At 36.1% G+C, this 63,269-nt stretch overlaps 1 protein-coding gene across 1 annotated transcript; it reads right to left on the bottom strand.

The window, feature by feature from the left end:
- Window positions 1–14,071: 14,071 nt before the first annotated feature.
- Window positions 14,072–38,070, bottom strand: LOC132280191 (probable alpha-amylase 2). Its single transcript, XM_059782346.1, has 13 exons — window positions 37,739–38,070; window positions 36,024–36,107; window positions 35,812–35,845; window positions 28,542–28,579; window positions 28,138–28,264; window positions 27,803–28,029; window positions 19,193–19,338; window positions 18,982–19,094; window positions 17,721–17,809; window positions 16,267–16,389; window positions 16,089–16,124; window positions 14,563–14,661; window positions 14,072–14,488 (listed from the first exon to the last, which is right to left on the bottom strand). The coding sequence occupies exons 2-13, from the start codon at window positions 36,039–36,041 to the stop codon at window positions 14,297–14,299; spliced, it is 1,242 nt and encodes a 413-aa protein (XP_059638329.1). The 5' UTR covers window positions 36,042–36,107; window positions 37,739–38,070; the 3' UTR covers window positions 14,072–14,296.
- Window positions 38,071–63,269: the final 25,199 nt, after the last annotated feature.

Here is a 63,269-nt window from a genome sequence, read left to right as displayed (position 1 = left end):
CATCACATAAACATGATCCTTACAAGCCTCCCTAAATCAATAAGTTAGACCAAACTTATACAAGCTCAAACAATGTCTAGGAATCAATTTACATGCACAAGTAAGGTTGAATCCACACAAACTATGTCCTAGAGTTCAAGTCTACAATGGCATTCACAATGTCGAATCTTCAGTGTGCGATTCGTTATACACTATGACAATTTCATTTCAATATCAAAGATGTAATCTCATCTGAACGATCCCTAATTCAAATATGTTAAACAACATAGTATGGTCATTACACAACCAACCCAAAACTAAATTAGGTCATCAAAACAACAAAATAGAGTTTAATTGAAACACGGTAATTAAATCTCTAGATTTTCTAAAACAACCCCAAATGGCCCCAAATTGATATATATATATATATATATATATATATATAAGTGAACAAGCCCAAGTCACTACCATTATCAAGTTAAAAACTCAATCAAACTAATGGAAACATTAATTGGATTTTAATTAATTAATTTAATTCAAAATCTCTAGATTTCTAAACTTATCCAAATGCTTTCAATTTAACATAGGTTAGAGAACATGCCAAGGCCTATTTTAATCTCACATTACAAGTTGATTTCATGCTTGTTACAACTATGTGAATTAATCTTTTATGAAAGATAAATATTAAATAAAATTTGCAACCCTTATTCAAATTTCCCCAATTTAATATATGTTAACAAACGTATCAAGCCCTAATTTCCTAGCATGCTGCAATTCAATTCTAAGCTACATACATCCATTAGAATTAAATCCTATACAAGAAAATAATTAAATTAAATTTTAGGATTTATATAAAGCATGCATACAAGTTGTATAAGTTCATAAAATAATCAATACAACTCAAATATAAATTATAACATCCCCTACCTCAATTTGAGATGAAAATCTCAAATCCCTACCGAAATGAAACCGCTCCGAATCCGACGAAACTTCGGGTTTTGTCGGGGACAACACGGTGAACAAGAACCCCAAGGAAGCCCCATCAAAATCACAACTTGACTTCAAACCTGAATTCAAAAAATGGCCAAAACGAGATTCCAATTGGTGGAATCGAAGGCCTCGCCAAGGCGAACATAAAACACTAAGGCACTACGGCATTTCACTGAAGAGAAGAAACTCAAAAGAGGAGGGAGAAGGTGGCAGCCCTTGGCTGCCATAGAATCCGGCCAAGAGAGGGGAGAGAGAGAGAGAAATCTAATTTTTCAATTCAAGACCCCCTCTTTATAGAAAAACTCAAAAAGTGCCCCGAACAGGCCCCCGTCGGGTCCGAAAAAGTGGAATTCATGCAGACGCACTCAAACGGCAAAACTCCATGAATGAAAAAGAACCGAAATGAGAAAAAATGAACAACAGAAGAAATGATATAAAAAACTGAGTCCCGAACAGAGAGATATGCCCCAAACAAGTTTAACGCTAACTAGGCCCGAAAACCCGAAAACTACAGGGTTCGACCGCAAGACAATTCTAAGAGTACACAACTTGACAAAATGTGAAAATGAATCCTATACAAGGATTCAAGCTCCAAGGAGACACTTAGCAATTAACTTTTATTAATTTCATAAAGGCCGCTACACAAATGGATAACTGCACGAGTGACCCCAAATGAAAATATCTTCCAAAAGATATTTTCTTAGAAACCCTTAAGTCAAAATATCTTCAAAAGATATTTATGAAAAATATTCCAATAAATAAAAATGTTTATGAAGAATCTTTTCATCCACGCCCCTACGGGAAAAAGAGACGACTGGTAAACTTTCCTTCAAAACTAAGGCTACGCCTTTCAAGGAAACCAACAAGAATGGAAGTACGGGGAGTCAAAAACCAACTCTGAGCACGAAGAGTGAGGTCACGCGAAGGAAAATTTCAATGAAAAAAATTAATCAGTAAAAATGGAGAAAAAGGAAAGGAAGGAAAATGACCGGGTCATTACACGTAAATAAATAAGCATTGTTAGAAAATCAATTTTCCTTTATCATTTTTCTCATTTTTTGGAATAAGAAAATTAAGTACTTTGATTCCACTTGGGAAAGATATACCTAGATGAAAGATTAGGAAAACATAATAAATTTTAACTCAAAAAAACTTATTTTAAATTCAACAAGATTATTAATGAGTTATTAAACAAGATACAAATAGTTATAAAATTTGTTATTTAGAAAGTTATAACTCAAAGTATTAGCATATATGATATTATTATTGTTATTGAAAGAATTTCACAATACTTTAGTTTATCTTCTTTCCAAATATTCTTAGGACTTTGTCATATAATTTTAGATATATATATATATTTTTATAAATACCATTTTACAAAAATGTTTGACAAAAAATGGTATTAGCATGCATTTTTACCAAACATGAGGGAACATTAGTTATTTTATTCCTTTTTTTCTCTCTTGAATTAATATTATAGATATTGTACGTGTATATATAAATAAAATAACAATGTGTTGCGATAATGATTATAATAATTATTTATGAAAAAAAAAAATGACTATAATAATAATGAGCTTAAATTTTTGTTTCATAATATGTAACGACCCGGTCATTTGCCTTCCTTTCCTTTTTCCTAAAATTTTACGAATGAATTTTTTTCGTTTAATTTTCCTTTCTGAGCTCTGTTTCGTATCACTTAGTGTCATCTCGAGCGCTCGGAATTGGTTTCTGAGACTTTTTCATGTGAATTGACAACTTCCTTTGAGGACCGAGTCATTTTCGCATTTTTCGTTTTTGGACACTATGCGCTATTTCGTCTTTTCCCTATTCTGTCTTATCCCCGTTTGTCAGTTTTTGGCACAACCTCACTTTTCGTGCTCGGAGTTAGTTTTTGACTTCGTATATCTTGATCTTGCGTGGTTTCCACGAAATACGTATCTTCACTTTTTTAAGAAAGTACTCTGGTTGCTCCCGGTGTCCATAGGGGCATGGATGCACAATTCTTTAGAATCCTTTTCATTTCTTGGGGTGTTTTTCGTAAATATATTTTGAGGATATTTTATTTCAGGGGCATTTAAGAAAATATCTTTTGGAAGATATTTTCATTCTGGGGCAGTTTCGCAGTTAACCCTTTTTGTAGGGGCCATTGTAACGAAAGTTATTGCAAAATATCTCGTATGGAGCCTGGATCCTCGTACGAGATTCATTTTCACTTTTTGTTGGCTCGTAAATTCATAGAATTCCATTCTGGTCGTTTTTCTCCAGTTTCAGAGTTTCTGGACCCGGTTGCCGCCGAACTTGTTCGGGGCATAACTTTCTGCTCGGGACTCGATTTTTGACGTCGTTTCTTCTGTTGTTCATATTTTTTTATTTTAAATCTTTTTTGTTCATGGAGTTTTGCCGTTTGAGCCCGTTTGCTCAAAATCCACTTTTCCGGTCCCGGCGGGGCCCTTTCAGGGCACTTTTTGAGATTTCTATAAATAGGTTGCCCTAATTTTTGAAATCAGATTATCAGACCTTCTTCCTTCTCTTGGCTGGCAGCCATGGGAGCCCAAGGGGCTGCCACTCTTTCTTCTCCTCCACTTGATTTCTTTAGTAGAAATCTTTCGGCCTTAGCATTTGTTGTTTGCCTCGTCGTGCTCTACCATTACCCCTTATTAAAAACCATTTCTGACCAAATTTCGAGTTTGGGTTTGAGGCCAAGTTTGGATTTTCATGGGGCTTCTTGGGGATTCATATAGATCGTGTTGTCCCCGACAAAACCTTTCAGTTTCGGCGGATTCGGAACGCTTTTGTTTCGGTGGGCCTTTGAGGTTTTCATCTCAAATTGAGGTAGGAGGTGTTATAGGTTTAATTCTTGTTATATAACATGCTATTGATGCTTATACAACTTGATTGCATGCTTAAATATGAAATCTAGAGATTTTATTATTTAATTTTCTTGTATTGGATTTGATTTTCCCGATTGCTTATAACTTGTTTTAAACATGTAGTATGGTAATATAATACTCTATAATATGGTCATTGACATATATTAAATTGAGGGAATTTGAACAAGTATTAAAGATTTTATTTAATATTTATCTTAGGTGAAAGATTAATTCACATAGCCTTAACTAGCTTAAAATCAATATGTGTTAGCATATTAAATTAGGCCTTAGCATGCTCTCCAACATAGTTGAATTTGAAAGTGATTGGAGGTGTTTTGAAAATTAGTAATTATTAATTAATTTGATTAATTAATTTACCCCGAGTGCACTATTCACTCTATTTAAATTCCGACTTGATATTCTTGATTTACATGCCATATAGCTTCACATATATTTGATTTGGAATATTCGGTTAGGTTTTGAAACCTTTTATTTAATTAAATTCCATATTTAAGATTAATCCTCATGGTGATATACAACTTGAAATTGAAGTGTGGCATGCTAGAAAATTAAGCTTAGGTATAGTTGTTTACATATATTAAATTTGGATTAATTGTATGAGGATTGCAACTTTTAATTTATATTTAACTTTAGTGAAATGTTAAGTCACATGGTCTTAAATTGAATGAAATAAATTTGTAATGTGATATTACATTAGTCCTTGGCATATTCTCTAAGATATGTTAAATTGAGAGCATTTGGTTAAGTTTAAAAATCTAGAGATTTTAATTAAAAGAATTAATTAAAATCTATTTTGTGGTCCCATTAGCTTAATTAAGGTTTTAACTTGATATTTGTATTGGCCATGACTTGTTTACTGGTATATATTAATTTGGGACTATCTGAAGTTGTTTTAGAACCTTAGGATTTAAATTAGTATGATTTAATTAAAGTTCTACTTTGTTGTTCTAACAACCTAATTGAGTTTTAGAATGGATATAGGTGATAACCTTGCCATGCCCTTTAACATGTATTAAATTGAGGTTAATTGAAATTGAATCGAAAATCTAGAGAATTTAATTGTGTTTATCTATTTAAATTTTATCAATTTGCTCCATGATCTAGTTGTGTTTTAGAAGTGATTTCTATATTCAAATCATGGACTTAGACTTGTTGTATATTCATTTGGTTATGTTTTGAACATTGGATAACATAGTTGCTATGTTTGTATTCATGATAATATGTTTTCCTTATTGAATATATTGTTGCCTTGTGTAATGATTTGCACATTTCGTGTTTAACATCTTTCATGCATAGCGTGTAACGAATCGCACACTGAAGATTCAACATTCATCATATCATATTAGTTGTGGATTTAGAGCATGTATTGTATAGGTTTCCAAATTTGGTTATGCTTAGTAGATAGTTGATTATCTTGTATATTCTTGTTGATATATGCGTTGTTGCACAACTTGTTGATTTTGAAAACTTAGAAATGTCGTTGTTTGACTATGGCTCAGGACGTGGTTCTAGTACGGGGGATAGTCCCTCTATATAGTCTAGTGCGCACATAGGGAGGTTACCCATGGGCTAGTAATTCTAAAGTAACTATGTTGTCGGTCAGATCCGGCGTGACGTCCGAGTATCCACTTTGTTTGATTTCACATTTTATTTTCAAGTTGATAACTAGATGATGTTGTAACTTGTTGTTTCTTATTTGTCGTTCCATTTTAAGTTACAGGATGTTAACTTTGCGAAATTGTGCTTTATGCGTTGTATTGGAAGTTCCAATATTGGTTAAATTGCATCGATATTGAAAATCGTGTTTTGACGTTCTAACAAAGCTTAGGATTGATCCTAACGTTAGGTGGCATGAACCACTACTGTTATTTTGTGCTTTAGATTCTAAGTTGATGGCTTTGAGAACTTAAACCTTGTTGCATTGTATAACATGCTCTTTTGTTGTTGAATTGCATGGATAATGTGATTCTTATTAACTTGTATTCAAATATGCTTTTGCCATGTTGTATGGATTACTCTAGACCTAGTTCAATTGTATCGAAAATACAATTCATGTTAATCTATGCTCAAGCATTCTTCTTGTCGTGTTCTTTGGATTATCCCCACCATGATTCGTTTCATACACGTATGTATATCATGATTCTTATTGCTTAGACTCTAAGGTAGCTTAAGATGCTTCCTAAGTCTCACTTGGACATAGACGTTAGGTGGCATGAGCTCCTTTAACATGTTTCACCTTAAGGTAATAAATTTGTAAAATGCTAGGTCGATGCATGCTCATCTCCTACGAGTAGCTTTATGTTACTCATCCCTACGATACTGGGGCATATTTCAGGTACGACGACTTGGTTCGTGACGCCTAGCATTCCTTGGATGTCGTGTAGCTTTCAAGTTTCCATTTCATGCAAATGTTAGCATGAAATGTCATTTTGTAGACTTATATGTCAAAATATGTATATTTGATTCCATGTATGTAATGTGTACTTAAGTACACTCCTTTCAATGTATTTGATATGTATGAGATGAGGCCGGAGGCCAATGACCATTATATTGTATTCTATGTACTTTTTAACTCCATTAAATATTGTGAAAATCTTGAAAAATCGCAAGTTATTGCTTCACCATGGTTGCATCGGGTGTGGGAATTCCATTCTCATTCTTTCATAGGGTCTCATAAATCATGTTTGAAGTGTGGCCAAGGGCCAAACGGTCATTTGATCCCGTTTTGTATTTTTGGATTCCGAGTTTTCATTCCAAGTTCCATTTTTGCCTTTTTGCCCGTTGGGGGGTCGGATTTTGTATCGGTGGTATATTTAAGTCGTAGACCATTGTAGCACATCCAAATAGGTAAGTTACGTTTGTGTGCATGGTCGTTTCCGGGCAAAACCTTATCGTTTGTGTTTTGAGCTTCTTGTGAATTCATTTCGCATTTTTTTTTTTTGCATATTCTGATCAAGGGCTTTATGGACCTTTTATAGTGGTTTTATTTTCTTCTTTCAACATGGTTAAATATAAAACATGATTTTAGGGGGGGGTTTCTTTTCCGTGTTTTTCCAGAAAATGTCGTCTTGATATCAAAAATCGTTTACGAAGTTCAGCTCTCAGTTTTTCAATTTAGCAGCTTTTTGGACCTCCATGACCAGATTTCATGGAGGGGCATTTCGGGCATTCTACATTGCATTTTTTTGAATTCTCTCGCGTGCCACATAGAAAATTCAATTTTGAGGGGGGTTTCTTCTTTGTGTTTTTCCAGAAAAATTCATCTTCTTTCCCGTTTTTACTCTCAATTGTAGATAGTCACTGTAGCAACTTTTAACCCTCTTGTTCAGTTTTGATCTAGGGGCATTTTGGGGATTTCACAGTGAGTTTTTTTCGATTCCTTACGCAAGGTCGGCTAGAAAACTCGATTTTAGGGGGGGTTTCTTCTTCGTATTTTTCCAGAAAAACTCGTCTTGACCTCCGTTTCAAGCCTCAGTTCTGGGCAGATCAAAAAAAAATGTAGCAGCAGCCAAGGGCTGCCACCAGCCATGTCTTTGGGCGCTGGCATGTGAGCCGGTGGGCTCGCGCATGGGCGCCGTGTGCGCCATGGCCTTCATCGGGCCGCCGCGACGTCTCAACTTCAAACCCTCGTTTCTCCCTCGTCTGGACTCCAAATCGAGTAAACTTTTTTTTGACCTTGACTAATTTTTCGCTGTCTTTCCAATGGTGTGTTCGGTTGCACTTGGATAATTACCAGTTTACCCTTTTAGCCTTAAGTGCTCATTTTTTTCGCCAGGCCGTTTCTCCTTTATCCGGACTCCGAATCATGCGATTCTTGAGTCCATCCTGATTATTTTTTTGTTGTCTTTCCAGCGGTGTGCCTAGTGGCACCCAAATCCACATTTTTTAAAAATGACTATTTTGCCCCTGGGGGCTTATTTGTCATATTTTGATCTTTTGCTTCCGCATTAATTCTCATTGAGTTCCACGACCTCATGGAAGGTCACTTTGACTTCTTAGAGTCCTGTTTTCTATTTTCGTTTCCGCATATCGGATCCGTTATAGGGTCAATTCTTCAGTTCATCACAGGATACGCTGGCCTAAAAACCAAGGTCGTCACATAATATTTGAACTTTTAGAAATGTAGTTAAAAGAGTGCAAGTTGAAAAAATTTTAAATTTCAAGAAGACAAACTAATTTTATTTTCAAACTTTTTATTTTGAGTCAATATATATGTTTTGAAAAAAAATTGGGGGACCAATTAAAATTTTTAATAAATTTTAGGGATATAAATTAATTAATATTTAAGGGCTATTAATAAAATTTTAAAAAATTTTGGCTTGTCAATATTTGTGTAAAAAATATTGAGGGGGCCAATTAAAATTTTTAATAGATTTAGGGATAAAATTTATAAATTAATTAATATTTAGGGGTAGTAAAAAAAATCAAAAAAGTTTGGGCGGCCGTGGCCCCTAGCTCCGCCCTTGAATATGGCGAACACTGGTATTAGCCTTCATTTTCTCATTACCAAAGACATCTACAATTTTTTTTCTCGTGTTTCAGAAACCTAGAAGAAATCTGGCAATAAAAACACAGGTTCTAGTTTAGATAGGAGAACGAAGGATGCAAAGGGGATAAGAAGAGTTATTGTTGACATCCAAAATCAAAGCACAAATATTGCACACGAAGGCAGATAAATAGATAGAAAAAATCAGAGAAAGATAAGCAACAAGTAACAACAAATACAATAAAAGTTTGAATTCTGAATTCATATATAGAGATAAAAAATAAAATAAAACAAAAAAAAAAAAAGAAAAAGAAAAATAGATGTCGGTAAAGAAACGAACATGCTTCAAGTTGATTGGCCATTTAATTGGGCTTATTGAAGCCAAGACATGGATAGGACCATCTAGATATCCCACTCCTAGCCTTACTTCTTTTTTCTTTCTTTTTTTTCCTGGTAAAAACAAGCCAAACGGCATCTACAAGCACAAAATAGAAACCATACAAAAGCCACCACAAAGCAAAACAACCAAAACAAACTCCTAATAGGACAGACACAACAGATCAGTGAGACGTGTCAACCCGAGGGTTGCCATTCCCAACCAACAGAGCGAGCTGCGACGCAAAAGACTGTGAGTGGGATGAATCCGAGGCAACAAAATCAGCAGTCTGAACACCAAGCAAAATATTACCCACCACATCAAAGGCAAACTGATCCGGAACCAAACATTCCTTAATGGAATCCTCATAAACTTTATGCTTCTTGCCATCCATCACAGATGAGCCTAGAGCCACCATAGGATTATTAGGTCGACGCTTACTGTTAGACCGCGCGGAAAGGGAACCCTGACTATGAGAGGAATTTGATGAAGTGGAAGAACGACCTTTACGACCATTACAAGACAACATAGGACCTTTACCCTTTCTATCACCTTGAGCTTTGTGATCCCAACGGTTCCGTCCATTAGCATGAGAAATGGACGGCACACACTGAACAGGTTCCTCCACATGAATGGAAGCCACAACGCTTTGAGTAGGGGAGTTTGGAACATTAGCATTAACTAACCCAACCACACATGTCCCCTCTTGAAGACAAACAACCGTTGGGACACCCAACATAGACCCCTCTAAGGAAGCCTTAGAACCTGCAGCAATAGCAGTACCATTACCACCCCCGTCCCCAGCCACCACTCTTTCATTGGACACAATCCTGTTGACACCTTGATTAGCAGCCAGCTGAACATGAGACACAGGAACAGTGAGGTCACCGACCCCCCCATCAGAATCCACACCCTCCACATATAGCCAACTGTTACCAGGACTGACAACAAAAACATCATTACGATCTCCCCCTGGGTTCCAGATATCCTTGCCCAAGTAACCCTCAACTCCTAACAATGGCCCATACATCATGACATTCGTCTGGGGTCAGATAAACACCATCCAAACAATTCTGCCATTGATGCCCAATAAGACCATAAGCGTAACAGAGGGACGGAAGTTTTTCATATCGGACTTGAACCCAAACCTCCGTATCCGATGGACCCAGCAACCGCACATTTCGGCGAAGCGGTTTAGAAGCATCTAACTCCACTTTAAGACATAAAACCCGACTATCAACCAATATCGTCTCCTTACTCTCCATCATACCCCTGTCGCGCAACTCAACCTTCAAGCAACGACCAAAGGCATAAGCAATACAACGACCAACCATTTCAGAAAGATAATTTGCTGGAACATCACAGAGTTGAATCCAAAAAGGAGAAAGTTGGAAGGCCGATTTAGACTGAAGAAGACTATCAGCCCACTCTTTAAGAACTACCAAATGCCTGTCAAACAACCAAGGACAGCCATGTAAAATCCAGGAACGAACTGAGCTGTCCGGAATAACCAGTTGAAATAAATTGTGGGCAATCTTGTAAACAACAAGGCGAGATGAAATAGCCTCATTATGTCGCTCCTTTGGCCACAGCTTAGTAAACATCCAACCAAAAGTATACTTAGCACCGGCCAACGTAATAGTTTTCGTAGCCTAAACTCTGCCAAACAAGCTGTTACAACATAAAGAGACTCCTTGAGCTGTATCCTCAACCGATAACTGAACCGGCAACTTTTCCACACTCGTAAGATTTAACCCGTTCATTTGAGCTATCAAGGATGTTGCCATCAACCCAAAACATAGACAAGAAAAAACAAGACCACAAACAAAGACCCACAACTATCGTCTATACAAGAACACCGAGCCCAGACACACAAGGTAAAAACACACACTACCCAATAGATATACAACAACGAAAGAAGATCCCAAAAAGCTATTGAAGTCGATCAACTCTTGGGCAGCAAGAATCCTATCCCAACCACAAGAAATAATCACACGGAAATAAAGGACAACGCTACCCACAGCCAACATAGAAAACCACAGGTGATAAGCAATCCATATAACAACCCACGTGCACCAAGGAAATAATGAAGAAGGGGAGAGAAGAAGATAAAGCCACGTAGCAACAATTAAAAACACATGCAAAGAAGCAAACCTAACTATGGAAGTTCAGCAGCATGGTCAAATACATACCCACGTGAAGATGAGCTCCACTAAACAAACCTAACCTAGCCCACCTTAACCTGACCCAACCACGAAACTTCCACCAAAGTCCGAACCAGACAACCCAGAACCACCCCACCAAACATCATTCCTAGCCTTACTTAGAGAGCATACAAGGAGGTAGACAAGGGTAAGGAAAGAGAGAAAGAGAGAAAGGTGGCCCACATGTTATCCTAGGGCAACATGGAAACACACATACATGTTAGGGTAAATTACACTTAGACTCCCTGAGGTTGGGTCATTTTTCACCTAAATGAAGATTTTAGTTTTAATTTTCACTTATATTTGAAAGAGTGATTTCGTATTTCACTTACACCCTAAATGTCAATTTATAGTGATGTCAGAGTACTTTTAGGTATGAAATGACTATCCTACCCTTTGACTCCTTATTAATTATTTTTGTGACCAAACTAACCCCAAACACAATCACCACCGCCCCACCTCTCTGTTGCTTCTCTCCTCTCTTCTTCCTCAACTCCACCCATCAATCGTGCCTCATTCCTCACCCAAATCACACCTCACCAATCTCCAATGGCCCTTCCGCCGAAGTACCACGACTCACTGTATTCCATTGACGGCCACCACGAACCTATCGCCGAACCGTCATGGACATCATCGGTGACGGCAGAATTATTAAAGGATTTGGAGAGACAATAATGACCGTCAAATCTAACTTCTTTTACAGCGATATGCGATAATCAATTACAACCTACTCTTTATTAGTATTTAATCTGGGGATACAACAAACTTAAATCCTAAACCTTGATTGCTCTCAAAACCCTTTCAATCTTTGCCCATCTTACTACTTTAAAAGTCAGATGACTACATAAAAAAATAAAAAATAAAAAACACAATATCAGTATATAAAGCTACAATAACCAGAAGAAAGCAAAAGCAAACATGAAGATCAAACTGAAGGATAAAACTCCAATGTAAATAGTGGGCCAACTGGCCAAGCTAAGCTATCTAGATGGTCTTAATAACCAGTATATATCCATATATCATTCCATCCTTGTCACAGTATTCCTATGAAATTTGTCATAGAAGAGAGTAACTGTGATCCATACTGATTGCACCGCTGTCCAAGATTCTTCTCATTTTCCCAAATATTAAAGGGTGAAAGAGAGAGAGAGTCACCGACATTGTTTCACCGGAGACTCGCCGAAAATGACGACATATATGTTTGAGTGATAACTCTCCATATATGTTTTCTTTCTCATTTTTTGTGTTTTCTCTATTTCTTCACAATCCTTTTTTGATTTGTGATTTGTTTGGTAGATAAGAAAATTGAAGAAACAAACCAAACATGCAAGCCATACAAATGGATGGAATGGACACACAGAATAGTAAGTCGTAGTTAACAGTGCTTGAATATATATATATATATATATATATATATAGGGATTTTTTTGTCATTTAAGATTATAGATATTTTGTATTAAAAAATTAAGGGTAAAATGGTCAATTCGCATGTATCAGAGGCCAAAAAATAAATTGGGGTGTAAGTGAAAATTAAAATCCAAATATTTATCTAACTGAAAAATGACCTAATCTCAGAGGGTCGGAGTATAATTTACCCTATATGTTATGTATGGGTGTATGTATGCGTGTAATTGTCTCATACTATATATATATATATGAGGGCGGCCACTTGGGCTTGTATGGGTGTATGCATGCGTGTAATTGTCTCATACTTCTCTCTCTAGAATTCCTAGGTGTGTGTATATATATATATATATATATATATATATATATATGAGGGCGGCCACTTGGGTTTGCATGGGTGTATGCATGCGTGTAATTGTCTCATACTTCCTCTCTAGAATTCCTAGGTTTCTTCTTTTCTCTATTGGAGACTACTCTTCCTAAACTTGTGGATTCCTTCAAAGTCATAGGAGCGAAAATTAAGAAGTGAATTGAAGCTAAACAATTCATATTTTTGTACTTGTAGGCGACTCTCTGTTATTTTAACAACATCTCACTTTGTACTTGAGAGTTTCGAGATGATCTTTATATCGTCAAAAACTAGACCCGACAAGCTTTACGACGATATATTATGTGCCTAATTTCGTGTTCGTTTGGCCTATCAACGAAGCATCCAAAGTCTGGTTACGTGCTGTCAGGGGTTGCTGCACACAGGAGCAGCGCATAGAGTGTTTTTCATCAAATTGATGGTCGGCTTGTTCTTGTATTGACGATCAACAACTCATCCAAATGTTGTTTTTCTTATTTTATTTCTATTTGATTCACAAAAACATGTGAAAAAAGAAAAAAAAAAAAAAAAAAAGCACACAAAAAATTCACTTATGTTTCAAAACTCGTTTTCTTACACTTGTTCTATTCTGTCCATAGCTACTCAAACCTTTATGAACCCTTTGAATTCACTAAAAGAATGGACTTAAAAGCCAACAAGAGAGAACTTAGAAAGACATAAAATCATGGAACGACTTTCTTTACACAATGTGAGGGACCTAGAAAGACATAACGAGTCCTGTCTATATTCGTGAGAGGAACTTTGGTTGTCCCTTACGATCCTAGTGAACCCGAATGTCCCAGAGTTTTGGAATCGAGAGTTACCCCCTCGAGGTTTTAGTGAACCTGGAGTGTCTCAGGATTTTGAACTCCAGAATTGCCCCTCGAGATTTGGTGGCCCTCCCATAGTTCTAGACTCAAAGGTTGCCTCGCAAGATTTTGGTACACTTGAGATAACATTCCTGAGATTTAGACTAGCTTTTAATGAACCTAGGAATGTGTCTCGAGTGTTCTGAACTCGAGAATTGCCACTCAAAAGTTTTGGTAGACCTAGGAGAAGGCTTGGACTTTTCAAAAGTTGGCCCTCGAGATTGACTTGGATCAGTGTCCCAATTTGACCTACAAGAGTTGAGTGACTTGAGTCCTGCTACGACACTCTTAGGTTCACTAAAACTTCCCGAATTACCTCCTCAAGGTCAAAGTGAACCTGGGAGTGTCTCAAGATCTTGATCCTTGAGCTGAAATAACAGTCTTGGCTTCGACTTCGTGTCGTGCCACGTAGGCAGTGTATGACAACTTTTAACTTAATGTAATAAGTGAATCAAAAGCGATAAAGCTTGGCCCTTCCAAAAACCACAGACACTTGTAGGACTAAAAAGGAATGGACCAATAGGATTTATTTAGACCGAGTGGCCATTCAAGATGAATAACCCATATTATTGATGTATCCAGAATATACTTTGCAAAATAATCTCCAATAAAATTGAAGATTGGATGCCTTATTTAAGCAAAAGATAATTTCCAAGATGTAACAAAACTCCCTCCCGCTTGCCACCGGGAGAACAATAGCTCAAACGGCGGAAACCTCTAGGGAACATTACTTGTGCCAAACAGCGTATCTGTGGCCAGAAATCGCGAGTGTCCACTCCCTGCCAGCAGGGCACCATGAGCCATCTCCAATCTTCATGCACACTTTCTCCCCAATAATTGCAGAGTAGACATTTGGCTGCGCTTCAAGAATTCGAATAGATGATCGGCTATGAATATCCTGACGCCTCCGGACATCCATCTGCATACATATTTAGAATCTTAGAGACGGTCAAAAATGCCAATTAAGTACATTGTAATTGTTAAGTAGCATACCAGCTTCACAATTTGGTCATGTGTGGTGTCACCCCAATCATAAAAATGGTCATAAAAGACAGTTGGTATCCCCGGATGTGTTAGTATGTATGCATAGCCCTGTAGGGTATGATAGCAATCAATCAGAAGAACAAAAAACTGGAAGGATTCTCTAAACAATGTGGAATATATGAAGAACAAGATTGAAGAGACCATTGAAGACACATTAGTACTAACGAAGGATTGAAAAGGCCCGATGGCATCTCATTTGTTGAACTGAGACTAAAGAAATATTTAATATCAACAGGATCTTCATCAAAAATAAATGCAAAGGTCTGTTATTTGCTATTTTCAATATCAAACAAAAAGTGGAAACTAGTGGATTTGTAGACAGGAAATATAAAATCATTCAAGAATTTATCAACTATGCTTTAGAGTGAACCTATGAGAAAGAGAGATGCACGTAAACTTCATATCTCCACGTCAACTTTAGAAAGATTAGTGATATCAATCAGGCTACTAAATGCACATTGGTCTGGGACTATATAAGATCTAAAGACTGCTTATGGGTAGCCTGGTTTTAGTACAGATAGACTGCTGCTTCCTCCAATTGGAATACAATTTCTGTTGCATCCCAATCCTGCACTTGGAGGACTATGTTAGCAGTTAGACAATTTGATCTACAGCAAATTAGTTTCAGAGTTCGATCTGGTATTTCTATAAGGTTGTTTGATGATCCTTGGTGCTAGAGACAAACTCTTATAGAATTTGAAGAGATCTATGCTAAGCGTAGCAGCCTTATTAATAATAACAGATGGAGATTACCAAGTCCTTCTACTTCCATCTTGCAGCAATTACAAAATTTTATCTTGTCTGTTCCAATACAGGCTAGTTCAGATTCTATTTTGTCAAATGATGGAGCTTTCGCCTTCAAGAGAGCTATAAGTGTTGGAGAGTAACTCAGCCTAAATTTAACTGGTACTATCTTTGCTGGAATAAATCTAGATTCTCAGCCTAAAGAATCTTTTTCCTGGTATTAGTTTCAGTCCACTTCTGCGATGGACTTGCTTTCTCTTGTAATGCGGGGGCATGCCCCTACTTGATTCTCTTTTGTACAATATATCTATAGAATTTTCCATCTTGCCTAGGAAAAAATAAAATAAAATAAAATTATTTATAGCAATTAGCCAAAAAATGAGTTTAGGACCTGGAATGAGTTGCTTCAGAAGAAATTTTATTTTCAAATGCAATGATTGAGACGGGCATTAGTTATCCTTCGTGACACTGTCCAACCAAATTTTCAGAAGTTCCCTAATGATTTAACAACTATTCATAGAAAAAGAAAAGCAAAAAGAAAACAAGAAATCAATAGGCACCAAACCACAATCTGCCATGCACTGGCACCAGAAATCAGAGACCACACAACATGAAAAACCACATGCCTACCATGATAAGTGTAAGGTATTCTACTTAGCAACCAAAAATATGAGAAAATCTAGGGCAGTAAAACAATCAAGTGAGTAAATTCTAATCTTGATTTAAAATACCTCCATAATATGATTTGAAGGAAATGGCCAATGAGCCTGCAAGAATCAAAGAATCTGAGTTAACAGACAGCTAATTACGAACAAAAATTTGAATTCAGGAATGCTAGGATACAAAGGTGAATACATGGAGCAAAAAGGCCAACTGTTACAAGAATAACCAGAAAAAAGTTCCAAGTACCTGAGTTGATCCTGTATCATGATTATCAATGAAAGTGACAGACCTTGAAGGCCACCATCCCATCACTCCTGGTGGATTACCTTGATGGTCACGCAGACGCCAGAATTCCCCTTTTACAGCTTCCTGTGTAGTGACATATAAATGAGCACTGGCAGAAAGTTCAATTCTTTAAGAAATCCAATTTATTGGCAGGTGAATTATGAGAAAGACCTAAATATATCATCTAAACATGGTAGTCATATATTGAACATGGCAGACTGCTTCAACCTATAATATAGAGTTCTTTATTCCAAGGTAGAATTTAGAGGGGTTGATGCAATCCTGACAAGAGATCCAAAGGGGTGGTCCTAGGTGGGGATCCAGGCTAACTCGAGAGGGAATGAAGAATGACAATGGGGACTCCTTGAGATCCCAGGACAAACTCCTCAAAAATCCCTAGTCTTCTCACTTCAATGATGTTCTTGCTCTGTAAGCTTTGGTAGGTCTTGTGTAATAAATGAGAGAATGCTCTTTATATAAGAATGAGTGGTCAGTTTTTAGAACTGGGTAATGTCCCTTTTTTCGGCTCAGTTATAAGAGCTTGGACCACTGAATAAATGGGATAAATGGAGAAGTTATACAAAATTGTAGTAATTTTCAAAAAATATCAATCTGAATGTGCTTCTCCATGTCTGCATGAGTACTCATATAGAATGTCGCAAACAATTCCTTGGGGGGTGGAGCACCAACTAGGAAAAAAAAAATTGCATTTAATGCTCTATTGTCATTCTGCAGGCTTGGTAGGTGGGCATTAGAAGCAGGAAATTAAAGGGCGAAACCGTGTTGTGAGGGGTTTATATCTCTCGAGGTGTCACTTCTTTTCTTCTCAAGCTTGCTTCAAGGAGCTCCTTTGGGTTTCAATTAACATTATTACATTTGCCACCATGTTGGTCCTGATATTAATATTACATTTATGCTTGCGTATGACACTCTCAATATTAGTGCTGACGTGTACTTGTACCCCAATGATCAATGATCAATGAAACTAACATGTTGAAATAGGTAGTCTTTTAACTAACATAGAAAGGGTAAACAAGATAGCATTACTCCCTTTGTCCCAAATTAATATTAGTGGCCCCTCTTTTCTTTTTGGGATGTCCCAAATTAGGTCTCCCACTTGAAAAGTCAAAGAGCAAAATAAATGTTAACTTTCCATAATTACCCTTAAAGTTTTCAAAAATCTCCCAACTTGGTAAAATACATATATAAACTTGAAAGGACAACTTGGTAATTTTAAAAGGAGATGATGCATTAATTTCATGTCCCCTTAGAAAGGTAATAATACCATAAAGGGACAAATAATATGGGAAGGAGGGAGTATTATTTATGGGAGGATGTGTTTCCACATTGAGAACACCGTCTGTTTTCACTGAAGATGAATAGATGTATCTCAACAAAATGCCTTGGCTGAATACCTGAAGAATTCCCTTTGTTGTGAAGTCAAATGCAGCTGAAAGCTTTCCCGTGCCATCAATCCAATTAATTATCCGCTGCCTATGACTATCTGCATGTGGAATTAGTGAACAATATGGAAATATAAATATACCAGAAAAGTTATCTCCAGATGAAGACATACATTAAGAGCTAACTTCGAAGTTATTTTACCAGCAAGAATATCCAAAATCTCATAAAAGTCAATACCACAAGAGCAAAGAGAGAATTGGGGGAGGAGGAGGAGGAGAGAGGAGCGGATGGACAGAATCCATGATAAGAATTAGTCAATAATATCAACATTAACTCTACTCAGCAGGTAAAAATTATCATGGGGATGCTCAATGGTAAATACATAATAGATTGAAGAATAGGCATGTCAAATCTAATGTGACAAATAAATGGCCAAGGGAAAAAAGTTTATCACAAAAGATGTACTTAAAATGAAACTAACCAAAGTGTTACTCCAAGTGTTAATGGGACAAATAGTTGTTTGCTTCAATAAAAATGGGAGATGTAAAATCCATCACAGTAGGTGAATTGTATGAATTGGAAGGTTGCATATAAAGGCTCAAATGCCCAACATTATAGAAAAGAAAATCTACATTGTCATGCTGACATACTAATGCTCTGTTTGGTAGGATGGAAATAAATTGGATGGAAGAAAGAGAAGAAGAGATGAATGGGACATCCCTAGGGAAGAGATTGTGTACTTCCTTCTCTTTGTTTGGTTGGATAGAAGAGAAGAGAATGAAATAATACCTTATTTTGTTTGTTAGGAAAGAAGGGCAGAGAAAGGGGTAATTATAAGGAAAGTTGTGTAATTCAAAAACATTTATAATGGCATTGCCTTCCTTTCATCATGTCTTCCGTCCATATTTGGAGGGAAGAAAATTTGTGAAGGAGGAAGGATGACTCATCCATCCTCTTTTCTCTTCTCTCCTTGCATCCTCTATACCAAACGAAGGAAGTTTGTTTCTTCCTTCTTGTCTTCCCTCCATCCCTCTTCCTTCCTTCCTAACAAACGGAGCATAGATGCTGCAATCAGTTCTGTGATGAAACTCTTGCTCTTGCTTCTTTCTTTTCTTTTTTTCCCTTAAGTTTGAACTTTTCTTTTGACACAAATTGTCAGAATAATTGAAAAATTGACAAAGAATAAGGGTAGCGACTCAGAGCTCATCTTTCTACTTTCTTAATAGTCATGCTATCAAATGAAACATGATTATAGAATAAGAAGTATAGTACCTTGGTTGTATTCCAAATGGTGACCCTTGTAGTTGCAAGAATCCCAAAACTCGCCAACAGAAAAATTTGGCTTTGCGCCATCAATGTATTCTTTTACATATTTTGCTGAATAACTAGACCAGATGATTGAGAAATAAGATGAATGAAAATTACAGGAAAAAACTATTATGAAAAGGGTGAGGAGGGGGGAGGACAGCATAATAAAGTTTACCCTCTAGCAAAATCAAAGCGGAAATCTTGGAAGCCAACAGTATTGCGTAGCCACTGTAGCCACCCAATGATGTCTTTGCGAACAAACTGCTGGGTATGATCAATATTTGGAACACCTTGAAAATTATCCCCAGTGCTTCCGTTACCCTGGAAGATGAGATCAACATGTATAAATGTTCATGATTTAGTATCATAGAAGATGAGAAACTATGGCCATCATGTAAATGTATAGACCCAAGTACTCAGTTCATGTCTCCTTTTACTCATACAACCACAAGCATATATTAACACAAAGCTCACACATAGAGAGAGGCAAGGACACTTATTGAACAATTTCAGTGATATGAATAAGGATGTAGTTGGTTAGTCCACTGGATCTGATACCATAGTTTGAAATTAAGAGTTTCCCGAGACACTTTGAGGCATAATGGCCAATAATTTCATGAACCTACTTCCCTTAATTTTGTGAGGCACAAGGCCTTTTTCTGTACCAAGAAGGGGGGAGGTAAGGTTGAGGATGCGATTTTTGGATGTTCTGATAAAATAAAGTACTTTAATACATCATCCCCAGGTTACTGAGGACATCATTTGACTGTGTTTGGTCAATAAGACTTGGGATGGAAAATTTCGTATAAAACTGAATCCGTAATATTAAATTTTGATTTTTTTTTTTTTTTTTTTTTTTTTTTACAATTTTAAGAGTTAGTTATATAGTCGACTTACCTATATAGTTGACTTACCTCTGCCCGTGGGCAAAATTGGAATTCAAAAAATTTCAAGCAAGGTGCAAAAGGTAACTGCAACTCTGGATTATGCACTTGCCTAATAGGGTTCATGTTATTATGCATTCATATTATTGAACACATTAAGATTTTTAATTTACATGTTCTGATTCATAAAAATTCCTTTTAGAATGCGATGGGTTAAGGACTGGACCCTAGGCGTATTCGCAAGGTCCATGATCTAGACCTAGAGGGGGTGAATAGGTCTTGATGGCTATCTTAACTAATTTTAACTACTTTTTAAATTTCATTTATATTACCACAAAAACGAAATTTTAAATTAACACTAAATCACAATAACCAATGAAACCATCACGCTTTAATCATAGCACATGCAATCATGAGCAATATAAAATAAGATGAAAGCAAGCAAAATGGACGCCAAGACTTTTACGTGAACCATTGAACCTAGTCCAATCAGATCAAATCAACTATATGAAAGAGAAGTTACACTAGGTGAACAATTCTTAACCCCAGGACCCCTAGTTAAATCTTCACACAGATTCATAGTTATTAAAGGCCCAAGGCGCACCAAGGCGCTAGAGGTCCTTTGGAGCCTAGGTGCGAGGCGCACGCCTGAGTGAAGTGAGGCGCACAATTGAAAATTTAAACTACCATAATAACATTCATATCTCATAAGTCATATCAATATTCTAAAAATTACTATCAAATATAAAAAAGTATATCCATCAACTATACAAGCATCCAACAACCATAAAACAGAGCACAAATTTGTATGGCAAAGCAAAATTGTTTTTTGAATGGCAAAACAAAGCACAAAAATAAATAAATTGTTAACAAGGAAAAAAAAAAAAAAAAAGAAGACAGAGAGATGAGAGAACTAGATGAAGAGAGAGATGTAAACAAAGATAATAAGAGAGGAGAGATCTAGAGGAGAAGAGGGAGAGAGAGAGAGTGAGAGGAAAAAAAAAAACTGACGTGGCTTCATTGTTCATCTTTGCAACTAGGGCTTCGCCTTCGTCTCACAATCTCATTCTATCGTTGTTCGGTTAATACTTTGACTCTTGGGCTTTCTTATTTTTTTATTCTTTTGAACAACAGTTCCTTATATCGTATGATTGAGCTTTCTTTTTTGTTTATTAAGTTGCCAAAAGTACCCTTTTTGGTTTAAGAAATAGAACAATCGTATTTTTTGAAACAAATATCAGTGAGGCGCGCCTAGACGCACCTCACAAACAGGACAAGGCGCAACCAAGGCGCGCGCTTAGTAAACATCAGTGAGCCTGGGATGACAACAGGCGTTAAACCTGAGCCTCGAGCCTAGGCGCGCCTTTAACAACACTGCACAGATTGATCCATCAAACTCACACTTGAGACTCTCAGGCACACAGTATGGTCTATCAACAAATAATGCTCCATACGCGATCCGCTTCTTCAATAGTAACTTCATCTCCAGACTAGTCATCCACACAATCACAGTCTTACGATTGTTTGGTGTTGATGTTCAATTTAGCTCTGTAAAAATATAGTATTGACACTCATATACAAACACTCGAGAACCTAATGGATATGATTGATGAATGCACAAATAAAAATATGTATGTACTCTTATGCTTAAAATATCTCTAGCTTGTGGATCTTAATGTATGCCTAGGTTTTCAAAGATTATACGGTATTTATAGACAACAAAGTAATAGAGAGAATAGGGTTTTAGTATTTTAATCCTAAAAATAAATTCCTATCTTGGAAAATTCGATCAATCGAGCACATATGTTGATTGATCAACATGCAACTAGTATCCTTTGATTAATCAGTTGATTGATCAAAGTGTCCATCTTCTATATTTAGGAAATTTCAGAATTAGCAAGTTCCAAAAACACTTTTATGCAATTCAATTATGATTTTCTAAATCAAAACATAAAGTAGATAGTTAGTTGAGATATGATAGCCTAGAATCATGGAATTTGACTTTATTTATGCATATATCTAGGCATAGAATCTGTAATGATTTTATTTAGTTTCCTTTCTTGTAATATTGACATGTGCTCTTTAAGGATATAAATACCATCGTTGTGAATGAGTGAACTTTCTCATTCATGCCTTTACATATTTCTCTTGTAGTTCTTATATGTTGTATTTCTTCTTGGTATCAGAGCCAGACAAGCAGCACCTTTCCACAACCTCCAGCAGCCTTGCGGTTTGTGCAACAGCAACCCTATGCTGTTTGCGACACCCTGGACGCTGCCTGCACATGGTCTTGTGAGTTGTTTTGTTTTGTGATCAAGAGTAGGTATTTCAAAGTTTTTCAAGTTTTTTTTTTCTTTTTACTTTACTCTTCTAGGGTTGGGTAAGTTGGTATAGTTAGTCTCCAACATGCAAATTTAATTACTTGAACAAGAAGAGAGTGAAGCATCGAACCATTAATCAGGCTTCCGAAGAAAATAGAAGACCTTGAAATTAAACTAAAAAAGTGCAAAGACAACACTGTTTGTTTTCATAAGGAACTGAAAACTTAGATTAATTACTGATCATGGGTGAGTCTACATCTGATAATTCTGGTTTGGGCTTTACTTCAAAAGCTAGTACTTCAAATCACATTTCCACACACACACACCCATATAAATATATAAACTCCTCCACAATCTAGAAACATTCCTAACAATGCTACTCCTCAAAATCATGCGAATAGATTCCCTAGACTGAATCCTACAAAGAATTATTATGATCCTCCCACTCTCTGCTGTTCTTATTGAGCCAAGACAGGTCACATTAAATTCTACTGCTTCAAAGAAGACATACGAGGAAGAGAGATTCTTTGCTAGAAATTATAGAAACCCTAATGTCGATTACTGAGTCGTGTTGGAAATTCCTACTCAAAACTAAGGTGATAATTTGTGCTAAGAGTCTTGGAGTCACTCATATACAACCCAAAGAAGATTATGGAAATGAAAAACAACAAAGAACATGTAGAAGATCTATCAAGTTAATTATGAAAAAAAGAAGATCTATCAAGTTTAATCAAATATCTAGGTTAAGGTAAGTTTATACCTTTACAAATATTAATGACCTAAATTGATATTCAAAAGGATCAAAATATTGTTTTAAACATATTTTTCAATAGTAGGGATCGTAGAAATTTTCATATAGATGGTTTGAAATTTGGAATCGGGATTCTTTTGCATAAACAGATTGCTTCTACCAATGTAATCATAGATCAAAATTTACAGACAATTTGTATCATAGTCTAAAATGCTTCAAACGGCTCAATGGATTAATAACTTGGAGAGTGGCTCTCAATCGATGTCTCGGTTGGTCTGTCAATGTAAAATATTTTCAAAATTTTCTTTGAAACATAATTTTAAAGACTTTTTTATTATTATTATATCACATAGAATTCCTATATTGGCTATAAATATGGAATTGAGAACTTAGTTAAAAATCAAAAGAGAATGAATAGGGTTTGCATGGAAAATAGGGTTTTGCTTGTGAAGAAGATTGCTGCATAACATGGAGGAGGGTAATACCTCCTCCCAATAACCAGGAGTTAGTTCTCCTTCCTGGGTGTTGTCTCCTCCACGAACATCTTGGCGTAGCTTGTTTGACAAGATCACCGATACGTCTTTTATAAATCTCCAATATCATTTTGGCTTGAAAGACACGAAGGTTAGCATCACAGAAGAGGACACGGCCATTAAGCTTGATGTTGTAAATAAGAGCAAGAAAATAGAAGAGAAGAATTCTTGTATGTCTCTTAGATGTGAGTACATGTGGGTTTATATAGGAACCGTAGACATACAATCAGTACATTAGTTTAGCCAATTACCAGAAATTAAGCTAATCAAAATCCTATAATCAAGCTAGCAGATTTTATGCATCAGAATATTCCTATAATCAAGCTAGCAGATTACATGTAGCAGAATAGTCAACTTTCCTAATTAATTATAGGCTGTAAACAGCCTATATTCATGACACTCCCCCTCAAGCTGGAGAGTAGATATCAACAACTTCTAGTTTACTGCAAATAGAGTTGAATGCATTCTTTGGAAGAGCTTTAGTGAAGATGTCAGCTAGCTGATTGCAAGAGGGCACGAAAGGAGTCACAATCTCATTTCAAGCCACCTTAGAACGAATGAAACGACAATCCACTTCAATGTGTTTTGTCCGTTCATCAAAAACTGGATTGCTAGCAATATGAAAGGCGTCCTGGTTATCACAGTAGATAGGAGTTGGATCTTGCACTGAGATTCCGAACTCTTGTAGAAGGCTTCTCAACCAAGTTAGCTCACAAGTTGTGTGAGCCATTGCACAGTATTCAGCCTCAGCACTAGATCGAGCAACAACTGATTGCTTCTTACTTCTCCAAGTCACAAGATTACCCCCAATAAAAGTACAATAACCCGTAGTTGATCTTCTACCTGAGGGAGAACCTGCCCGGTCTGCATCAATATACCCTTCAATGCGAAGATGTCCTGAAGATTGGTAAAGAAAACTGTTGGCTGCAAATGAGTGTTTACCATAAAACATAAGGCAGATGGGTCGATTGACCGATACCAGGCAAGATTGGTGGCAAAAGGCTATACTCAGACATATGGCATTGACTATCAGGAGACATTTGCTCCAGTTGCGAAAATGAATGCTATTCGGGTTCTGTTATCCTTAGCAGCTAACCTAGGGTGGACTCTCCAACAGTTTGATGTTAAGAATGCTTTCCTCCATGGCAATCTAGAAGAGGAAGTGTACATGGACCTTCCTCCAGGTAGTGATGAAAGTACCAACAAGGGGAAAGTATGCAGACTAAGAAAATCATTATATGGCCTGAAACAGTTTCCTAAATAATGATTTGGTAGGTTTGCACAAACTATGCAGAAGTATGGATATCATCCTAGTCAAGCAAATCATACGTTATTCCTTCAACAATCTCGGGGAGGTAGAATTACAGTTGTTATTGTCTATGTGGATGATATCATCATCACCAGGGATGATACCGAGGAGATTATGAGACTAAAGGTACATTTGGCCAAGGAATTTGAAATTAAAGACTTGGGTGTCCTACGGTATTTTCTAGGTATTGAAGTGGCTCGTTCAAAGCAGGGAATCTTTGTTTCACAGAGAAAGTATGTACTTGATCTTTTAACTGAGACAGGGATGTTAGCCTACAAGCCTGTGGATACTCCTATCGAACAAAATCATAGATTGGGTGGACAGACTGATGATAAACGAGTTGATAGAGAGAGATATCAGAGGTTGGATGGAAAACTATATATTTGTCTCATACACGACCTGATATAGCCTATGCAGTGAGTGTTGTCAGTCAGTTCATGCACGAGCCACATAAAGTTCATATACAGGCAGTAGAGAGGTCAGGATACTTAAATACTTGAAAACAGCACCTTGTAAGGGTCTTTTGTTTTCAAAACATGATCACTCAATAGTATAGGCCTATACAGATGTTGATTGGGCAGGTTCTGTTTTGGATCGAAGATCAACTACGGTATATTGCACATTTGTGGGTGGCAATCTAGTTACTTGGCGGAGTAAGAAGCAATTGGTTGTGGCCAGGTCTAGTGTCGAGGCTGAATTCAGAGTGATGGCTCACGGTGTGTGTGAATTATTATGGTTGAAGATCTTATTGGGAGAATTGAGGATTGCTTGTCAAGGTCCCATGAAGCTATATTGTGATAATAAGGCAGCCATCAGCATTGCTCATAATCCTGTGCAACATGATCGGACTAAACATGTTGAGATTGACAGGCACTTTATCAAAGAGAAGTTAACAGAAGGTGTGATTTGCACTCCCTATGTGAGGACCAAGGATCAACTTGTTGATATTTTGACTAAGGGAGTCTCTGGCAAAGTGTTCAATTCTGCTCTTGCCAAGCTGAGAATCCGGGACATCTATTCTCCAGCTTGAGGGGGAGTGTTGACATATATAGATAATTGGTTGTATTGTTGACTACACAACTGCTAACATATACAGATAATTAGCTGTACATGTGCTGACAGATTAGGTGCCGATTAGCATAATTATAGGAGCTGATTTTTAGTCTTTAATTCTTTCCTTCTTTGTAGTTATTTCTTTCCTTCTTTGTAATTATTTGTGTACTATATAAATCCTCCACAAGGAGAAGAATAAACATGGAGAATTATTCCTATTCCTTTACCTCTAGAAAAATCTTCACTTACCTTGCAGCTTTGATTGATTGAGATCAAACTTGATCAATTTGTGAAACTTTCAGACTCATTGGCTGAAATTTTGGGGGAATTTGCAGATGTTATGCCTCAAGAACTTCCCAAACAGCTTCCCCCTTGACATGCTGTGGACCATAAGATTGAGTTGGAGCCTGGTGCAAGGCCTCTTTCTCAATCCCCATACCGGATGACACCTTCAGAGTTGGCTGAACTGCGCAAGCAGTGGATAAGTTGTTGGATTCTGGCTACATTCAACCATCCAAGGCACCATATAGTGCACCAGTGTTGTTCCAACGCAAGCAGGATGGCTCGATGAAGATGTGTGTGGACTACAAGGCTCTAAACAAGGTAATGGTAAAGAATAAGTACCCTGTGCCCAGCACAGCAGATCTGTTTGACCACTTGTCAAAATCCTCCTACTTCACTAACTGCTAACATATATAGATAATTGGCGAAGGTATCTATATATGAACCAAAAACAGGTTGTGTAACTCGTTATGATTTTTATGAATTCCTTGTAATGCTGTTTGGTCTAACCAATACCCCAATTACCTTTTGCAACATAATGAATGATGTGTTCTATAGTGAGTCCTTAAAGGATCACTTAAAGAACTTTAAGAATGGTTTCTCCAAACTGAGGCTTTTCAGTTGTCTGTTAAAAAGGAGAAGTGTGAGTTTTGTCACCAAGAAGTAATGTTTTTGGGACATTGGGTCAAAAAATGCTCTAAACCCATGCACAAACTGATGCAAGAGAAGCATAAGCATACAATTGTGATCAATGTATGATTAGATCCGACTGTTTAGCAACAATTATTAAGGATTTAAAAAAACAATTTATGTGTATTAAGATCATCAAGACAAAATCAGTTTAAGGCTGATCAATATCCAACAACTAAATAACCTATTATCAAATTAATAAATTGATTAAAAGAAGAAGAGGAGAGAGAGCAATTGGCAACATTGGTTGTTTGTAGGAGAACTACCACCTTCTCAACAAAAGTTTATGAAGACTGAACTGACAGTTTTTTTTTTATAAGTGAAGACTGAACTGATAATATCTATGGAGATTAGCGAGATTATATAAAATTAAAGCATGGGATAAGTTTTTCTCTAACCCCCAGGTGACTGGGCTACCAGGAGTTCTTAATGACTCCCTCCTACGTAAGATCCAAATAAGGCTGTTTTATCAGCTTACTAACATGCGTCCCAGGCTCCTTGGTGCCTGCTTGGGCATATTATTAGCCCATTTAAATTGAACTTAAAGAGGTGGTGCAGCTGGTTAGAAACTATAATATAATGGGATTAGTTATGTGTGCCCACATGAAAAAAAAAAAAAAAAAAAAAAAAAAAAAAAAAAAAAAAAATTTAAAATTTTGATTGGGGACCTTCAAGGATTCTTTAAAGAAACACTACCAAACCAAGTGGGTAGCTTTTCCAGTGCAAAAATGACAGGCCTGTCTAGTCTAATTTGCTAAATATGTACATGATATTTTCTAAGCAAGACATAGAGAGTGTTGATACCTCCAGCCTCAAGCACAATCAGAGAAAGAACTGTGAAAATTAGCATTTTCTCACACTATATAGCAATCACATGCAATTTAAAAAGGATGGTACTTGCAACACCCTAGATTTCCATGAAGTGACGCAGAAAAAAAGTCAACTACAACTAGAACCCTTACCAATCCACCCGTACAAGTGGTAACAGCATGTTCATTCCACGCTAATGGAATTCCATCATAACGGTTATACATTCCACCATGCCCTTGGGTTGTTCCGATACGATGATTTATGACTATGTCAGCCATTGATCTAACTTTGAACTGCTTCATCTTTTGCAGTAAAGCTTTTAACAGGTGCTCAGACCCATAGGAAGAATTGAGAGAATAAAGGTTCTGTGGAAGGTAACCTACAAATGAAAAGGAAAAAATATATATGTATATAAAAATTCAAGAATATAGTGAAAATAAAAGAATAAAAAAATAGTTTATGTTTCAAAAATGATTTTTCTTCCAACCTTCAGGTGAGAAGGAATGAGTAGCTGGTGGTAACCATGCAGAAGTAAACCCAGACTTCGCAATATCAGGAACCTTGTTTGCCAAGTTTCTCCACCAATCATATTTATGAGACTCCCAGTTGAAAGCCTGTTAAGAGAGACATCATTCAGCTGTACAAACTTAGTGTCAGACTTAAATAGTCAAGAGGTAAAATCTAGACTCATAAAAATTGCATGTCACATTGGTCTGAAAGGTTATAGAATCCATAGTAAGGTCATCTGTTTTTTCTGAATTAACTTGAGAAGTCGTAAAACATAGCAACTATCAGTCCATGTATTGAGTCAAAAGACTAGTTTGAATTGTGGATTAAGTAAATTTTCCTATTCTCTTGAGAATTATAAATAGGCCATCATGACCAAGTTACCTGCAACAAAATTTCTCTTCCACTGCTTATCACTGCCCCTGCAACAAAGATCCAAAACACACTTTAATAAGCATTCACTATCTTAACCTTCACAAACAAAAATTTCAAATACGAACCATACTGTTAATTTGTTTCAACATATCACAACTGAGAGAAACATAAAAATTAGAATGTGAAACCAGTAAGAAACTATTCTGTGATTTTCAATTACTTGTTCATGTATAAAACATATTATCCTCTATAATATTTTTTGTCCTAATAGATAAAGGCAATACACTAAATAGAGTCAAGGGTGTGTAACCCCACACACCATGTATAAATAGAAAGCCAGGAGAGGTAAGCAAACTTATACAATAACCTATAAGCCAAGTGCAACCCCATATGTTTGATTCTGACCACCGACATCACTTTTTAACATTTCCACAAACTATTATGTACTTAGCAACCATACATCTCTTTGACATACCATCTGTAATATAAAGTTAAAAGGTTCATGATTATTGTTTTTGCATTTATATTCTTTTGGTAGACAGTTAATGGCTATGTTGTGCGAAGAGACTTATTTGGATTTGACTTGGTGATTGTTAGCATTTTTGTACATCCAATGTAGAGAATCAATATAGATTTCTGAGTGCTTGGAGAATGATAGCAATAATTAGTTATATACCATATAGATGCTATTTAATAAACAAACAAACATAGCAATATTTAAAAAAAATCTATGTTCATAAATTGGATTTTAAAGAACTGTTCAATTATAAGTTGATCTTTTGTTTTCAAAAGAACATCCCGAATGATCAATCGACTATCTTTACCGTGAAGTTGTGTCCTGAATTTTGTTTCGGCCCGGGTCGCGTTGATATTGCCGTACTTGCGAGGCACTGTAGATGTTTAGTCTATCACAGAGACAACAGCACTTCAGGAGGTGCCGTTGGATATGTTGGTATGGATTATGTTGGAGATCTTGATAGGAGAAGGTCCATGACAGGGTGTTTTTCACTCTTTGTTGGAGTGATCAGTTGGAAGGCGACTTTATAGTCTACACAGTTACATTGTCTACAATTGAGATGGAGTATCTGGTAGCCACAGAGGCAGTGAAGGATGGCTGAGAAGCTTGGTTGGTGATTTAGGCTTGCAACAGGATGGTTTGACTAAGTTTTGCAACAATCAAAGTACCATAAACCTAACTAAATATCAGATTTTCCATGGGAATACCAAGCACATTGATGTCAGTCGCACTTTATCAGTGATATGATTACACAAGGAACTATTGAAGTGAGGAAGAGTGGGACCACAAAGAATCCGACGGATATGATGACTAAGGTCATTCCTACTGTCAAGTCGGACATTATTTGGACTTGAGTGTTATTTGCAGTTGTTGAGGCCTTAGGGGCATGTGGAGTTCGCGAAAGGAGTAGTTGGTATTGTGGAGCTTAGTGGAATTCGAGCCAAGGTGGAGATTTGTAAAGTTGTGGCCAAAAGTTTGTTTCAGCCCAGGTCAAAACATCCCGAAACTGGGTTTGGTGTGGGTCTCCCACCAAAGACGCCGTAATTCAAGGGCAACACCATAAAAAAATAAATAAATTGACCTATTTTCCTCTTGCGAGCGTGGACTCGGTTCTAGAACTTTCTTGTAGCCTAGTATATAAGGGCGTTTAGGGTTTGGGGTGTGTCAAGAGAGAGCACAAGAGAGAGAACCGAAAATCACAGAAAAGAGAGTGAGAGTGAGAGCAAGAGCAAGAGAGAGAGAAAGCTAGGGTTTGGGGGCTGAAACTTGTAATCGCCTGATTTTTGCAAAGTGAAATATTTTGCCAGATTTTTACCATGGACGCAAGCTTGTGCCAAACCACGTAAATCTTTGTGTTCTTTGTGTGTGGTGTGTTTACTTTTTTATCATGTTTCTTGATTGTGTTCTTGGTTAGCGATATTTGTTACAACATTACCTTTCCATGTAATTATCTTTTGTTGATCTTTTACGTTTTGTATGCAATACATATGGTTAACATTTCAAATCGTTACTAACCAAGTTACTCAATCTTAAGAAATAAAAATAAATGAGAAATATATCATAACAATTATCTACCCTGGAATAAGCCCATTAAATGTTCACTATTTCTCATACTATGAATGTTCCGAATTCTATTCCCCATGAGATAAGACAATCTCATTTCTTAGTAATAATAGTATTAGCAGTAACAGTTACAATTAAACAATCTCATTTCTTAGAGAAAAAAAAAGTGCTATTAGTAGTAGTAGTAGTAGTAGTTAACTGCTATGTTACATGGACTCTTCAAACGTAGGTAAAGTACTCGTGCCGGACACACATTATATGGACATGGGTATGGGATATGTGTCCAACACTTTTGGTTGGACATGCACCTAAAAAGTTTATCATATAATTCAAGTTCATTATATTATTGTTGAAAATGAGTGAAAACCCTATATTGGACAGTATGTTACATAAAGACATTATTTTTAGTTTAGAAATAAAAAATATATTTAAATATTTGAATATTTAGTAGTGTCCCCGGGTTCTTTTGCTTTCAGATTTGATACATCCGACGCTTGGATATATACCCGCACCAAACACATGTACCCGAGTCCATGTAACATGGGTTAAATGTTAGGTAGATAGGTGAAACCTTTACTTTGTTACTCTATTCCAAATAATATGCACCTATAGAATATAAATTCTGAAACTAGCAATAATATGAAAAATAAATAAATAATTTCTTCTCACATTTGTCTTAATTATGCCATTTGGAAGCCTCGTCTTGCAACCTCAAGACACTCCTAAGTCCTAACTATACATTCAAATAAGAGTAAAAAGCAGTATGTCAAGGGTAGTTAAACATATAATGATTTTTGTTTAATTAAGATTGTCTGACCACAATAACCACTCTCCACTTTATTATTATAATTTTATTTTCCTGAAAGTATGTTTTATTGATACAATAATAAACAGTATGGTACAAGAAAAGGAAATGTTTGCACAAAGAACTAACACTCAAAGAAAGATTGAGCAGTGCACAACTGAACCAACCAAACTGAGATCAAAAGAATACAAAAAGATCAAGGGCTAAAGCTGGTGGGAAGAAGAAAAATAAGAAGACTATTGTGGCTCAGTCTGACAGAGTTACAAGGGCTAAAGCTGGTGGAGCTAATCCACCTTCTTCTACTCAATATTAGGCTCTTGGAATGTTAGCGGCCTTAATAGGCCTCGAATGCAAAGGGAGGTAAGTTCCTGGATTAAGTCTTTTAATCTTCAATTAGTTATTTTAGTTGAAACAAGGGTGAAGTTTGAGAAGTTTCAGAAAATCACTAATTTTATAAATAAGAACTGGAAGTGGTATGCTAATTATTCTAGCCATCCTAATGGTAGAATCTGGTTTGGGTGGAACCCATCTCTTTTTCATGTTGACATTGGAGAAGATGCTCAAAGTTTGCTTGTGAGAGTGCTGGACCATAATTCCCAGAAGCAGTTTTACGTTACAGAAGTTTATGCTGCAAATTCTGTGGGGGAGAGCAGGAAGTTATGGCATTCTTTAGTTGTGCACTCTCAAGTAGTTGATGCTGCTTGACTCTGGAATGTTGTGAAAACCCATGGTGATAAGGTTGGAGGTTTGAGCATCCCTCAATCAATCATTGATGAGTTTAACTTGGTTTTGGATACTTGTGGGTTGCAGGAGGTTTCTGTGATGAATGGTAACTGGACTAGGCCCAACAATCAGTTTATTAAGAGGAGGATCTGTGCAAAATTGGATGGAGGGTTAGTCAATTCTGATTGGTATGACTCTTTTCCCAATATTAAGATGATCCTTTCTTCTGCTTCCTTTTCTGATCATTATGGATTGGTTCTTTCTTCTTCCATTGACTGTTCTTCAGGTCCAAAACCTTCCAAATTTTTAAAGGTTTAGTGCTTGATGGATGGAGTGGAGGGCGTTGTGTCTAGAGCTTGGGCTCATTAGGTAAATGGGAACCCTTATCATATTTTGCAGAAGAAAATTAGGCTTGTAAAGGAGGAGATGAGGAATTGGAATAAAATTAAACCTTCTATCCCAGATGATGTTAAAGAATGCAGGAAGCATCTTGATGAGGTTCAGTTGCAGCTGCAAACAGATCCTCTTAATGCTACACTTGCGAAGTTAGAACAGACTAGAAGGGAGGAATTGGAATCAGCTTTGAAAATGGAGGAAATCCTTTGGTCTCAGAAATCCAGAATCCTTTTGGCTCAAGGACAATGACAAGTGCACAGGATTTTTTCATAAGAAAGTTTAACAGAGAAGAGCTTACAACTTGTTAACAATCATCTACTCCAAAAGCTTAAGCCATTAGAGAGGGTGTAACTTAAATATATAAATCCTTCAACACGCCCCCTCACGTGTGGCCTTCTTTTGGTCCAACATGTGTTTTTCAATTTTTAATTAGGGTGACGGTGAGGTTTGAACTCAAGACCTTTTGCTCTGATACCATGTTAACAACCATCTACTCCAAAAGCTTAAGCTGTTAGAGAGCGTGTAACTTAAATATATAAATCCTTCAACACAACTCAATTTCCCTAATGCAGAATGTTGATGGAGAATGCTCTAGGGACCAGATGAAGATTAGAGACTTGGTGACTCGGTGGTGGATTTTTATTCAAATTTTTATTCTGCAGGTTCTGTGTCTTCTCCGGGGCCTGTGACTGAGGAGAAGATCAAGTCTGTGGTTATGTCAATTGCTCCTGATAAAGCAACAGGTCCTGATGGTCTCCCAAACAGGTTTTTCCAAAGGTATTGGCACATTGTCAAATCTGAAGTCATTGCTTCTATTCAATTCTTTTTTACCAAATGTACATTGGCTCAAGGAGTTAATAGAACCTTTCTGACCTTAATTCCAAAGAAGAATGAGTGCTTGAGAGTGACTGATTATATGCCTATCTCTCTTTGCAACTCTATTTATAAATTTGTGACTAAGGTGCTTGCAAATAGGCTATCTTCTGGGCTAGTTAATATTGTTGGACCAGAGCAGGCTGCTTTTATCAGAGGTAGAAGAATTCATCATAATGTCATATTACCTCATGACCTAATTAAGGGGTTTGGCTCTAAAACTACTCACCCTACAATGGCACTCAGGGTGGATCTAGCTAAAGCTTATGATTTTGCGTCTTGGACTTTTTTGTAACATATTCTTCAGTGGTATGGATTTGGTAACACTTTAACCTCATGAGTAATGTAGTGTATTTCTTCTGCTCGTTTCTCTGTTTTAGTTAATGGAGTTCCAGCTGGATTTTTATTTTGCTTTTTTGCCTTATTACTGATTTCTTTTCTCAGATGGTTCAAAGGGCTGTCATAGAAGGTCATTTGGAGTTGTGTCATGCTGTTCAGAAATTGGGATCTCAGATTTCTCATGTGTTCTTTGTAGATTACCTGTTTATAACTTTAAAGGCTAGTGTTAAAAATACTAGAAATCTTAATTCTCTCTTTTTTGCAGTTTGCTGATATATCAGACTTGAATTTAAGTCCAGAAAAGAGTGAATTATTCTTCACTAGGTCTTTTAAGAGGAAAAAGAGCATTAAAAATTTACCGAACTTCTCAGTGTGGTCCTTTACAGTTTCTTATCTAGGTCTGCCTTTGGTAGACAGGAAACTTAAGGACTCTCATTGTTCTAGGCTGTTGGACAAGGTTAATTCCAAGCTGTCAGCATGGAACTCTTTCAACTTATCACTTGCAGGGAGGGTTGAGTTAGTGAAGTCTGTTATTTCAGCATATTACTATTAGTCTATTACTAGTCAGCTGTTTTTTCTATCCATTGTTAAGTACAAGACACCATTGAGAGAGGTTAGAAGATTCCTTTGGTCTGGTGATTCTGATCACAGGGTTCATCCTCTGCTTGGTTGGGAGAAGGTCATCTTGCCTAAGGATAAAGGTGAGATGTGCATTAGGAGTTTTCAGAGTGTGGTTAAGTCCAGCAAATGTGTGCTACTTTGGGATTTTTTGCATCTTAAAGAGGCACTGTGGATAAGATGGTTTAGAGATAAATATGTCAAGAGAGCTTAATTTGTTTTTTGGAATTTAATAGGTAAATCTACTGATTCATCAATTTGGAAAGTTATTTTATCAGTTAGAGATTGCATGCTGCAGCATTTGAGATTTTAAGTAATGGTGCCACTTTCAGTCTGGTTTTTTTGACCCTTGGTGTGATGGTACTTCTATTCAGCAGAAATTTGGTTTGAGAAGGCTTTCAGCTGGTTATCAACTTACAGATACTGTTAGTGTTATTTGGAATTCAGGTAGGTGGAATGTGCCATCCTCTTGGCCTGCAGAAATTGCTGTCTAAATAGGAATGTTAATCAGTCAGAGGAGGATGCAGTGATGTGGAATAGTGGCAAATTTTGTTTCAAAGCAGCTTGGAAAATTTGTAGACAACAAGGGGCAAAAGTTCCTTGGCATTCTCTTGTTTGGAATGGATGCAGGCCTAGAATCTCTCTGCAGGTGGTTCCAGTCCAGCGACATTCAAACAATCTTTTGTCAATTGTTACAGTGGGGAGGACTCCAATGTTCATATCTTTTGCATCTGCAGCTTTGCGAAGCAAGTTTGGAGCTGGTTCATCAATCTCTGCAACTAGGATGGCCTTCTGAATGTTCAATCTTTGGATGCAGCCACTCTATGGTTCATTGATAAGTTTGTAAATCCTTCTATGAAGAGCAAAGTATCAAGGTGCTTCTATACTGTAATTATATGGAGTTTATGGTCCTACAGGAACAAGATTCTGCATGGTGGTTCTTGTACTGCAGCAGAACATTTAGCTATGGAAGCTTGTTTAGAAGGGGTTACCTCTTTGGGTGTCTGTAGCTGATTTACATGTGCTGTATTGACTATTTTTTGTTGTGATCTTTGTTTCCTTTAGTCAAGGGTATGCCCTGGACTGGTACTTTCTTTTTGAGATCTCTGATAATTAGCTCTTCTATCATTCAAGGCAACAAGCAGCAGGCCGGTTTCCACTATGCTTCTCCTCATCTGCTCTGCCCCCCCTCCCCTCTCCCAGTAACATTAAGAAAGCAAAAAAAAGAACAGAAACAAAAACAAAAGGAAAAAACATATAAAGGAAACCAGACTGACTTTGGAAAAGAAAGAGGGAGCACTAGCTGCTAACCAACAATTAATGCCATCACATAAAATGGTAAAGCCGATAAACTTAAGGCATTGATGAATTACTCTTCTTTTTTATCAAAATGCAGCATTATTTCAAAGAAAGAAATTAATATTCAAAGAAAATAGAAAGCATACCAGGATTAGTCTGCTGAATACTTTCATCAAATCCCTGCATTGTATTGAAATATGAAATTAGAAAAAGAACCACAACAAGCATGTAAGCTAACCTCATACTTTGAGCTTTAGAAATGAAGAAATAATTCGTAGAAAGAGCAAGTTGTTCTTGAAACACCAAAAAGAGTTCATATGACAGGAATCAAAAAGAGGAATTAAAGTAGGATTCCTACATTGTTCAAGTAACCCATAATTGATCACCAGTCAGTGGCAGAAACTTTGATCCTGGATTGAACAAAGTGGACCAAGAAAGTGTGCTGCATCACGATGAACTAAAATTTTATATTTCATCCACTTATATATAAGCAATATAACCCTAGATCTATCCAAGAAAATTGAGAATAATAGCCTATTCAAGAAGAATTGGCATCATCAAAAATTACAGACTTCTACCAACATGGCAACATGACATCTTCGAAGGAAATAATATTATACAATCAAAATTATTTGTATTATTACTAATAATTTGAAGTTGAAAAAAAAAAATGGAGGAAGGAGTAACCTTCACTAGGGTTATAATACCAGGGGAATAATTTACCCAAACATGGATATAATATACATATAAATATAAGAACAACTTAACTTAACTCAACTCAACAAAGCGTTTTTTCAACTACTTGGGATCTACTAAAAGAATCGTATTTTCCATTCCGCTCAAATCTTGATTTAGACGAATGAACTTGTATGCCCTTACAAATAAGAAGAACCCCATTAAGATATTTTTATATGCATGCCCAACAAGGGCCTCGAAGCCACCACCACAAGGTTAAGAGAGTTGCGCTCTATCGTTTGAGTTGGATGGATCTTGCCCAGTGCACAGCCCCCATGATGTTATTTGTTGTGCATCAAAATAACGTCTTTCTGGAGAATGCAATACTATTACTTCAAAAATCCAATACCATTATTTCGAGAATGCATCACTGAACACCCATCTATTTTGAGAATGCAACACTTATTACTTCCAGAATGCGTATCTAAAAAAATTCTGTTTGTGACTCTCATCACTCACTCCTATAAAAAAATCCTTATTCTCTCTCTATAAAAAGAGCCCTTTTCATTATATAAGTAAAGCCCTAGCTAGCGCCCAACCCTCCCAAACTGCTTCTTATTCCACTTCCTCTTTAAAGGTTTTAACCTTTAGCAAAATTACGCCGTAGAGACCTGTAGTCTCCAAAATCTATAGATGAAATCCCTATGCTATGAAACTACCACAATAGGTTTGGAGAGAGATGAGACCTCTCTACCAATGGCTTATGCAGTACTCAACCTTATAAAGCTTACTACATTTCGCTTTGATCCCTCCCGCGCTTTTCTCGCATATTTAGTATTATTGTTTTTGCTTCACATGTCTTTTTTTTCCCTATGTCGGGCAATAGAGTGCTTAAAGTGGTTTAAGAGGCTACTAAAATTTCTCTAAACTTCATTTATCGATTTGTCTGACCACCCCGAACAACCCCTGGCAGGTTTGATTCATATAAAGGGATTTGTGCAGACTGCAGACATTCTCGAATTAAATGGGTATTGAATGCTTGAGTAATTTGTGCTGCATTCTCAACAACAACTTAGTTTTGATGCATAGCAAGAGGGTGTGTGCCAGAGAAGAATCCACTTCCCCCATTTCCATAAACATTCCACCACCATTAACAACATCATTACTACCACAATAAAAACTAATTTAATAGTAAGATAGACAACTAATGTAAGAACAACAAATATCAATTATCCCTAATATGAAAGAACAACAGCATATTAAATTATCAACAATAATATGATACACAAATGAGAAAATGGCATTAATTTCACAGCAATTTTTCTCTGATAACAAACATAAATAAAATTGGCACGGAATAATATAGATTCAATTTCAGAAGAAGGGTGAGAAGCAAACCGAGATTAGGGGTGGTTTCAGCAAAGGCGATCTCAGCGTAGGTGTGGTTTCGTGCTTATCTCCAAGGCCCATATATATATATATATACACACACACACAAAGCTGATGGAATCAGCGGAATTGGAATCACGATTTTCTAACCATAAGATGAAAAGGCAGGTTGCGATAATGATGAAAGTCGGAATTTATGCCAGAAAGAGAGATTCGATGACCACAAAACCACATCCAGCGTACAATTTTTGTAGGGAATGTTTCAGAAAAAATGAGATGGGCTTTTCAGATTCGACTTTTTTTTGCGAGGGAATGAATCATATTCAAAGGTGTGTGTATATATATACACACACACATACACAAGCAAGACCCAACCGTGATAATGATTTCAGGATGATCAGCTAGTGGAAACAGCGGGCTAAATTGGACGGCTGAGATACACCGAGATCTCTAGATTTGCAACACCTAGCAGGATGTTACTTTTTCTTTTCTTTTTTTCTTTAATCGGATGTGACTTTTTAATTAAATTTCTTTGTAAGTAAGTAAACATTTGCAACTCGACAATTTGGATGTGGACTTCAAGGGTGTGTTTGCGTGAAAAACACCCACAATTTATATAAAACTTTAATTCCCAACATTGACGGTGAGGATTTCAGTCCTTGAACAAATGAATGTGTAAATTTTTTCTTGATGTTGACAGAAAAATAATAATAATAATTAGTGGGAACACTAATAAAATTTCTAGATTTGGTTCTTTGAAACACAACACTACAAACAGGGAAAAGGCTTAAGAGCTAAGCAATCGCATTTCAGCAACACTACAAACTGGGAAAAGGCTTAAGAGCTAAGCAATCGCATTTCAGCAACACTCAGTTTGTCCTTAGTGGCATCAGCACAAGGAATCCGGATGTTACATTTTCATTTTTTTAGTGTTTTTTTTAATCCAATGCGACTTCTATTTAGGGTTATTTATTGGTCCGCTGCTTGTTGCCTTCGCTGGAAGGTCATCAACCATGCATGCATGCATGCATAGATTGATAGACAGATAGATTAGAGAAAACAAAAATAGGATAGTTTTGTTTTTTCAAGTTTGGTGAGTTTAAAATTGTTTTTTTGCAAGCTTTTAACATGTTAATGATGAAAAAGTAAAATTGAATGTGTGATATTTGGCCGGGGTGTCAGTGAATGAGAATGTTACATTTTATTTTTATTATTTTTTTAATCGGATGGGTCTTTTATTTACATTAAGAATATTGAATGATAAAATAGAACAAAAGAAATATGTATTTTATCACTACGTAACCGTATATAAAGTGATTTTTTCAAAAACAAACAAAACATTTCGTCTACCAAACGAAATTGAATCGAGTTTACAAGTACACAATTTATTACTCCCTCCGTCTCATATTAGTTGTCAACTCTAAAAATTTTGACTCACAATTTTTGTTGTGAGTCAAAGGTATCAAAATAGACATCTAGTATGGGATATATGTAGTATATAAGTATATTAAAGAAATATGACTAAAAATAACTAAATGATTTAAAAATAAAAGATGGTAGTGAGTCAAAGTTTTTCAAATTGACAACTATTATGGGACGGAGATAGTAATTATTTGAAATCAAACCTAGGGTCAATATAAACATAAAAAATAAAAATAAAAATCATTAAATGAAAATAATATACTTTTCATTCAGTTCAAAGGCTAGCCCATTTTAAGGAATTTTTAATACATAATTTCTTCCCATCAATTTATTAGTAACAGCAAAGAAAAGAACCAAGGCTTCACCACTGCTCTAACACCCAAAAAAACAAAATAAAATAAAATAAAATATCCTGCACATTAGCTGTTGTTAAGGATTATTAACTGATGCTTCCATTCAGTTCAAAGGCTCGCCCATTTTAAGGGGAGTGTTGTTTTTTCACCCGACTAGAAAACAACCGACAAAAACGACTCCTGCGTGCATGACTCTATGGCCCAATAAAATCACTTTACCATTTTATTTTATTTTATTTTATTTTTATTTTATTAATTTTTTTTTTTACCAGCTTCTATTATTTTTCACCAACATCCAACAGGAGCGACGGAATCACGATATCAGCCACGAATCCGAAGAGATTTCTGACCAGATTCCAGGATATCAGCCACGAATCCGGAGAGATTTCTAGTCGGAATCTGATCCAACCTCACAGGAGTTTTCGGAATTAACGAAATAGTTCCGTGGAAAGCTGTAACAACCAAAATAGCATTTTCTTCCAAATCAAATCTAGATTCCAAATGAACAGGAAAGGTTTAGATGGAGAATAACTAGTGAGTCGCCGGTGTAGTTCCTCCTTGCCTCCGCCGGACTCCTTGGTCGAAGTTCAGTCCATCGCCGGCCTCGTCATAGTTCAATAGCGTCGTTCAGACGAAAGAAAGAATCGATCTTATATAAGCAATTCTGAAAGAGGGGATTTTCTTTGAAAAGCTCTTTTCCTCTTTGCCGAAGCCCTTGAGTAGCTTCTTGTGACGTGCGCCAGTAGTATTGGGTCATCCGTTTCCAGCCAAGCCTTCTGCCGTGTTTGGGAATATCCTTATATAGCAGGTTGACTATTGTGCTAGAATTGGTGCAATTGATAATGAATCTTCAAAGAAGTTCACCTGTCGAGAAACCATTGTTAGTCTTGGGGGAAAGCTGTCCACTGCCGTTGTTGGAAAACACGTGAAGAAAGAGATGGGAGGGTTTTGCAGGGGAGTGAGAGAGAAGGGTTGTGAGCAAAGGAAGGGAGAGAGTGTTGTGCGCAAATAATTTGTTGCCACTTAGAAGTCGGTTTTTTGTCGGTGTATTATTGTCGTCAAAAATAGCATTTTTCTTTTAAGGGACTAGCAAATGGGGGAAATGTAGAAAACAATGTATACTTTTCGTAACATTTTTATTTCCTATTTAAAAAAGTATATAATACATATTCTTAATTTTTTGAAATTGTGCAAAATTACCTCTCTGTGCAATAAACATCCCTAAATTATTGTTGTAATATCCATTTTACCCTTTTAGTCTTTCGAAAATGCCAAAAAGGGTAAATATACAACTATTCTCATACTATAAGAGTGTTATGTGTACATTACCTTATATATATTTAATAACTTTTTTTTACTATATATTATTTCCCTATAGCATTTCTCAGCACTATATCTCCATATTTCTCTCTTTTACATGAAATCTTCAACCTTAAAAAGCCATTCTTACTCTCAAAAGGCCATTCTTACTCATACGGAAGAGCTTTGAAAGATTGTTATTGCCATTGTTAAGTTGGAAGTCCTTTGAAGATTTTAAATCCATAAAGAAATCCGGTTGTGCAAGAATGCGTTGGGGTTCATTTGGAATTTTTTATTTTTGCTTCTTAACCTGTATTATATTTCTCAAAATAGTGATGTGAATCAGTTATTTGAGTTCCTAGAGGAAATCTATTCATGTAATATTGCATTCAACTTTAATGAATAATTTTTTTTTTTTTTTTTTTTTCTAAAGTTCATATGAATGAATATTTGTTATCACTAAATATTTACCTATAGTAATGCATTCACTTAACCTATCATTCATCAAGCCATGCAATAAGTGCAAACCGAATTTCACCTTCAGCAAATGCATCACTTTCAGTAAAATAAAAACACAGTAATACAAGTGAATACCTTACTGTCAAAAAATCAAGCATTCACTAAACATTACATCTAAAGCATCCAATGCACCTTCAAAAAGTAAAGCCGTGATACATCAACCATCATCCTAAATAAAACCCAGTTTAACCTTCTACAAAGCCACTTTCAAATGAAGGCTTTTCAGAATGTCTTGAACTTCAAATATGACATTATATCAGGGTCTACATTATACATTATCAAACAACTGCAAGTTACCTCCAACATACTTGTTATGCCTATCGAAATTGCTCGAATGATGCAGATGAATTAAATGATTTGTCTCCATCTACTAAATAGTTACAAAATACATAACACCACTAAGAATGAATAAGTAAAAATATGAAACTATACATGCATATCAGAGCGGGATATATACATATATCCATCACACAATATGCATGCAATGGACACTAAAAAAATTTAGTCAGTATATATGTCATAATCCAAGAAAAAAAAAATGTAATGATCCAGGAAAACAAAATGTAATGATCTAGAAAAAAATAATAATAATTACATGATCGAGCTTAACTCGGTATTCAGGGGAAGTTGATTAGTGATGATGAGTAAGAAGCTCAAGGACACTAAAAAAAATGCATGGCATGAACACTAAAAAATATGATCAGCATACATGTACAATAAAGAACAAAATCAACCATTTGTCACAAAGTAAAAAATATATATATATTTCATATGATCCAGACAAAAAAAAAAATCACATGATGTAGAGAAAAAAATATCACATGATGCAGAGAGAGAAAAAAAATTCAAGTGATATGACTAATTAGCGTGTGTGTAGATATTGTAGATAATTAAGTGATGTGACTAGTTAATATATTAATTAAGAAAGCTAAGATAGGGAAGCAAGTGTCATCATATGTGATGTTTGGTTATTAATTCATGGCCACTTTGAAAAAGTCTTTTCCATGTGTATGTGCAATGAAGAAATAATAGGTTGTCTATGATTTGTCCATTTTTGTACCTCAAGAGAAGAGAAGTGTATTGATACCATTGCAATATATGTTAGTTGTTGTATCATTTGTACTGTCATATACTACAGTATATCATAGCTTTCATGAGGATCATGCTTTTGCTAGTTGTTGGTCAAGTACAACAATAAAGAAATTAGGGGTATGTTTGGTCCAATTGCCTTTTTTTTTTTTTTTTTTTTAATTGCGTTTTAAAAAATTATTCTTAGAAAATTGTCTGCGAAACAATTTTTTGTAATGTTTTCTGATTTTCAATTTCTTGAAAATGAAGACTTAAAAAACCGAACCACTACTAAAGAGAAGCCACTATCCATATTGGTTTTGTTTAGGTGGAGTATCGGGAAGAATAGAAAAAATAAACAAATTTTACTTTTGACATTATTTTATTTTTAATTTTTTGGCAGGGAATAAATATATGTATATTGATAAAAAAAATTAAAAAAAAAAAAGGAGGAGGAAGAAATACAAGAGAAACTGTGGAAACACACTACATAACAGAGACATAACTTTCATCATATAAACTATAGATATAAATTTCCCATCCAAACTTCCAAATTTCTATATGTTTTTTTTTAAAAAAAAATCAAATAAAAACAATATTTATTGAAAAAAATCACATGATCTAGAATAATAATAATAATAATAATCACAGAAAAAAATTTCTACAAGAGAGAAGTTGGATTGCAGTTGGAAGTCTGGAATCACAGTCACACACCAGAGAAAGAGAGCCATAATAATAATTAAAAAGTAAATATGAGTATAATAATGAAGATAATTCACCTATGGCCTAATAATCGGTGCTCTAAAGAAGCTGTCAAGAAGAAGAGGAGAGGGAAAAAGAAATAGCCCTAAATCGCTAGAGAAGAAGAGGAGAGAGAACACCAGAGAAAAAGTTGGATTGCCACTGGAAGTATGGAATCGCAGTCTCAAGAACGCGAGGCGCCTCGCTTTTTAGACCTATTGAACTCGAATCGCAGTCGCCGATGAATTCATAGGGAAGGCGCCCCTCTCTAGGGTTTGTGGTCTCTTTCTTTCAAGAACACAGATGATGGACGATTGGCTAGGTTTTGAGACATGATGGAATGTGGTGTATTGTAAATGGGTGTCCAAAATAACGACATTATTGTTGATTGTCCTTTTTGGTCTTTTTACAAAAAATTGTATTTTTTTATATTTTATAAAATTGTTGACTAAGGGTAGTTTAGTCAAGTTCAGATTTAAATATGCCAGAGGGACTTAATTGCATCAAATTAAAACTTGAAAAGTGTTTTTTGCACGCGAGGGGTGTAATATACACTATAAGCATACTTCAGGGGTGTTTTTTGCACGCAACCCAAACGTATATGATGTACGTGAACAAAGTTTTTATTATGTCATCATATTTATCTTTGTATCAAATTTTAATTGGTTACTATTTGGAAGAGAAATTAGAGATATGAATGAATATATATATAACAAATAGTAAAGGGTTAAAAATTGTTTAAGCTTTGTCCTCTAATTATTCCTCAAATTAGTTAAATCAATTTTTAAAAATAAATCTTGTTTAATACTACCACTCAAAATTTGAATTAAAAAAAAAAATTAAAAATAAAAATACACATTAATCTTCGTAATATAACAAAGAATCATTATAAAAATGTCAGTTCTTTAAATTCACGTAGCATCAATTTCATAAATATATCTTTCTATCACAATAAATATCAAAGCAAAGCATCGTACTAAAAAATAACTTAGCTCAGCCAACTCACACTTGCTGCCTAGAACACACAGTAAGTAAAATACTCTTACACACAAGTATAGTTGCAAGAATGTAAAGACAATAACACCCACGAATTTACAGAAGCACAAGGCTTCCAACCTTTTACTATTATTCACAAAACAGTACAAGGAAAAGCCTCAACCTGCAGAAGCATACAAGAGTCTCTCACAACACTACTCTGTGTCTCACTCTCAATCTGCCCTCTCTATAGAACCCACATTAGCAATATATAGGCAAACTCTCAAAACCGCCCACAACTGTCCACTAAAGTGGTGGATGACACCCCCATCCACCCACAACTACCCACTAAAGTGGTGGATGATACCCCCATCCACCTAGGGTCATGTTGGCACCCACTAAGTGTGCCAACACTACATATGTAGTTGACAAGCCCAACTATAGCTTGTTGGCACACTCTGCTCATGCCACTTGTCCACAGGAAGTTACACATTATCTACCACATTCTATATATCAGCATAGTGGAAGAAAACCGACTCTAACCACCTGTGTGTTGTCCCCTCAGATCTATGCCACATGCAAGGGAAGTTACTCAGCACACCCTCACTCCCCATAATATATGCATATGAGTGGGAAGTTGGGAAGTTACTTAGCACATTAATGGGAAGTATTAGTAACTTCCCCCAACCAACTGAGCTCACTTAGTAGGAAGTGTAACTTCCCCCAACCAACTGAGCCCACTTAGTGGGAAGTGTTAGTAACTTCCCCCTAACCAACTAAGCCCACTTAGTGGGCAGTGTAACTTCCCTCAACCACCTGAGCCCACTTAGCCATCTTTTATAACCATAGGTCCCTTGAGCCAACCTTGTACGCTGAGCCTTACCTACGCCCACTGCCTTGTGCCCTTGTCCCTGACTTGACTATGCCACATGTCCATGACTTGTGTGGTCCATGCTTTAAGCAACATCTGAGCCAACCTTGTGAACTTAGCCCGTGCCAAGCCCACTAATCTGCACCCATATATAAATATCTCAAAGTGCACGACATCCAAATCGAATGCCGTCTGCGCCAACCATCTTCTATGGACTCAAGGTACCTCCTATAAAGATCCCAAGCCAAAACTCTAAGTTTCACTTTTTTGCCATATTTACGAAAATGCCACTGGGCACCCCCAGTGCATGCTGACAACATCCCATAGCTGTCAGGGGGTTTGCAAGGTCCCAACCCCGTAACAGGTATGCAAAATGTGGGAAGTGCTTGTCCCACATGGAAAAAATGATAAAACTAATTGGAGTTTAAATAAACCAAGTTTGGGATTTGGGTTTGGGCCCATGGGCATCCAAGTTTTTAAGAGGGGGAAGACCTAGGCAAGCTTGGGTCCAAATCATCTACCACACACGCGCACCCCATCGACTCGGTCTGGTTTGGTCTAGGCTTGGGCTTGATTGTAAAGTCTATTTAATTTTTTATTAAATGAAATTGGGCCTGTGTTTGACTTCATTTTAAACTGTGGCTGGTCTAAACCAGTGCTTCAAATTGAATTCAAAATAAAACCAAATTTTCTATTTTGAATGAACCAATGTGACCCATGGTTACACCCATCCGAAAAGGCACCTTGCTGCCTATATAAACCCTTTTTGGGTTCATTTCCAAAGCACACCATTCAGAAATCTTCTTCTTCATTTCTTCCTTCTCTTCTTCTTTCTTTTCTTGTATAATCAGACTTCAGTCTGTGGGTTCGAGCCTTAGTCTGTGAGTTTGAGTCCAAGTTCGAGTCTACTTCAAAGATAGAGTACTACACCGAGCCGGTTCGTCCATTTCTTCGGTTTGCAGTGCTACTACCGAAGGAAGACAAGTTATTGTATCCTAGGAGATAGACGCTACAGAGTGCGTTAGCACCATAGTGAGGCGAATCTGTCTTAAAGACATAAAATCAAATTATAACCTCGACTTATTATCAGGTTCTTTTATTTTGTTTTATTTTATTATATATAATTATATTTTATAAGATATTATATATATACATATATATATATATATATATTATTTTTACATAATATTTAAATAGTAATACTATAGTATATGGTATACTTATACCATATTTTGGACAACAATCTTAAGACAGATTTTGTTTTTACTATAGTATTAATTATTTAAATATTATTGTTGTAATTATATTACTGTTAATTGACTTATGGTCTGTATATTTCATATATAACAGACGAATGGCAAGTACTATGCTTAATGTTCATGTTATTCATAGGGAGAAGCCCGAAAAATTTAATGGGGCGGAATTTAAAAGGTGGCAACAAAAAATGATGTTCTACCTTACAACTTTGAATTTGAGCAAGTTCCTAATTGGGGCTGCCCCAGTGCTAGAAGAGGGTGAGACTGACATTACAAAATTAGGAGCTGTTGATACATGAAAGCATGGAGATTTCCTATACAAGAACTACATCCTCAATGAATTGGACAACACCTTATATAATGTGTACATTCCAATAAATACTGCTAAAGAGCTATGGGAGTCAATGATGTGTGTAATTTTAATCACTCACAATAGCACGAATCTTTGTAGAATAGAGCTATATTAAGGATATCGATCCTACTGAGAGATAAGTGTAAATTCCAATTAATTCAAACTTTTGATTCAGAGAATAAGGATTGTTTGATTAGTTGTTTGTCATGAATATAAAAGAAAATTAAACTAAATTAAGGTAAAGAGATCACAGAGAGAGAGACTTGGGGATTGACTTCACCACAAACTTTGTATTATGGTCAACCATTCAACCTTAAGATTTCAACAATTTATGTATCATATGAATTAAATTCAATAACATTCGTTTAATTCAGTTTTAAAGAAAGATGTTTTATGAATTTCAACTAACTATAACCTATCTTCAGTTAGCATAAACTATCCACCTACCCTATTCTAACTAATTTTGCAGTATAATTCATTTTTCCTAAGCATAGCCTATAAAAATATGCATTCATAAAAAACGTTAGAACACCATTGCATGATCTCTATTCATAACGTCAATAAGCCCTTATGCAGCCATCTTGTTCATTAAGAACAGGTTGAGAATAATTAAAGAACAATTAAATCTAAGATAATGTATTAATTATTCAAAAACTATTATTTCATAAAATTCCAATTAATGTTACTTAATTGATCATAACCATGCAATCAAAATACATAAATTATTAAATTCCGAAAGTTAAAACAATCAAACCATAATACTCAGATCGGGTTACATCAATGCCCTAAGAGAGGAATTAGCTACTCATGATGATGCAAGATATCATCTGTGTTGTTGTGGTTTTCATCATCATGGACTGTGTTGACCTTAAGGATTCCATCTAAGGACAATCTAGAGGTTTTGATGATAACAAACCATTAATGGTGTTTAAGGACAAATATTTACATTGAGTGTTATAGATGATTTACAGTCAAAGAAGAATCTCAATGAAGATCATAAATACCATTCTAAGTATTCCATTACTCAAGATCACATCTATGGAAAGCAAAGAGACAAAGACTTGAAATTGCAAGGAAAGATGGATTAGACTACAATGAGCAAGAAAGCAAGTCAAAGGAAGGAAGAAAGTAAGACTACCTCAAAGCCTAAAGATCATGGACAAAGCTTGAAGAAAGGGGTAGATAGGATGGTGAGTATTTAATATTAAATGTCAAAGTATTTATGAATCCATTTGAAACTCATCTCTATAGGATTATGCATATCATATCATCATTTCTATGTTCCTATTTCTATTAGCAATGGACTATGCACTCCATAACATATATATTTGCACATAAAGTCATTGCTGAAGAATGAGTTAGTTCAAGCTTGATTAAGCTTTGAAAGAACTCATCACTTGTGCTAGAAATGTTAAGACCATGCACATCAATCACATGATTCACATTGGTTAACAATTAAGGCATATAAAGCCTTCATTACCATGAGTTGATAACGAACATTAGGACCCCAGAATGTGCGTTATGAAAAACTATGTTTTTGGCTAAGTGTGAAAAATGAATTTTTAAAATAATGATTATTTCAAAATAATTTTTCCCAGTAATAACTCCTTATACTTCAAATAGCCTAAACTGATTTTATCAGAATTTATGACCAAGTCTACATTGGTCTACATAAGTATTCATTTTTACCAAAACTGTCGAAAATCCAAATTTGTACTAAAACTGAATTTTTACATTTTGATTTAGTTGGATTTTAATTTTCTTATATTTTTTTATTGAATCTAAATGGGGTTACTTCTGTGTAACGACCCAAACCCGTGGGTCCGAATCATTAATCGGGTCCTTATCCGGACCCGAGGTCAACTAAGGGCAATCCCTTCCTTTCTTATACTCACAGGGAATACACAGATCATTTACAAGTCCAAAGTATTTCTAAAACACAGCTTAGAAGGAGAAGTCAATGTGCAGGTCAAGTGACAAGGTTAGTTGGCTGATGGCCCTTCGTTCGGTTGAAAGTGCATGGTCGGCCGACTGACCCACAGGGTCAGTCAGCTGAAACGATCCCCAAAATATAAGCTCTAAGGACTTTTACAAAGTAGCCTGTCGGTCGGCTAATGAATGGGCTTTAGTCGGTTGATGGTGATGATCAGCCGGCTGAAACGATGGTTCAGAATGCAACTTCTTAGGGCTTTCTCAAAGTGAACTATCGGTCGGCTGGAGATGGGGTGTCAGCCGACTAATGATAGAGTTTCAGTAGACCGATGGTGAAGTTCGGCCGGCCGAAACAAGGTTTTCCATCACTCAGCTCTCTGGAATGCTATGAAATGGACTATCAGTAGGTTGATATGCCTTGTCAGCCGGCTAACAAGCCCTGGGATGCTGCTACGTGCAGCCTGAAAGTCTAGAAATCTGGGCTATTTGTGAGCCAAACTACACCAAACCTGATACACGACCAAGATTTTCGAGTTCACGGCAACAATGCACAACATTCTACAATTATGAGCATCAAAGATTTCACAAAATATATGTGTGTGTGTAAATATATATATATATATATATATATATATATATATATATATCAATGTTTCCCATTTATTACAGCATGCCAACATATTTCTAAATTTACATCAAACTACTATCTACTGTTATATTGTGACGGCCCAAGTTTTTGTAAACCCGGTGCGTTAGTGATGACCAAAAGATGACCCGATAACGGATCTGAAATGCGGAAGCGAAAGGAGAAACAACAGTCTCTAGAGATACAATGCGTCTCTAAGACACCAATGTGACCCTCAATAAGGTCACGGAACCCAAAGGAAAACAAATGCGGAAGTGTCGTTTCAAAACGGACAAAAAGGAACCTAGGGGCAAAATGGTCATTTTTCAAAAAAGTGGATTCAGGTGCTATCGAGCACACCGCTAGGAAGACAATGAAAAACTAATCATGATAGACTCAAGAATTGCATTATTCGGAGTCTGGACAAAGGAGAAAGGTCAAAAACAAAAATAATGTCGTGGCGGCCCGACGAGGACAACCCACCACTTCTGCAACTGAGAGTAAAAACGGGCATCTAAACAGACTTTTTTGGAAAACCTCAAAGAAGAAACCCCCCCTAAAATCAAGTTTTCTACCCTGGATCATAGACGGAAACAAAAAAAATGCATTGTAAAATACCCAGAATGCCCCCAAGAAAATCAGGTCAAGAGGAAAAAAAATAATCCGAGCTACTGCCCAAGTTTTAGAAATAGGGCTTCGGGAGGTTTTTAAATTGCCTAAATTGAAAATGCAATCTTAAAATACACCCACAAGACCTCCAGAAGTTTCGGATCGGTCGTGACGATTTTCAAAAAAAAGTCGATGAATAGTACTAACTACATTTCTACTAAAAATTTGCAAAACCTGGCAGCAAGGATTTTATGGAAAAATATGGATATTTGAGGGCCAAGATGATGTTTTCTGGAAAAACACAAAAAAGAAACCCCCCTCAAAATCAAGTTTTCTACATGACTCACATGGGAAAATGAAAAAAACTTATTGTGAAATACCCAAAATGCCCCTGTAACAGAATAGGGTCAAAACTAAAAAATATGCAACTTTAGGTTTTTGTTTCATCAAGGAAGGTATTGTTTGCCAAAGTGAGTATGCAAGTGCATGCAATATGATAAAATAGATGTACCAACATGGCCTAAATCCTCTTTACATTCCATTAACAAGTTTAGCATACAAAGCCTCCATTTCTCACAAATAAGCTACAATGGCAATACTTGAGTTTTAAAGAGAACATGCTAGTAATCTTTCATGTTAATGGCTCTTGGCCTCATGCTATACATACAAAACAAGTATCAAAAAGAGTACTTAGATACACATTACATGAAGGAAGCCATCTTAGCTTCTAAAATACCATACATCCATGGTATACAAAAGTATTACATCCAAAAGATAAAACATGCTAAACAAGTGCATGCTAATATACAAAAATGCTTCAACTAGCTCAAAAGCTTCTAAGGATGATGAGCATCCATGAACATGGTCTCTTTACCTGAAAAACAACCCAAACCACTAGGGTGAGTAATCAAGTTACTCGTAGGAGAAGCATATGCGTATACCCTAAAGTTTCAATATCATTGCGAGATCAATATAGACGAATACAAGGGAGCATTCCACTTAACGTCTATGTTCAAGGTGTGCTAAGGGATCATCTTAAGCTAACTTAAATGATTCTTAAACAACACATAACAATGTCAATGTACTTAACAACATCAATTCGCAATCAACTAAAAATTACAAGTTACAATTAAACATTGGTTGTCAACTTGAAATTTAATGCGAAATCACATAATGGAAAACTTGGACATCTCGTCTTGGACTAAACCAAGATCAATATGGTTATTTCGGGCATTAACCCATTGGGATGACCACCCTAGTGCACACTAACTTAATTGGGGAGAACTCATACCTCCCGCACTAAAGCTAAACTTTAGCCATGTCACTTGTAACACAATGTCCCAAGAGAATCCAAAATATATCAAGTTCAAAACTTATATATCATAATTTAAGGCATATAAACCACCTTCCATGCACAAGTATTTTTGAAACCACACAAACCATGTCTTAGGGTTCCAAATCTAGAATGGCATAATAAATGACAAGTTCTTAACATAATATAATGTGCAAAATAATACCACCAACTCATCAATTTAAACCATGTCTCAATAATAAGCTTTATATACTAGATTACAACATTTATAGTATTAAGCTTCTAAAATAATTACAATCACCAATAGTAATCAACTTGAATGTAGAATTATCATCACAATAGTATAGTAATTCAAATCAATAAGAGTTTTATACAACATCAATAATCCTACACAAGATACATACACAATATACATGCTTAGATCAAATAAACCATAAGTCAATCATAAGGATTTCCTATAATATGCAAGACTATCATAACAGAAGCATGTACACAATATATATTAAACCCCAAAGGATTATAAAACACTTAAAATATAAACATACTACCACTCCTACCTCAATAGAGAATTGAATCTCTATAATCCAAGCAACCAAGCACTAAATGAAAAATAAGCTTAGGGTTAATGAAGAGGAGAATGAGAGGAAACTTTTACTAGTTAAGGTTCTTAGTCTAAGATAAATGGAAGGGCACCAAAATTGAAGAAGAAAGCTATTAACCAAGCTTTTCTCCAATGGTGGCTAGGTTAGAACTTTGAAGAACTAAGGAAAATGAAGAGGATAAGTGAAAAATGGTGAGTGGAAGGGCTAGAGATCCTCCACTCACTATGTGCTCTTACACTACCTCTCACACACACACTTGCAAGACTAAATCTTGATCCTACACTTGTCATAAATCAAAGGCTCTATCCTTAGGCTTAATCTCAAGCCTACACTTGTCAATAATCAAAGCTAACAAGTGCACCAATCAAAGGCCAACATGTGGGTGAATCTCCACCCTCCAAATGTCAATGGATTATGCTCCCAAGTCTCTCCACCCAAATGCCAACAAGTGGCTCCATGAGAATGTGACACTTATCACATTTTTCAAAAATTGCAAAATGGTCCTTTTTCAAAATATCTTCCAAAATAAATTGCAAAATGGTTCCTAAGACGAAAAATAATTATTTTACATAATTACACAAAAACCCCTCAAGTTATGAATAATTACAATAAAGTATGCATTCATGCCCTTTATGAAAAATAAAAGCAACTAGCATGCTTTCCAATAAAAGCGAAAATACCAATGTCATGGAAATCAAGTATCATGAATGCATGCAAAACCGGAATCAAATCCGAACACCCGAAGTGAGGTTAAGCAAGGAAAAACGATAAACGAGTAAAGGACGAAATAAGAAAAAGGCGAAAAAAGAAGATCTTCAAAAATGAAAAAGGAGGAAAAAGACCGGGTCATTACATATATTTATAGTACATAGCCATGCTATGCAAAACAGATACATTCTCAAAATAAGGCTTTACAAAAAAATGGGTACAAGTACACTAAAAGTAGTAAGAAGAACTTCAAATCTTTGAATTAAGTCTGTGGTGGACCGTCATCCACCACTACTTTCCCGAGCCCTGAAAAATATTAATAATAAAGAGATGAGCATAATGGCTCAATAGGAGATGCCTAAGACACACCTCTTGAAATCTTGTGAATCCAACAATGAATAGGAGTGAGGAAAATAGGATCATGCCATACCGGGTGAAATATAACCACAATATCAATATCATTTATTCAAGTCATGAATAATCTATGCCGTGCTATAGAATGTAATGTCATGCAATATCACTCCTCGTTTCTAAAACATTTCCATTTCATTGTTTCAAACCGTTAATGCAACCCGACCCATAGCACTTCTGTGGCATCACGAGGAAAGGATTGGCTAGCTATCCCCGACCACATGGCACCTCCATGGCATCATCTGGGCCTAGGTAGCTTAACCACACTAGGGTTTCTCCCTAGGTCCCTTTAGATCACATTAACACCACAGACCACTAGGCGTCTCCTAGGCGTTTGGGTTTTCGCAAACTTTTCATCAAACTTTTCCCCAAAACCTTTTACTTTTCATTTAATTTAAATTCTCCCATTTTAGGCCCAATGATATGCATGGATGTCTCAAGCTTTCCAATGCCATTTCAACGGAAAATTTTACAACTCACAAATCAACATGCTTTCATATTTCCAATTCTAGCAATTTAGACATAATAGGCATGGCAAATCATCACATAAGCATGCTTTCTCACACGAATCATCTAATACACATAGGCATATAGTTTATATACAATTATTAAGTCATTTTAGAGGAAATCAACACAAATTTAACATGTTAAACCATAAATCATAGAAAAATTGACTCACAAAAGTCTAAGAAGTCATGAATTAGGGACCCCTACCTCAATTAGAGAGCAATTTCACAAGCAGCCCCAAATTTCCACCCCAAGCCCTAGAATTTTGAAATCCCCAAACATGGCCAAACGGAGATTGGCTCCAATCAAAACGACGGCCTCAATGAGCTCTACAACTTTGCTCAAATGGGTACTAGTAAATTCCCGACGGATAAGGCTAGATCAAGCTGCCTTGAATTTGAGGAGAAAAGAAAAAGAAAAATGAAAGGGGAGAAGAACAGAGAGGCATGGGATTTAGAGGTAGAAAGTGAGAGCAATAATGGTCTCTTGACCATTTAAAGAAGGAAAAATGGTGGTGTGTCCCACCATAAAAAAAATCTCACCTTTTTCTTTTATATACACATATAAAATTTAATTAAATTATTAACCACACAATTTAGCACATTATCACAAAATTATGCACAAAATAAATATGCATGGAATGTAATGAACCCTAGACACAAACCCCGTGCACAACAACTCCGGTGTCGGGTCCCACCCGAGACCTTCTGGTCCGAAACAAAACAAATGCCGAAATGACAACCAGTGCATTTTCAAGAGTCCTGATCTCAAGGAAACATCCCACCTGACTTTCAGGCACACCCGACACACCCCACGGTGTCCGGTACACAAAACGAGAAAAAAACGAAAATACCCTAAAAAATAAGAAAATTCTAGAAATTAGAAAATGATAAAATTTAGGAACATTACAAATTGTATCATCTGTTAGCTTAGAACAAAACCTCTGAAGCAGTAGTTTCATTTCGGCAAACCGAAATGCATAGACAAATTGAACCGGACAACTGGCTACTGGGCAGTAGCTGTGATAGTTCGAGAGGCACAACTGGCAAACCGGTTTGCTATTTCGGACGACCGAAATAAAGCACTCAGCAGATCTTATCTCATTTCGGACGACCGAAATAAACCTTATTTCAGTTTGGTCGACCGATGTAAGTCTATATCTGATCCAAACGGCTATTTTGCCTCGAGCTTCGTGCACAACAACTATATTTTTGAATTAGCTGCATCAGAACTCTATAAATAGAGCTGGGGACTTCAAGATTAAGAATTGTTACCATAGAGAAACATCATATAGCATCCAAAGAGATTTTGTTCTTCTATTCATACATCTCATATCATTATAAGAGTATTGTGCTTCATTGTATTCATATATATACTCTAGAGTGAGCTAAACTTTGTACATCAAATCTGTGAGAGATTATTGTGTACTGAAATTCTAATCTTCAATCATTTGTAAGGGTTGGTGTGGCCCGAGGAAGAAGAAGTAAGCTAGCTTCAATTTGTAAGGGTTGGTGTGACCCAAAAGAAGACTAAGAGAGGTTGTCTCTTAGTAAAGTGAAACAAGGAGTTGCTTCATGTCAAGGTTTATTCTCCACCCGTAAAGAGGTGCATTAATGGATTGGGAAGTCTCAAGAGGGGTCTTGAGCCGAGGAGTAGGAGTTTTCGAACCTCGCTAAAATTGCCGTATGAATGTTTGCAATCTTTCTTCCTTTATCTCCTTTACATTTATACTATTAATTACTCATGTTTATATTTTGATTATTGTATAGTTGTTAAAAGGGTTTAGGAGAATTTGCAAAACTAAAAATTGGCCATTATTTACCAAAGACTCTATTCACCCACCCTCTAGAGTCTATACTTGGGCAACAGACTTCACTTCTCTTATTTGGATCTTCACTTTTTCTAACTACAGAAACCCTAAAAGCCACTGCTAAAATAAGAGAGAATTGAAAGAGAAAAGAGAAAACCAAAAGAGAGTTTTTCTGTGACCTTGTGCCTTCTTTTATAGAAGAATTAGCTTCTATTAAGGTATGAATGAGCTTTTATGTCTTCTAGGATGATTTGGGCCCATCTAGGATGAAATATGATATATTAGAACAAATCCTGTAACTCAAAGTTCTGACTTATCTTCAATGGCTCGAGCCTAGAAGCCTCGGCTCGAGATATTTGATCAATGGCTCGAGCTATATGGAAGGGTGCTCGAGCCCTAACTTCTATACTTAATCAAAAAATTTCAAATCCTTTCCGAAGCGTCTTTTTCATCAACACTTTCTTCTTTAACAGTGCTCGATCCCTCTTTCATGGTGCTCGAGCCTTAGGTCTCTGGCTCGAGCTTTTTGGCAATGGCTCGAGCTATTTGACTTTCGGCTAAAGCTCTTAAGTCGTGGCTCGAGGCCCTGGCAATATGGATTTTCTTGAAGCAACTTTTCATATTCCTACGCACTCCTTGCTCGAGATTTTTAGCAACAGCTCGAGCACCTTAAGGTTCGGCTCAAGCCCTAGGATCTTGGCTCGAGCTATTTTGCCTTAGTAGGTTTTCTTGCTTCTTATTGTTGTGCTCGTGCCAATGGATTTAGGCTCGAGCTGTGATGCTTGAATTTCTCCAATCTTCACCATTTTGACTCCAAACTTGCTTCGAATGATCAGCAACGACTCTGTAAGCATCGATATCAATCTTTTCATCTTAAAGTCCCAGTTTTAACCGTTTCTTTGGGAAAGTACCTACAAACACAAAATAAACATAAATCAGTCTAACAATGGATAAAAGTATCACTTTAGGTCTTAACATACGTATATTTAGGGGCTCGAATATGCAATATTCAGTGCTTATCACACCCCAAAAACTTACATATTGCTAGTCCCTTAGCAATACTGAACTAAAAAGATGCTTTCTTGGGAATCACGGTTGCATTTAGCTTATGCAACAAGCCTTTAAACCCTTAGGTTAACCTTAGTGGACGAGTTGTAGTCTCATGAGGTTTTCCAATAATGATACCCATAAAAATCTCAAAACAGTGCCTTACTTGCACAATAAGCTCATTCGAACCTATTTTCATATCAAAATGTCCCAATAATACATCAATCAGTCAAATACAACAAATATAACAAGCTATTTTAATCAGGAAAATTTTGCAAATTTCCAATCTCAATTGAGTAACCATGGTCCCCACATGTCAGTTTAATCTCTTATTCAACAATCTCAATTCCTAAAATCTTTTTTAAAAGTGAATCTACAATTTTAAACACGTGGCTTACTATACATACTTAGATATATTCCATGCTATCCCTCAATTCACAAGTAAATTTTTCAAATTCCAATCCCCAATTATTTTTATTCTTTTCACAGGTATGCTTTCTTTCATTTATCACTCATTTTTTTTTTCAAACAGGGTACTTTTGTGCAATTTTCGAGTATCTTAAGCTCTCTAAATCACTTGTATAACGAGTTTTCAACCAATGGCTCCCAAACCAGTTGGTTTTAGGGCATTAAGTGTTGAAGCACCCCTGAGGACTTAATTGCTCAAGTTATCTAGGCTACAGACATAAACTTGACCATTCGTTTTTTTTTTTTTTTTTTTTTTTTTTTTTTTTTTTCATATTGGTGAAACATCTCTTTGTAACATAACATTTTTCTTTCTTTTTATTTCTTATACCTTGTTATGACCCGATCATTTTCTTCCTTTCATTTTTCCTCAAATTTTGCGGATAAATTTTTTCCGTTGTCTTTTCTATTTTGTTTTTGGTTTTTCATCATTTAGTGTCATCTTAAGTGCTCGTAAATGGTTTCTGAGACTCTTTCCTTTGGATTGACAACTTCCTTTAATGACCGAGTCATTTCTACATTTTTCGTTTTTCAACACTATTTACTTTTCGTCCTTTTCCCTATTTTGTCTTTTCCCCGTTTGTCACTTTTTGGCACAACCTCACTTTTCGTGCTCAGAGTTGGTTTTTGACTTTACGTATCTCCATTCTAAGTGGCTTCCATGAAATACTTATCTTTACTTTTGTAGTAAGTACTCTAGTTGCTCTCGGTGTCCATAGGGGCATGGATGCATAATTTTTCAGAATCTTTTTCTTTTCTTGGGGTGTTTTTTGTAAATATCTTTTGAAGATATTTTATTTCAAGGGTTTTTAAGAAAATGTTTTTGGAAGATATTTTCATTCTGGGTCATTAGGGCAGTTCTCACTTTTTGGAGGGGCCATTGTGCAATTAATGAAAGTTATTGCAAAAATGCCTCATTTTGAGCCTGGATCCTCGTACGGGATTCATTTTCACTTTTTATCGAGTCGTGTACTCTTAGAATTGTCCTCTGGTCATTTTTCCCCAATTTTAGGGTTTCTGGCCCCAGTTGCCGCCGAACTTGTTCGGGGTATATCTCTCTACTCAGGACTCGGTTTTTGACGCTGTTTCTTCCGTTGTTCATATTTTCTCATTTTGATTGTTTTTTGTTCATGGAGTTTTGCTGTTTGAGTGTGTCAACTCAAATTTCACTTTTCCGGACCAGGCGGGGCCCTTTCGGGGCACTTTTAGGGTTTTCCTATAAAGAGGGGGTTATAAAATTAAAAAGTGATCTTCCCCTCACTTCATGCACGACCAGAAGTTGCCATGGCAGCCCAAGGGGGGCTGCCACCCTTCTTCTCTCAATTAAACCTCCTTCCCTTTGTTAAAAAGTCGTAGTACCTTTGTGTTTTCTTTTTGTCTTGACTACGCGCATCTTTCCCCCTTATTAGAACTCCTTTTTGGCCAATTTTTGAGTTCGGATTTAAGGTCAAGTTAGGATTTTGGTAGGTCCTCTTTGGAGTTTAATGTTCACGGCGTTGTCCCCTACAAAACCTCGCAATATTATCGGATTCAAAGCCGTTTCATTTTGGTGGCTTTTGAGATTTTTATCTCAAATGGAGGTAGGGGGTGTTATAGTTTCATATTTTTGTTGTCTTGGGGTGTGTGCCGTACTGATGCACCAAAAGTTTGCAAAAGACGTTGAACTAACAGTGTGAGTGTGCAATGTGGCCAAGTCTTAAATGTGTAAAATCCACCACTACCTCTAACTAAAAATATAGCTAGGGTGAGTAGTGATTGTCCCAAGGGATTGTGAGTACCATTGCAATGGAAACAATATATAGGGTTAGTAGGTCGAGTGATCAAAGATTTGTTGGATTGATTGATTAAGCTATTATGTAAATGAAATTAAAGTAAACAAAAATCAATGATTAATAAAGTAGAGAAATATATGGAGGGGATAACTTGGGGTATTAGAGCTCACTACTAAGCTTGACTTCTCTAGACACTAGCAATTGTATATTAATGGGGAGATTGAATTGTAACTTTTGTGTGTGTGTGTGTGTGTGACATTAATTGAAACTTGGCATGGATGGCAAATAAACATAGATTATCAAACTAAATCAAATGGAAAGCACAACCTATCAAATGAAACCAAAATTCATTCAATGAAACCACAATTTATGTACACACAACTATCTAGAAACATACACCTAATGCATTCATAAGTATGGAACACCAAAGAACAAGAGTAGATTGTCCACCTATCTATGAATTTAAAGCAACTACACTACATCTACACTAAAGACATGAAATTTAACTAAGTAAGCTAAAGTTGTGGTACAATCCATCAAGAAACAAGTGTGAACCATTAAATAAATTGCAAGAGTGTTCAATTAAGCTCTAAGTTTTGACCATCTCTAGATTAACTTCATCCATACACATAGACATGCATAAATTTCACTAAATCTAGAGAAAAGCGCATGAATCATCCATTCTAGCATACATAGACATATGGTTAGAAGTAGATAATCAATTGAAAGCATTAATCCATACACACCAAGTAGAAACCACAAGATATATATATATATATCCAAGATCAAAACATTGTTACAAATAAATCCCCAAAAATATACAAAGAACTAAGTCTAGGAAGCAAACTTAGGAGCTACTCTAGCCCCAAGTAGATGTCTAGCCACTCATTGAAGTAGTCATTCAACCCTCAAGGGTTATCTCCATGGTAGGAATGACCTTCTTAATGGAAACCCTAGAAGAATGGAAGAACTCCCAAGATGTGTAAAGCTCTCTAATCTCTAGCCTCCTCTCCAAGATAAGAAATATGTTGAATGTTACAAGTTATGAATAACAACTATGCTCTAAAAGTGGCTCTCAATCCTTATATAGGTAGATCAAATGTCACCCCAATGGTCTAGGCTCGTACACCAAGGTCCCTCCAATGATTGCACCATGAGCTAACTTTTAATGAGCTGGAATCTATTTTTTTTTTTTTTTTCAGACTTGAGGAAGTTTGATCGATCGAACTGTGTTGAGATCGATCGAACATAGCTGAGATCCATCGAATGCTGCAGAGATCGATCATCCTTGGCAGTGCCTTTTTGAATAAAGACAAATCTCTGAGATGTTTTCAGGAAGAAGACGAAAGTGGTAGGTGGGTGGTAGGTGTGGATAAGATCGAATCATTTCGATCGATCTGGAAAATGTTAGATCGATCGAACTTGTTGGATTATTTTGGATAAGGACAAAGGCTTGGATCCATCTTGAACTGTTTAGATCGATGAACTTTCGATCGATCGAAAAAATGCTGAGATCGATCGAACATACTGAATTTCCACACTTTGCTTCATTTAGCTTCCACTTTGCTCTTTTCTTCCATTCAGCTTGAGTTAACTTCTTTAATACTTTTATTTGGCTGATTTGACTTATTTTTGGGATAAGCACCTGAAAAGGGCAATAACACGAAATTAGAATAAAACGGGGGAATAAGATAGATAAAGGTCCTAGAATGCTCAAGCTTAAGGGGTTTAAATGCGCAATTTACAGCGCTCATCATCTTGCATGCTAATGATGATTATACAACTTGTATGCATGATTTTGTTCATAATCTAGAATTTAATTTAATTAACTTCTTTGTGTAAGATTTAATTCTTATAATGATATTCAACTTAGAATTAAATTATGGCATGCTAGAAATTTAGGCCTTGGTATAGTGGTTGATATATATTAAATTGGGATTATTTGAATAAGAATTGCAACTTTTATTTAATACTTATCTTTTGTGAAAGTTTAATTCACATAGTTGTATCAAACATGAAATAAACTTGCAATGTGATATTAAAGTAGGCATTGGTGAGTTCTTGAACATATGTTAATTTGAGAGTATTTGGAGTTGTTTAAAAATCTAGAAGAAATTAATTAATTAGCTTAATTAATTTTATTTTTAGTGTTTTAATCACTTAATTAGTTATTTGACGTTATATATGTGATGACCATGATATGTCCTTTAACATATATAAATTTGAGGTTATTTGGAATTAATTTGGAATCTAGAGAATTTAATTATTTTTATTTAATTAAATTATATCTAATTGTTCCATGAATTTAATTGTGTTTTGGAAGTTGTTTCTATGTTTAAATCATGGACTTGGACTTGTTGTATATTCACTTGGTTACATTTTGAGCATTGGATAACATAGTTGTTATATTTATATTCATGAGAATATGTTTTCCTTATTGAATATATCATTGTCTTGTGTAATGAGTTGCACATTTTGTATTTGACATCTTTCATGCCATAGTAGTAATTGACTTAGAACATGTATTGTATGTGTTTCTAATTTTGGTAATGCGTGGTAGATAGTTGATTATCTTGTATATATATATTGATATATACGTTGTTGTATAACTTGTTGATTTTGGAAACTTGGGGATGTCGTTGTTTGACTAAGGCTAGGACATGGTTTTAGTACGGGGGATTGTCCCTCTACAAGTCTAGTGCGCACATAGGGAGGTTACTCGTGAGCTAGTAACAATAACTAGATAATATCGTAACTTGTTGTTCCTTATTTGATTTTCTATATTGAGTTTCATGATGTTAACTTGAGAAATTATGCTTTATGCGTGGTATTAGAAGTTCCAATGTTGGTTAAATTGCATCGATATCATGACTTGTGTTTTATTGTTCTAATGTAGCTTAGGATGATTCCTTAGACTTATTTGGAACATAGACGCTAGGTGGCATGACCCACTTTAATTGTTTTCGTATCTTAGATTGCAAATTGATACTGTTGAGAACTTATATCTTGTCGCGTTGTATAGTATGCTTTTATATGGTTAAATTGCACGAATGATGTGATTTATGCTAGAAATGATATAAGGTAGCTTAAGATGCTCCCTGAGTCTCATTTTGACATAGACGTTAGGTGGCCTGAGCCCCTTGACATGTTTAACCTTAAGGTGATAATTTTGTAAAATGCTAGTGTAATGATCCGGTCATTTTCATTACTTTCCCTTTCCTCAGATTTTCACGGATATTTTTTTCCCGTTGATCTTTTTCCTTTCTGAGTTCAGTCTCATGTCGCTTAGTGTCATCGTGAGTGCTCTGGAGTGATTTTCGAGACTCTTTTCTGTGGATTGACAACTTCCTTTGAGGACCGAGTCAATTCCGCATTTTTTGTTTTTCGATACTATTTATTTTTTGTCTTTTCCCTATTTTATTTTTTTTCCCTATTTCGTCTTTTCCTCGTTTGTCACTCTGTTTGCGTAACCATACTTCTTGTGTTCGGAGTTGGTTTCTGACTTCACGTATCTTCATTCTCAGTGGTTTCTATGAGATACGTATCTTTACTTTTGTGACAAAGTACTCTGGTTGCTCCCGGTGCCCATAGGGGCATGGATGCATAGTTCTTTGGAAACATTTCCCTTTCTTGGGGTGTTTTTCGTAAATATCTTTTGAAGATATTTTATTTCAGGGATATCTAAGAAAATATCTTTTGGAAGATATTTTCATTCTGGGGCAATTTCGCAGTTTTCACTTTTTAGAGGGGCCACTGTGCAATTAACGAAAGTTATTGCTAAATGCCTTGTTTTGAGTTTGGATCCTCTTACGGGATTCATTTTCACATTTCGTCGAGTTGTGGACTCTTAGAATTTCCTCTTGGACGATGTTTTTCAGTTTCAGGATTTCTGGCCCCAGTTTGCGCTAAACTTGTTTGGGGCATAACTCTCTGCTCGGGACTAGGTTTTTGATGCTGTTACTTCCGTTATTCATATTTTCTCATTTTAAATCTTTTTCGTTCACGGAGTTTTGCCGTTTGAGTGTGTCTGCTCAAATTTCACTTTTTCGGACCCGGCGGGGCCCGTTCGGGGCACTTTTTGAGTTTTTCTATAAATAGGGGGTTAGTATGTGAAAAATCAGATTTTTCTCTCCCTCTCCTATCTCATGGCCGGTCCAAGCTCCTCCCATAGTTGCCATCTTCTCTCTCCTCTTTTAAGCTTCTTCCCTTCAATGAAAAGTTATCAAGCCTTAGTGTTTTATGTTCGTGTTGGTGAGGCCTTCAATTCCAACCGATTGGAATCACGTTTTGGCCATTTCTTGAATTCGGGTTTGAAGTCAAGTTGTGTTTTTGATGGGGCTTCCTTGGGATTCATGTTCGTGGTGTTGTCCCCGACAAAACCTAGGAGTTTCGTCGGATTCGGAGCTGATTTATTTTGGTGGGGATTTGAGATTTCATCTCAAATGGAGGTAGGGAATGTTTTAGGATCTTATATGTGGTGTGTTGTGTGTTTTTCATGTTTATACAACTTATATGTATGCCTTGTATCAAATCTAGAAAAATTGAAATATTTAATTCTTTGTGTAAGATTAAATTTTCATGATGATGTGTAATTTGGACTTGAATTATGGCATGGTAGAAAATCTTGCTTTAATATGTTGCTTAATATATATTAAATTGGGATTAATTAAATAAGAATTGCTCTTTTTAATTAATAATTATCTTTTGTGAAAGATTAAAGTTCATGGCCATACCTTGCATGAAATTAAGTTGTAATATGTTTTTAATTTAAGTCATGGCATGTTCTTCAACATACTTTAATTTGAGAGCATTTGGTTGAGTTTGGAAATCTAGAGACTTTAATTCAGAGAATTAATTAAAATATATTTTTGTGGTTTCATGGGC

The sequence above is a fragment of the Cornus florida genome, unplaced genomic scaffold (assembly GCF_030987335.1).
Source record: "Cornus florida cultivar Cherokee Brave unplaced genomic scaffold, ASM3098733v1 CherokeeBrave_3.0.0_Hap2_Chr10, whole genome shotgun sequence".
Taxonomy (NCBI): Eukaryota; Viridiplantae; Streptophyta; class Magnoliopsida; order Cornales; family Cornaceae; genus Cornus; species Cornus florida.
The sequence above is the reverse complement of the archived record's forward strand: the minus strand, read 5'-3'. Positions and strand labels throughout refer to the sequence as shown.

Excerpts from the sequence above, each read along its gene's own strand:
- LOC132280191 (XM_059782346.1), bottom strand. Across the intron at positions 16,125-16,266 it reads ATGATACAGGATCAACTCAG|GCTCATTGGCCATTTCCTTC; the intron begins GTACTTGGAACT and ends TGATTCTTGCAG. Across the intron at positions 14,489-14,562 it reads ATGACCAAATTGTGAAGCTG|ATGGATGTCCGGAGGCGTCA; the intron begins GTATGCTACTTA and ends ATATGTATGCAG.